The sequence below is a fragment of the Moschus berezovskii genome, chromosome 6 (genome assembly GCF_049115385.1).
Source record: "Moschus berezovskii isolate FMDL1 chromosome 6, NW_MosBer_1.0, whole genome shotgun sequence".
Lineage (NCBI taxonomy): Eukaryota > Metazoa > Chordata > Mammalia > Artiodactyla > Moschidae > Moschus > Moschus berezovskii.
Window position 1 is genome coordinate 70,758,833 of NC_142465.1, and position 72,089 is coordinate 70,830,921.

The 72,089-nt window shown below is 41.3% G+C and overlaps 1 pseudogene; it reads right to left on the reverse strand.

Annotated features, from left to right (window-relative positions):
- Nucleotides 1-35,323: 35,323 nt before the first annotated feature.
- On the reverse strand, nt 35,324-36,911 carry LOC129537025 (T-complex protein 1 subunit epsilon pseudogene; annotated as a pseudogene).
- Between the last annotated feature and the right edge of the window lie 35,178 nt (nt 36,912-72,089).

Sequence of the window (72,089 nt, forward strand, 5' to 3'; positions counted from 1 at the left end):
TCACCAACTCCCAGAATTTACCCAAACTCATGTCTGTCGAGTTGGTGATGCCATCCAGCCATCTCATCCTCTGTCGTCCCCTTCTCCTCCTGTCCCCAATCCCTCCCAGCTTCAGGATCTTTTCCAATGAGTCAGCTCTTCGCACGAGGTGGCCAAAGTATTGGAGTTTCAGCCTCAATATCAGTCCTTCCAATGAAAATCCAGGACTGATCTCCTTTAGGATAGACTGGTTGGGTCTTCTTGCAGTCCAAGGGACTCTCAAGAGTCTTCTCCAGCACCACAGTTCAAAAGCATCAATTCTTCGGCGCTCAGCTTTCTTCACAGTCCAACTCTCACATCCATACATGACCACTGGGAAAACCAAAAAGATCATAGATTAACACTTCTTATTTCCAGGACTATGGAAACTTTGCAGTTACTTGCATGTGTGCTACGGGGAAGGCAATGGCACCCCACTCCAGTACTCCAGCCTGGAAAATGAAAAATCCATTGGATGGAGGAGCCTGATAGGCACTCCATGGGGTCTCTAGGAGTTTGGAACCAGTCTGTTGTTCCATGTCCAGTTCTAACTGAAAGGGCAAGGGCTTGTGTTTTAGATGAAGCTTAAAAGAATTCACAGCTTTCTTTTCCTTTGCCCTGTTGACCTAGAAGGCCAGTAGAATTCTCCATTAAACTAGATCCCTGGAATAATCACCCTCTTGACCCAAGTGATTAGAGTTCTTTGACAAGTAGTGTGAGCCATAGTGAACTTTTTCTTTTTGGTATAAGGTAATGAAAGAGATGGGAACATCAGACTACCTGACCTGCCTCTTGAGAAATCTATATGCAGGTCAGGAAGCAATGGTTAGAACTGGACATGGAACAACAGACTGGTTCCAAATAGGAAAAGGAGTATGTCAAGGCTGGATATTGTCACTCTGCTTATTTAACTTATATGCAGAGTACATCATGAGAAACACTGGGCTGGAAGAAGCACAGGCTGGAATCAAGATTGCCGGGAGAAATATCAATAACCTCAGATATGCAGACGACACGACCCTTATGGCAGAACATGAAGAAGAACTAAAAAGCCTCTTGATGAAAGTGAAAGAAGAGAGTGAGAAAGTTGGCTTAAAGCTCAACATTCAGAAAACTAAGATCATGGCATCTGGTCCCATCACTTCATGGGAAATAGGGAAACAGTGGAAACAGTGACAGACTTTATTTTTTTGGGTTCCAAAATCACTGCAGATGGTGATTGCAGCCATGAAATTAAAAGGTGCTTACTCCTTGGAAGGAAAGTTATGACCAACCTAGATAGCATATTTAAAAGCAGAGACATTACTTTGCCAACCAAGGTCTGTCTAGTCAAGGCTATGGTTTTTGCAGTGGTCATGTATGGTTGTGAGAGTTGGACTGTGAAGAAAGCTGAGTGCTGAAGAATTGATGATTTTGAACTGTGGTGCTGGAGAAGACTCTTGAGAGTCCCTTGGACTGCAAGGAGATCCAACCAGTCCATTCTAAAGGAGATCAATCCTGGGTGTTCATTGGAAGGACTGATGCTAAAGCTGAAACTCCAATACTTTGGCCACATCATGTGAAGAGTTGACTCTTTGGAAAAGACTCTGATGCTGGGAGGGATAGGGGGCAGGAGGAGAAGGGGACAACAGAGGATGAGATGGCTGGATGGCATCACTGACTCGATGGACATGAGTTTGAGTGAACTCCGGGAGTTGGTGATGGACAGGGAGGCTTGGCGTGCTGTGATTCATGGGGTCGCAAAGATTCGGACACGACTGAGGGACTGAACTGAACTGAACTGCATGAGATTTGGGGTTGGTTTGTTTCCACAGTTGCTTATCTAGATTAATGTATTGATATCTTCTTTCTATATATCTGAACTCAGATTCTATCAAAAAGTTGATGGCAAAATGAAAATCTCTCCATATGCCTTGGTGGCTTCACAAAATTGAACATATCATATATCTTTAAGTGTTGAAGGAATGAATAGACATGGCAGAGAGGTTGTTCGTAATTGAACAGGATAGTGATTTTTGAAACATCCTGTGCTATATACTAGCCTTGCTTTTTAACAGATGCAATAGTGAGGTAAATATCTTTATCAGTATTTATTCTCCAGTTTAGGAGGGGTATTTAAAGTGATAGGTCTCTTCTACTTGAAATGTTTCAGGGGGTGATTCCCTTTACTTTTTTGTCCACTGATCATTACTTATTGTATATGCTTTACCCCTGTGACAAGTAAGTTGCAATTATTGTTTGCCTTTAAAATTAATCAAAATAAGCTTTAAATTTATTAGGCATGTGATTATTTGTTTTTAATAAAAGATCATTCTTTTCAGTATGTGGTTTAAATCATGGAAGCATAATTGTTTACAAGCAATTCTTTAAAACTTTGAGCTTCTGTGTTTAAAGGGATCCTAGGGGACCAATCCAGGGGTTTTAGTATGAACAATATATCTGTATTAATTTAAGGTTCTTCTTATTTGGGCTTCCCAAGTGGCAATAGTGGTAAAGAACCTGCCTGCCACCAGGAGACATAAGAGACACAGGTTTGATTATTGGGTTGGGAAGATTCCCTACAGGAGGGCATGACAACCCATTCCAGTATTCTTGCCTGGGAAATCCCATGAACAGAGAAGCCTGGCCAGCTATGGTCCACAGGGTCACAAAGAATTAGACACAACTGAAGTGACCTTGCATGCACAGCACACACTTATTTAATAAGAGGTGTTTTCTGACATGGAAGACATTGGGTAGATTCTATGTAATAGAGATGAACATGAAAAAATTTTTTAACCTGAAAAACCTCTTATAGGATCAACTATACTCCAATAAAAGTTTGAAGCAACAACAAAATAAAAAAACTTACGGGAAAAGTTTGGGAAGACTCAATGATAGGTGTAAAATGGACTTAAATGGATTAATCTCAATGATATAATGTTAAATGAAGTAATAATATGCACCTTATGGCTCCATTTGTATAATAGATTTTTAAAAATTAAATGATACATTGTACATGGTTAGTAAAAGGATAATAAGAAAAGTGTGGAAATGATGAACACAATATACAGACTACAGGTTACTTTTGGGTAAAGGAAAGAGCGCTACAATTAGAGAGATGTGTATGGAAGCTTCTAAACCACTTTTAATACCATAGTTCCAAAGTCGAGTGGTGGATACACAGATGTTCACTTTTATTCCAGTTTTTAAAACTGTACATATGTTTTCTACACTCTTTTGGAATCAAGCCATATTTTACTATCAAAAATAATGGTAAGTTCAATATGAATTGATGATAAGATATGGCTTACTCAAAAAAGTTAATTACTCTTGTATATGATATTATAAGAAGTCTGGAATTGAGGAAATTGAGGGTATTTCTCTATCTAGTCCTGATTACACCATACTTTAGTACTTTGTTCAATTCTGTGTATCCCACTTTAAGAGTGTACACATAAACTAGCATGTGTTTATGCAACAGTGACAAGGCCAGTGATGATTTTTGAAACTCCGCCACACATGGGAACAACTGAATAAGGAATTGAGAAGAGCAAAATTGAAGAAGAGAAGAAAATGACCCATTAGTACATAAATTTTCCTGTATTTGAAAGACAGGCATGAGAAGGAGGGCTTAGATTACTACTGCATATGGTAAAGCATAGAATCAAAATCAATAGGTGGATGCTGCAAGGAAATAGATTTTGCCTTAACAGAACCAAAAATTTTCTAATCATTGCCTCTGTTCAGTGAGTTGCCTTGAGAAGTAGTGGGTTTCCATTGGTGGCAGTATTATAGAATAAATTGAATGTCTGCTGGTGAGATACTATTGGGAGGTGATTCTAAAAGTCCCTCTGGGCCCTGAGATTCTTAGAAGGGTTCCAAAGATTTCCAGTCAACCTGAAGTTTATTTTCAGTATCTCCTACTTGAGTGGCATCATAGCTTAGTGACTAAGAGCACAGACTCTGGAATCAGATTCCCTGGGTTGAATCCTGGCTTTGCCAATTACCATCTGTGTAACTTTGAGCAAATTACCCAACCTCTCTGTGCCTAATTTCTGCAATCTGTAAAATGGGTTTGGTATCTCTCTCACAAAGTTGTTGTAAGACTTAAAAGTGTGGCATGTAATAATCCCTGATAAGTATTTGTTTTTTTTTAAATAAGTACTTTCTTCTAAAGATCAGTTGCTCAGTTTACTCTGAATTAGTTACATTTGTGCTTTTGCTGTGAATGAAAAACTCCCTTTTCTTCTATTTTTGTGAGTGCATATTTTTAATTATCTCCCAATTTACAAAGGAACTGGAGAATCTGTTGGGCTCCAAACACAAGCAATTCCAATGAGTGTAGAATTTTTAACTAAAAGGGCTCTTAACTTGACTTAAATGGCTTTAGAATAGCTTTATTACATAATCAAAGGGCCACAGAGCCCAAAAAGAACCTTGAGAGGATAATCCAGCCCGTTTTCTTACTCTTGAAATTAGGTACCTTGTCTGCCAAGGCACTTTGTCCTCAAGGGATTGCTGTAAATCCTGTCCCATTGTTGAACCTTTACATGGCTCATCCAATCATCACTAGTAGCAGGTGGATTGTCTGTTACAAGTTAATGATGATGAGCTGGAAGTCTGTTATTCTCAGTTTATGCATGCAGAGGAAGGGGTCAATCTATCTCAGTCAAACTGTAGCTATTAACTTTGGAAGCTTACATTCTTTACACACTATGTCCTGCTTTTGAAATGACAATTTGTAGGATAAGGAATATTGAAGTGATGTTCTGGGGTCCACAAGAAGTATATTTTCTGGTCATAAGTAGAAAGCAGTGATTAAATCCAGCTTTCCTTTCTAGGAGATGCAGAAAATCAAGAATTATTAAATTTAGATTTTTAATGAGAAGGAAAAAAGGGGAAGAAAATGAAGACAGACGAAAGGAGATAGTTGTTTCTTCCTAGACCTGATTTCTGTCAGTTCAGTCGTTCAGTCGTGTCCGACTCTTTGCTACCCCATGGACTTCAGCATGCCAGTCTTCCCTGTAAATCATGAACTCCTGGAGCTTGCTCAAACCTGATTTACATGGGTACATTTCCTGCTAATGATTTGTCTTGGTTGGGAGGGGGCAGGAAACACAGAGATCCAAGTCCATGAGGATGAGTGTATACCCGGGCAGAGGTAAGACTTGGACCTTAATTGTTACCTAAGATTCATTTAAGCTTTGAGAAATATGCTGTTTATTTGTTCCAAACATGGAATCATACTTATTATATATTCTTAGGAATGATTTGAGCACTGTGCCACTTCTTAAAGAAAGGCAGCTCTGAGTGACTCTGGGTGACTCTGGAGATCAGCCTGCTTATTAGGACTTTCTTTGTTTGATACAACTCAGTATATCAGTCAGGGTATAATGGGTAATACTGCTGTAACAAAGTACTCCCAAGTATTGAAGACTCATAATCTAGAGGTTTGTTTTTCCTTATACTGCATGCTTCCCCTGCCTTATCCTTTCTTCACAAACCATTAGGGTCTGGGGGTAAACCTGTCTTGTTGGCACTTTCTCTATGTCACAATATTTTCCTTGCTGTAGAGGGTATTTCTCTTGGGTTATGATAGTTAAACGACTGTTGGAACAATAGTAATGGGAAAAAGCAAGAAAGAGAACATTGGTTTAATATTTACAAAATATTAACCCCATTAAATTTGTAATTAAGCTGAAATTTTATAAATCTATATATGAGAGTTGTTAGAAACATGCTAAATGAGTATAGAGAGAAATAAAGATTTACTGCTAGGTTTGTGGCCCATCTAACCTAATTGGTGGGTGACAATGCCATTCAATGAGATGAGAATGTTGGGAGATGGAAAAGGTTTTGAGGCAGAAAGTCAAGAATTCTGTTAATATTTGCTAGCTTAAGAAGGTATAATTATGGGTGATTTTTCTTTTTCTGCCTGGTTTTTTTTTTTTGATCCTAAGTTTTTCTTAAAGATACTTCAATAGTAAAAATAATTTAATGACCAGAATAAACATGTAGGTTGCATCCTGAGTTCTGTGTCTGGGACATCTGCTGGTTCTCAGGCTCCATCCTGGCGTGTGTTGGATCCAATCCGAGAATAAGGAATGTTGCTGGAGGAGCTTGGGATGAGCTTGCTGTGGTTTCTTAGATGCTTCTTGCTGGGTAGACAGGGCAGGGCATATGGCTCAGGTTGCCAGGATGGTGTTAAATGCCTCCATTTGGTGCAGAGTGGCTTGATGGATGCTTTTGAACTATTTTTTTAAATGCTTCTCAGTTTGAAAATGTTTCCAATTTCCATCTTTTTCATGGGAATTTATTGAACACAACTAAGTCAAATGTTTTTCTCATTAACTAGAGAACTTAATCATGTAGCATGACAAAGGAAAGAAAGGCAGAAAGGATTCACAATTCCCAAGAATGGGCAATTCCCTTGAAGGGATGGATCATTCAGGGAAGCTGTTTGTTTGGCCTGGATTTTCTCTGAGTTGATTGTTTTCCTCATTTTGGCCCAATTATTGACTTTGAGTATTTCTGACTACCTTCACTGACCCAATCACTCTTTCTAGGGACTTGTGGTCCGAACACAAGGCTATCCAATGAACTCATGAGGCCCCTGGTTAATGCTGTGTGTCCCCCAACTCCTTTCTAGAAAGGTAAATTTTCTTGTGAGGAAAAAGGAAGCCTGTGTACATTGCAGGCTAATCCTATTAACTTGGGTCATGGCAGTTTGTGCTTTCTGTTGGTCTCAACTGTTGCTATTGAAAAAAATCTTAGAGAAGGATTTAATTATTTTCCTACTTTGGTAAATAGATTTACTTTTCCTACGGCAAATGAGAATTATGATTGTGTTGTGGTATAAATATGGTAAGGGTAGACAATAAATGAGTAGAAATAGGAGACACAAGATTTGTTTTCAAGTATTTCTTCTATAAACTATTTATTCATTCTTTGATTCCTGAATGCTTTTATATATATTGATATTCAACTGAATACTCAGAATTATTTTTAAGAATGGTGACGAATATTAAGATCGTGTCCCTGATCTTAGGCTGCTGACAAACTAGTTGGAAAGAAAAACATACACTTGGGAAACTAGCTACCAGTACCTGGCAAAATACAACCAGAGCCATATGAGCAGAGAAAGTAAGTTATAGGAGTTCAACAAGGGTGTGCTCCCTGTGAACAGCATGATCTGAGAAGTCTTCTTGGGAGAAATGGAATGGGAGTTGAAATCTGAAGTCTGGATTAGCAGAGAGGGAAGTGGGAGGGAATTTTCAGGGAGTAAAGAAGCAAAGGCAGTGAGAAGAAAAAGGACAGTACATGTTTGGGTAGGACTGAGGGCAATAACATGAGTATATCAATTTGTTTGGAGCAAAAACCTTCCCACTCACACTGCTAATTCTATTAGATAAGTTCAGTTCAATTCAGTCACTCAGTCGTGTCCGACTCTTTGCGACCTCATGGACTGCAGCACGCCAGGCCTCCCTGTCCATCACCAAATCCCGGAGTTTATGCAAACTCATGTCCATTGAGTTGGTGATGCCATCCAACCATCTCATTCTCTGTCGTCTCCTTTTCCTCCTGCCTTCAATCTTTCCCAGCATCAGGGTCTTTTCAAATGAATCAGCTCTTCGCATGAGGTGGCCAAAGTATTGGAGTTTCAGCTTCAGCATCAGTCCTTCCAGTGAATATTCAGGACTGATTTCCTTTAGGATGGACTGGTTGGATCTCCTTGCTGTGCAAGGGACTCTCAAGAGTCTTCTCCAACACCACAGTTGGAAAGCATCAATTCATCAGCGCTCAGCTTTCTTCATAGTCCAACTCTCACAATCCATACTCTATTAGCTAAAGAGTTCATTGATTTGAAGTAGAGTAAAGCCCTAGTTCCTTACCTACCCTCTGAGCCTCAGTTTCCTTATTTGTAAAATGGAGTTCCTTGTATCTAACAGCCATGGATGGAGAAGGCAATGGCACCCCACTCCAGTACTCTTGCCTGGCAAATCCCATGGACTGAGGAGCCTGGTAGGCTGCAGTCCATGGGGTTGCTAGGAGTCAGACACGACTGAGCGACTTCACTTTCACTTTTCACTTTCATGCATTGGAGAAAGAAGTGGCAACCCACTCCAGTGTTCTTGCCTGGAGAATCCCAGGGACGGGGGAGCCTGGTGGGGTTGCACAGAGTCGGACACGACTGAAGCGACGTAGCAGCAGCAGCAGCCGCAGCCATGGATGCTACGAGGATTAAATAAGATACGACACTGAAAGGAAAGTGCTAGGTAGGGCTTCTTGTACTTTTTCATCCTTGTTGACTCAGTTCCTAGAGTTCAGCTTAATCTTAGTCCCATCATACTATTAAAAAGTTTCTCACTCCTCCTTATAGATAATTTAAATTTTGCTTTGCATCTCTCTAGACTAGTTTCCAGTCACCTCTGGTTTGGGAGAATTTTCTTGACATAAGCCAACTCAGTGTGAAGGGAGACCAGTGTCGCATTCAATAACTCATCACTAACTGTTGCAGGGTGGCTGGAGCCTATCAAGCTGAAAAGGAGTAGTTGGAGATAAGAAAGCATACTTTTCTTTTTACAGTTATATCAACATCTTCCTTGACATAAACTTCACAGTAAACAACAGGCAAAATAAATGCCATTACTCTGAAGAATCCAATTAAAAACTGACTGTGATTGCATTTGATCTCTGGAGGAAGGTGACTCAGGTCTGGGAAGAAGGAGCACTGTAGTGAATCGAATCCCCATGCCGTGTTAGAGTGTTCACACCAGCTTGAGTGGTTGTGATGGGGTCATCTGCATCATTTGGTTCTTGTCCTCTGACTCACTGTTGCTGCTGTGGGGTTAACTCCCTGCAGTGGAAAAGGGGGAGTTACTTGCCAGACCATATGGAGCAGAGAATAGCAGATTGACTTAGGTTTCGGTGGAAGCTGAAAGCATATAAACGTAAGCCTCCCAGAGGATAACCTTGGAAAATTCTTTTAAATAGCATCCTTGAAGAGGTGTCTAATTTTCAGAAATCTATCTTGAAACCTTAAGGAAGTTTCCAAAGTTACTTTATGGAAAAAGGTTGAATGAGGACAAATGGTAGAAGGTATGCAACTTCACTGCCTTTGCTTACATTTTCACTTTAGAGAAGCTGGAAAAAAAGAATGCCTCCCTTTGATTTGCTGTAATTCTGCCTGGGCTAGGAGGTATGACCATGTCCATGTGTGTATAGGAGATTCAGGGATTTCAACTCTGTTAAACCTGGGTTCCTGTAGGCATAACTAGACCAGCTAATGTTAAAGAATTTGAACCAATGAAACTGGAAAGCTAGAAATGCATGTGTTTCCAAGTTGGATTAGACAAGACTCCTCCTGGCACGTAACCCTGACAACCCATGGATTTGTTAATCGTGGCCTTAAATTCACAGTGTACCTTGAATATATGTAGAACTGTTATAGAGGAATCTAATTTTCCTCTCTAACTAATTCATCGTAAACTTATTGAGCAACTAATATGTACCAGGCATGTGTTAGATAGAAAAATGAAAAGAACACAGTCTTGTGGGAATTTATAGTCTAGGGGAGATAACTATATATCAACAGTCATGGAATAATGACTGTGTTATGAAAAAGAAATCTGTGTAAGCTATGGTAGCAAAGAGGTTGTTGTTTAATTGTTAAATTTTGTCTGACTCTTTTGTGACCCCATAAACTGTGGCCCACCAGGCTCCTCTGTCCATGGGATTTTTCCAGGCAAGAATACTGGAGTGAGTTGCCATTTCCTTCTCCAGGGGATCTTTTCAACCCAGAGATTGAACCCTCATCTCCTGAATTGGCAGGTGAATTCTTTACCACTGAACCACCAGGGAAACCCAAGAGGAGAAAGCATTTAAATCCACTGATGGTTAGAGGGATAGGTCAGGCTCTGTAGGAGAGCTGACCCTTGTGGGTCTTCTAGGCTGAGTAGGAGAAGGTGGTACTACAGGCAGAGGGAAAAAGACAAATGTTGCACAGCAGATGTGTGCTAGGCTCATACACACAGAGAGAAAAGCGTGGCCCCGCAGGGATGGGCAGGCTGGGGGTAGGGGGAATATACAAGTTAGATTATTGAATACACTAAGCCCTCACTTCTTTTAATTTCTGTAGGATAAATAACCCAACCCCCAGTGAGGCAGAAATATCATCAGAGAGACCTCGAAATTAATTGGCTGATAGATCCCAAAATTTAGAGAAGAGAAATGAGAATTAGACTGGCAGAATCTTTACTGTCTGAGCCACCAGGGAAACCCTTAAGTTAGAGCATGAGCTAGCAAAAGTGGATGAGTCAAGGAATTCTGGTACGAAACATGCCATATTTGGAAGAGTTGAACTGACTTATGAATAGACTATTTCAGGGCTAAGTTAAAGGAACAAACAAAGGATGGTGAGGCATCCTGGGACTGGAAATAACAGGAAGCCATTACTGCTTTTTGCTCTGAAAGGGCAAGAGGAGGAAATGGTGTTATTGCAGCTCAGGGAGAGCTGGAGCTGCGAAGGACAAGCCAGTTCAGGTATCATGGATGTAAAGAAACATAGAACTACAGGAGAGGCAGGGAGGGACCAGAGAATGAATACCCCAAACTCCACTTCCTTTCACCCTCTGATATAGCCAAATCAATAGCGGCCAGAGGATGGGAGCCCAGATGATGAATTCTGTAGAGATCAGCCCTTTGATTGCTTCTCAGCCCTTAATACTATCTACTTTATGTGCAAATGTGTATTTGTTGTTATTCATTGTTTAGTCACTCAGTCGTGTCTGACTCTTCGCTACCCATGACTGTAACCCTGCCAGTCCTCTCTGTCAATGGGATTTCCCAGGCAAGAATACTGGAGTGGGTTGCCATTTCCTTCTCCAAGGGATCTTCCTGACCCTGGGATCTAACCCACATCTCCCTGGGATCTAACCCAAGTCTCTTGCTTTGCAGGCAGATTCTTTACTTCTGGGCCACCAGGAAGGGTGCTAATGTATGTTAGGATACAGTAAAGTTCTAAAGATGCTCCACTGGATTCTCTTACCCCAGACTCAAACCAAGCTGTTCGTTCTCTGACACCCAGAATACAATCTCTGTTTGTGTTAGAATAGCCCTTTTTTCATTTTCTGCAGTCTAAGAAGTCACCCACAAGCCAGTATCCCCATTAGGGTGTCACATCTCGTACAAAATACTTGTGTTGTACCATCCAGAGACTTGGCCCTCCTTCAGAATCAAGCATCCATTTCCCTAGATACTGCAAATATTTGCTATTATTGATGGTTCACAGCTGGTAGTTCCCTCCTTGAAAACTGTCTACCTAGGATTATGCCTTACTCTCTTGCATGATTTTTATCTTTAGTGGGTTGAATGCTGCCCCTCCATCACCAATGATATGCCCATGTCAAAATTCCTGGAACCTGTGAATGTTACCTTACTTGGGAAAATCTTATTTGCAGATGTCATTTTGTTGAGGGGAGATCATTCGGGAATACCTGAGTTGGTCCTAAACCCAGTTATAAGTGTCTTTATGAGAAGAAAACCACACAGACACACAGAAGAAAAGACAGTGCGAAGATGCAGCCAGCGATTGGAGTGATGTGGCCACAAGTCAAGGAAGCCAAGGAATGCTGATGGTCACCAGAAGACAGAAGAAACAGAGAAAATGTCTTTCTGAGAGCCTCCAGAAAGAGCTGATACTTTGATTTCAGCTTTCAGGCCTGCAGAACTGCACAAGAATCCTTTGCTCTTGCTTTAAGCCACCCATCTTGTGGTAATTTGTTCCAGAACCCCTAGGAAATACATGCGTCTCTCTGTTTAAGTTCTCCATCTCTTCATTCATGTATTATACTTTTCCCACTAAATCCTTTAACACATTAATTACAGTTATTTTGAAGTCCTTGTCTGTTAGTTTTAACATCTATGCCAAATCCTGAGTCTGTTTTTTCTCTTGACAATGGGTTGTTTTGTTCTTGCTTTTTATGTTTATCATAATTTTATTTACATGCCAGATAATGTGTATAAAAGAACATTAGACACTAGGCTAAGTAATGTTTATGCCCAGAACTAGGCATGCTTCTTTTTCTATTAGGTCATGATTCTTCAGGGAGTTGAGGCTATCTCATCTGTAGCTGAGCTGGGTCTGGATTTGCTATTGTTGTTGCTAGGTTGTGGTTAACTTCAGTGAACTCTAGGCTTCAAATTCCTCCAGTGGTGAACTACTAAGAACCTTGTTCTTAGTGTGAGGCCTGGAATACTAGAGGGGTTTTCTAGACGTCTCTTCTCTCATCCTCAGCTTTCAGCAATTGCTAGTGCCCTTGTCACAGAAGAGCTTGCTCTCCATGTTCTTGTCCTTTCCCTCGCCTTAGCCTTCTGTTGCTTATTACTCTGTGCAAGGCTCATGCTGGGATGGGTTTTTTTTTTTTTTTTTAACCTGCCCTGCTCCAGCCTCCTTTGTTTCCTTTGAGCTGCCTTTTGCCCTTTAGAATTTAGTTCACCTGATCATCTTGTAATCTCAGCTCACTGTTGAACTCAAGACAGATTATTTTGTAGCATCTGTCCTTAGGACAGTCTTAGGCAGAGACTGTGCTCCGGAGCCTCAGGCTTTTCCATCATTCCTATTTCTCTCCTATGGCCAGCTAGCCATCTTTGACTCTTTTTAGTTCAGTTCACTCATGTGCAGGTGAACTCTATCTTTTAATTAATTATGAATTTACTCCTCCTCCTTGAGCAGTAGCAAGCTCTGTATCAATGTAGGGTCTTAAGCAGAAGCAAGGTTTCTGCCATTCAGCCAGAGGCTGTCAACTTTTGCCCTGGAATAGAGACATGACAATCCTTCTTGATTCTCCCTTAGGACATGATGCATTTTACTCTTTGTAAAAGCATGGTCATATCTAGGATATGAATAGGTTCTTTGACTACCCTCAAGGCAGATGGATTTTTGCCTCCTGTCAAGAAGATTCTGGGCTGTGGGCATTGGCAGCTGTTTATCATCCTGAACTCAAGCAGAGCCCAGCGTGAAACAAGATTCTATAGGTGTTCTTGTATTTTAGATTTTAGCAGGCCCTGGACACTTGTGCCACCAAGAAGGGCATTCCAATTTCCTATCTGCCCCTAGGCTTCCTTGTTTTTAAATTTTTACTTATTTATTTTTGTTTGTGCTGGGTCTTTGTTGCTGCATGTGGGCTTTCTCTAGTTGTGATGTGAGGGCTTCTTTTTGCAGCGGCTTCTCTAGTTGTGGAGCACGGCCTCTAGGGAACACAGGCTTCAGTAGTTGCAACTCCTGGGGCTTACTTGTCCCACAGCATGTGGAATCTTCATGGACCAGGGATCGAACTTGTGTCCCCTGCATTAACTGGCAGATTCTTAACCACTGGACCACCCTAGGCTTTCTTGTAAATATCCAGCAGAGGCCTGTGGAAATTAACTGGTGAGTGGGTGCAGACCCCCTTGTGCCTGCGGCTCCTGAGAATTCTATACTTTCATACTAGTCCATAGGAGTGCTTTAACAGCATGTTAAAATTTTAGTAGTGTTCTCCTTACCCACTCCTACAGCTGCCCCCTTTTCCTTGCATATTCACTTGGAGGTGGAACATGGAGTATTCTGTATTTTCTTTGAGTCGCCTTTTGCCCTTTAGAATTTAGTTCACCTGATTACTTTGAAATCTCAGATCATTGATGAACTCAAGACTGATTGTTTTGTAGCATCTGTCCTTCTCTAAGGCAATGTAGGTTATTTAAGAGTATAGATTATTGGAAGCAAACAGACAAATCCAGAAAACCACATTGTTTCTGGGACATTTATAGGATAGCTGACCCAGCTTCTGCAACAAGTCAATGGAATGGGAAAAATAAATAAAAGGAGAGAGTACTCAACAGTTAGAGACCTAAGAGATACAATTACACAAGGTAACTTGCAGACCTTGTTTGTCTCTTGATTCAAACACACCAATGGTAATAAAACGTTTCTTAATCAAGTGGGAAAATTTGAATATAGACTAGATACTAGAGGATACTATAGAATTAATGTTCATTGTGAAGAAAAGATAATAGCATTATAATTATGTTTAAAGATCAGTATTTTTTAGAACTACATAATAAAATATACAGATGTGAAATGATGATGTCTGGGACTGGCGTTAAAATACTCCAAAGGTTGTAGGTTAGGAGGGGGAAGCAGATACATGAAGCAAGTGTGTCCAAATCTTGATCATCTTGGAATTTAAACAGATCTAGTGTGTGTAAAGTGAGGAGAATGGACCATAGGGTGCAAGAGTTTAAGTAGAGAAACCCCTGCTGTGGTCTTCATGAGAAATAATTGTAGCTTGGGTGAAGACAGCAGTACACAGTAGATTCTCAATAAAGATTTTCTTAAATGAAGCCATGATAATGATATGTTTTACACACACATGAACACATGGACATGGGTTTTTACTTTTTTTTTTAAACAAATATAGAAAAGTAGAATGCATTCCTTTTTGCAAACTGCATTAACTTCAAACCAAAATTTAGTTGGAAAAGAGCTCCTGGATGCTGGGAGCCTCAAATTGCTCAGGGCATACTCTGCCCAAAGAAATGTTTCCCTCTAAGCCTGTCTGATGACCTGGAATTCAAATATTATGGGTACTTGGGCTTACAAATAGAGTATAGACTATCAACTTTTCCTGTTTCGGTGATAGTGGCTTTTTTTGTAGCTTCTCCATCCGAGGTGGAAGCAGAACTACATTTATTGATTTAACAAATATTCATTCATATCAACAGATGGACATCCAAAAGACTGACTGGTGTCTCAAACTTCACATATACATAATGGAATTTTTGAGTTTCTCCAACTTCTTCCTGTCCTACCCTATACCCATCGCAGTAAATGGTACCACTGTCCAGCTAGCTGGTCAAGCCAAAAGCCCAAGAATAATCCTTATTTTCTCTCTCTCACTTCACACACCCAATCCAACAGTAACCACTATGATTCCAAACCAGTTATAAAATGCACTCTCTATTCCATTATTGTCATCACTGTCATTGTCATTTGTCTGGACTTCTATGAAAACCAGCAAACTGTAGACTGCATTATCCACCCAGCAGCCAAAGTCAAAACCTAAGTCAAATTACACTTTAAAAATGCATGTTCAATTTGTTATTGTGGTTGTTCCTTCACTCGGTCATGTTTGACTCTGCGATCCCATTGACTGCAGTAAGCCAGGCTTCCCTGTCCTCTACCATCTCCTGGAGTTTGCTCAAACTCATGTCCATTGAGTCAGTGATGCTATCCAACCATCTCATCTTCTGTCACCCTCTTCTCCTTCTGCCCTCAATCTTTCCCAGCACGAGGGTCTTTTCCAATAAGTTGGCTCTCTACATCAAGTGGCCAAAATATTGGAGCTTCAGCTTCAACATTAGTTCTTCCAATGAATACTTGGATAGTTTCCTTTAGGATTGACTGGTTTGATCTCCTTGCAGTCCAAGGAACTCTCAAGAATCTTCTCCATCACCACAATTCAAAAGCATCAATTCTTCGGTGCTCAGTCTTCTTTATGGTCAAGTTCTCACATCCACACATGACCACTGGAAAAACCATATCTTTGACTAGACGGACTTTTGTTGGCAAAGTAATGTCTCTGCTTTTTAATACACTGTCTAGGTTTGTCATAGCTTTTCTTCCAAGGAGCAAGCATCTTTTCATTTCATGGCTGTAGTCACTATCTGCAGTGATTTTTAAGCCCAAGTAAATAAAGTCTGTCACTACTTGCATTGTTTCTCCATCTATTTGCCATGAAGTAATGGAACTGGATGCCATGATCTTAGTTTTTTGAACGCTGATTTTTAAGCCAGATTTTTTCACTCTCCTCTTTCACCTTCATCAAGAGACTCTTTAGTTCCTCTTCACTTTCTGCCATAAGGGTGGTATCATCTGCTTATCTGAGGTTATTGATATTTCTCCCAGAAGTCTTGATTCCAGTATGTGTTTCATCTAGCCCGGCATTTTGCATGATGTACTCTGCATATAAATTAATTAAGCAGGGTGACAATATACAGCCTTGACATGCTCCTTTTCCAATTTGGAACCAGACTGTTGTTCTATGTCTGCTTCTAGCTGTTGCTTCTTGACCTGCATGAAGATTTCTCAGGAGGCAGGTCAGGTGGTCTGCTATTCTCTTCTCTTTAATTTTCCAGTTTGTTGTGATTACACAGGCAAAGGCTTTAGCATAGTCAATAAAGCACAGGTAGATGTTTTTCTGGAATTATGTTGCTTTGAGAATGATCATGAACAGGGATTTGACTGATTTGGAGCATGTCAAATCCCTGCTCATGAATATTCAATATCTTACCATTGCCCTTAAAATAAAATTCTAACTCCTCTCCATGACCTAGAAGGCCCTGAATGATCTAGCTTTGACTACTTCTGAAACTTCTTTCTGAGCCACTTTCTTCCTCACTTGGTCTATCTGGCTACACTGACATCTTTCTTTTTCTTGAATACACCAACTTCTCTTTCCATGTAATCTTTGTCTTTACCATTCCCTCTGCCTAGAAGCTCTATCTTAGAACTCTGCCATGCTAGCTTCTTCTCATCCTTCATGTCTCAGTTCGAATGCAGCCTCTTTAGATATGTCTTCCATGATCCCCACATCCAAGACAGCCTCATCTTCTCAAGACCTCAAGTCCTATTATTTTCTTTCTCAGCATCTAGTTTGTTTCTTTTATAGCACTCATTATGTAAACATTTGTCTATTTGGTTTTTGTTTCTCTCCCTTACTAGAATGTGAGCTTCTTGAGGGTTAATCTAGTGCTGCACCCCCAGTGTCAAAAACAATGGCTAGAACATAGCCAGTACTCAATAAAATTTATTGAAGAGATAAACGTATTTAGCACCATCTATGTATCATCCTATTGGAGAAGAAAATGACAACCCACTCCAGTGTTCTTGCCTGGAGAATCCCAGGGACGGGGAAGCCTGGTGGGCTGCCGTCTATGGGGTCGCACAGAGTCGAACACGACTGAGGTGATTTAGCAGCAGCAGCAGCAGCATATATCATCCTAGGATCCCCTGGTGGCTCAGATGATAAAAAATCAGCCTGAAACGTGGGAGACCTTGGTTTGTTCCCTGGGTTGGGAAGATCCTTTGGAGAAGGGAATGGCAACCTACTCTAGTATTCTTGCCTGGAGAATTCTATGGACAAAGAAGCCTGGTGGGCTACAGCCAATGGGGTCACAGATAGTTGGACACAACTGAATGACTAACATACACATATATCATCCTGGGCTTCCCTGGTGGCTCAGTGGTCAAGAATCCACCTGCCAATGCAGGAGATGCAGGTTTGATTCCTGTTCAGGAAGATCCCCTGGAGAAGGAAGTGGGAACACACTCCAGTATTCTTGTCTGGGAAATCCCATGGACAGAGGAGCCTGGTGGGCTACAATCCATGACGTTGCAAAAAAATTGGATATAACTTAGTGACTGAACAACAACAACAATATATCATCCTAGGCTTGGTGATTTGAAACTAAAAGACGCTTGCTCCTTGGAAGAAAAACTATGATAAATCTAGATAGTGTATTGAGAAGCAAAGATATCCCTTTACTGATAAGGGTCTGTATAGTCAAAGCTATGGTCTTTCCAGTAGTCACGTATGGATGTGAGAGTTGGACCATAAAGAAGGCTGAGTGCCGAAGAATCGATGTTTTCAAACTGTGGTGCTAGAGAAGACTCTTGAGAGTTCCTTAGACAGCAGGGAAATCAAACTAGTCAATCCTAAAGGAAATCAACCTGAGTATTCTTTGGAAGGACTGATGCTAAAGCTGAAGTTCCAATACTTTGGCCACCTTATGTAAAGAGCTGACTCATTAGAAAAGACCCTGGTACTCGGAAAGATTGAAGGCAGAAGGAGAAGGGGTGACAGAAGAGATGGTTGGATAGCATCACTGACTCAATGGACATGAGTTTGAGCAGACTCCAGGATATGGTGAAGGACAGGGAAGTCTGGTGTGCTGCAGCCCATAGGCTCACAAAGAGTTGGACATGACAGTGATTGAACAACCACCACAAGACTTGGTGATGGGGATACAGTAGCAAGCAAGCAAGACTAGTACTTCATCTTTTGTAGCTCAGTACTTAATGAGGGAGACAGATATTAATCATCAGTTACAAAATTAACAGTTTAACTATAATTGTGGTTGGAGCTGTGGAGGAAACACATACAGGGGAATGTGACTTTATTTCACCCCAAGGAAGTAGTGTCTGAGATAAATTCTAAGATTCAGAAAGAGTAAACCAGTGAAAAGGAGTGGGGGAAGATCAGTCTTAGAAAAAGAAATAGCATATGTAAAGGACCTGAGGCAGGAAGAAGCATGGATGTGAGACAACAGAAATATCCTGGAAGGTTTTAGTGCTGAGTTCAAGAGTCTTCTTGGGCCCCCTGCTCCTGGTGGTTTTGATCTTAGGGGTTCAATGTTAGGCTGTTGCCTTGCTCAGCAGTTCTTGTAAATTTTCAGAGACATACGACTTGGTACAGTAGGTACAAGGAGACCATTTGCTTTAATTGGAAAGACAGATTTTTTTCAGCATTTCAGAGAAACCCAGGAGAGGAGGTAGAATAGTTTTTCCTCCCACCTCGACCTCTCTTCATTCTGATATATATCAAAGGCAAGGGAGCCTCTTCTTTAATTTATACTTGGAGACTAATACCTAAATGTGTGACAGTTAAATGGTGAGAAGCAGAGTTGAGCCTGGTGAGTAGGAAGAGCTCTGATGACCCCAACGAGTACCTCCAACCCTGACTCCGTGGTGGTCCACCTGCAAGATTCTGCAAAAGTCGTTAGCCCTCTCCAGGCTTCGGTTGTCTTGTTTGTACAATAAGACATTTGAATCTATACACAGAGGCCAGGAAACAAACAGATTATTTACAATCTCACAATAAAGTTATTAGAATATAAAGCAGATTTTGGAAATTTATCTATAGTGTAAGTGATTTTGTAAAAATAACACATAAGCTGGAATTCATGACTGAATTATTTGGCTTTGTAGTTATGCTAGAGAAAGGAGAAAAATGCTTTTTACCATAGTTTACAAAATGCCACAAAAGAGAATCTGAGTTTACAAAGTTGATACATTGTGGGGTACCTGGTTTTCAAAATGATTTATAGCAAGGTGCTATAAATAAATATCTCATTAAGTACATTTGAAATACGTTATTGTATGAACTTCCTTACAAAATGGAAAGAGACTCACAGAGAATGAACTTACGGTTGCTGAAGGGAGGGATGGGCAGAAGGGATAGTTAGGGAGTTTGGGATGAACACATGCACACTGCTATATCTAAAATGGATAACCAAGAAGGACATATTGTACAGAACAGAGAACTCGGCTCAGTGTTACGTGACAGCCTGGATGGGAGGGGAGTTTGGGGGAGAAAGGATCCATGTATATGTATGGCTGAATCCCTTCAATGTTCACTTGAAACTGTTACAACATTGTTTGTTAATCGGCTATACACCAATACAAAATAAAAAGTTAAAAGATATCTTATTGTTAAGATTTTATTTATACAGTTCCTTTCAGGAATACCTGTTGAGAGGCATTCCCAGCTTACACAAGTTTGAGGAATCAGAGCATTTGTGAGCGTACCCCTAACCTCTGTAAACTTTAAAATATAAATGTTACTCAAAAAAGAATCCTGGGATCTTTATTTATTTCAGCTTTGCTTATTTTTGTGACACATGTGCATTATTATTTCATCGCTTTCTGACCTGCCTCATGTTCTCCACAGATAACTTTGGTTTATTTTTGTGAGAAGATTGTTGAATCAAAGCACTATGTGTACTAATGGTGGCGGATTCTTCTGAAGCTCTTTTTAAAACTCTTATTGATAAAATGTCCCTTTGTGATAGAGTGCAATGTGGTTTGCTTAGGGTAAATGTGAAGAAGGCAGGATGTCTATCTTTGCTTGGTTTCCTAGCCCCTGTCTCTCATTTGGAAGTAGTCCGTTTCAGGTGGTTACATCCTGAGAAGGAAATGCAACCCGCCCCAGTATGCTTGCCTAGATAACCCCGTGGACTGAGAAGTCTGGTGGGCTACAGTCCAAAGGGTCGCAAAGAGTTGAACATGACTGAGGACAAGAGCCTACATTCTAGTGGAAAATATCAAACTACTGCATGGCCTGGAAGGCCTTTAAAAATATTGACTGATTTCTGAGAGTCTATGAATTCACTTCTAAGACTTGTAGAGGGATTATTGGAAAAGGAAAACGAGAATAGTCTTGAAACCAGACAGTACTGTTTTAGAAACCTGGCTGTACCACCTCTAGGCTTTGCAAGTCTTGGAGAAGTCCCTAAACTTTCTGAAGCTCAATTAGTGTTTTTACCTTCAAAAGGGGAATATTTGCAGGAGGGCTAAAAGGGATAATACATATAAAGTCCCAGCACCTATTAGGTGTGATAAGTTGAAGGCTTGTTTAGTGAAAATGAAGATTGGATTAGGCACAGTTACTTCAGGGTCTTTTGTTTTTTTCTTAACATATGTGTCTGTGGGATTGGAGGGATGGGATAGGGAAGATGTTTTATAATAAAAAAGTAAAAAGGAAGAAAAATGTGAAGATCTAGTTTACTGGGGAGACAAGGCAATCCTAGGCTAGTGATGGGTGATGAATGGTGTGGCCTGAGCCAGCTCTGAAGTCAGGGGCCTCAGGTAGCACATCCCGGGAGCACCCAAAGAAGATTAAGACATTCAGCATGTCCCACTGAGTATGCCTGATGATAGTTTTGTGATCAGGCTTTATTTGCCATCTCAGAGAACCTGGAAAAGTTAATTTTAATACTGTTGATTTTTTGGACAAAAAAATTCTTCTAAAAATATTTAATTGTTTGACTCACAGTCTTCAAGAATGAATTTATGGTTATGGGGGGAAGGATGGGGAAAGGGATAGTTAGGGAGTTAGGGATGGCCATGTACACACTGCTATATTTAAAATGGATTACCAAGAAGGATCTACTGTATAGCTCAGGGAACTCTGCTCAATATTATGTGGCAGCCTGGATGGGAGGGGAGTTTGGCGGAGAATGGATCCATGTATATGTATGGAGAAGTCCCTTCACTGTCCACCTGAAACTATCACAACATTGTTTGTTAATTGGCTATACATCAATACAAAATAAAACGTTTAAAAATGTTTAATATTATTATTATTTTTAAATATTATTATTTCTCATTAAGAAAAGAATAGTGCTTTACTGGCCAAATCCTAACTTGTTAGCAGCTAGTTCTTTGTGAAGCACTTGAGTGATAATTGCCAGTGCTTTGTTGTAGCTTTTTCCAGTGGTAAATGCTTTCCCATGGACAATCTCATTTTTATCATCACCATGTTACAAATGAGAGAAGAGAAACTCAGAAATGATTTGGTTGAAGTAACACAGATAATATGTGTTAAAGTTGAGACCTCAAGTCTGGTCTTTTCCATCATAAAGGACATAAAATTATGGGCCAAATCTTGGATTATGAGATCAGAATTTTCAATGAAAGTAAAATTAAAATTGGATTGATCCCTGTCATTCTATTTTCTTCTATTTTATCTTAAGTGTGAGTGGATAATCTTAGAAAAGCTTTCATATTATTATCTAATTTAGTCCTGCTGATCAACTGACTATCCAAACTCAGTTTTTATATTCTACTCAATATGGTGTGACTGAAAACTTCACAGATTATAATAAGCTGGTAAGATTGGACAAACAACTCCTCACTCACTCAAAACACACACACACATAGGCATTTATTTGAACTCATGAACTGTATGGAATAATTAATTTAAGCAATTAATATTTGATTATTATGTTATTGCTAAGTTACTTGTAAATAATCCCATATAAATAGTATGATGTAAATTAACTTTAATTCATACCATAGGAGTGGTCAGGTATTGTCATGTGCTGGTAAATGTCTAACAACCAGCCCTAGCGAGGGGTGAAGTCCTGATTTTTGGCATTTGTTGATTTCTCTTGTGTAAATATTCCCACAATGGCCAGTTTGAAGCTACCGGTGGAAGGTTATAAAATGCAGGGATGTGCACAATAGGTTCACAGCCAGTACCACCTGCTCTGCTACAATACTATGACACCTACAGTTCTCTGCTCAGGGATCCAGACACAGAGCTCTTCATATGTTGCACCAGAAGTTCACTGATTGATGTAAGGAATGTTTGACATAATTTGGGGAGTAAGTGAATGGGAGGCAATATATGCATCAGGCTAAAAGTGTCCCTGAAGGAACAAAACTGAAGGACCTAACAAACCCAGAAGCCTAACATCTTCAAAGTATGTCCTGGGTCTAAAATTTTGTTCTTTTTCTCCCTATTTAATCAAGACTGTCACCTGCTCCAATTAGTAGGTTTGCTATTTTTTAGATATATTGTTAGAGTATTATTGTAAAGCTTGTTGGAGTGCCAAAAAGGTAGAGAGCAGGAACCTTTTCAAGCCCATTGGAATAGTCTGTGTGACTCTTTTGCAGTTTTCTAGCTAATAAATATTTCTATGGGGCAGAATTTGGTCTGAGACTTACTTTCACTATACTTACTGCCTAATGATGAGGTAGAGGAAGCTGCCACAACTTCTATTTATCTCTTATCTTATCACCAAATATTGAGAAAATCAGTGTTTACCAGAAGAATTGGAGAATTGTGTAGGGCCAACTTGGCATATGTCAATTTGCATTGTCATGAAATTTCTAGTATGTTTGGGACACTATAGTGTGATCAAATCCCTGTCTAAAGAGAGCTTTTAGGTTGATTGTTCCCAGTGTTATTTAAAAATGTGATGTTACCAGTTCTACTTGTAAAGTGAGAAAACAATTTGGATGCCAAGACCACACATGCCAGCAGAGAATGGTCTTGTTTATAATACTGAGAGAAGTTGTGCTCCAGGTGAATACACAAATCCCTTTACTCTCTGATGGGAGAACAAGGACTTAATGAGAAACTAGCAAAAGTGTCCAGGTAATTTTTAACTGTAATGATTGTGTGATACCTTGACTTTAAAATGCAGCCCCGCAAGTTACTGAAACTCCTTCCTTCTGGTGGTGGAAGGTCTGTGTCTCTTCGCCTTGAATCTTCATGGATTATGATTGCTTGGCTGATAGAACATAGCAGAAGTATTGCTGTCCCAGTTTCTTAAAATATGACTGGAAACTGGCACTGGATCTGGTAAGATCCAGGACCAGATCTTAAGAAATTAGTTGCTTTTGCTTCCTATCTCTTGGGATGCTTGCTCTTAGGAGCCAGTCTCCATGTTTTAAGAAAGCCTAAGCCTCCCCCATGGAGAGACCCACATGGAGAGAAATTGATAGGCAGCATCAATCAGCTTTGTTAGAGGTGGGCCATTCAACCCCAGTCAGGCCACATGGAGTAGGGATGAGCTGTTTCCCTTGAGACCTGCCCGAAGTGCAAAGTGCAGACTCTTTTATGCCAAATCAGTGATTGTTATTTAAGTTACTGTTTTGGGGTGACTTGTTATGTAGTGATTGAAACTTAGAACACCTGGTAAGTCCTCCAACTGTGAGAAGAGGCTAATAGATTCTACTAAAACTCCCCTATCCATGTTACCTGTTATGTTGTCAGTCATCCCTTTGGAGGCAGTAGATATATTTCTCTTGCTCCCTCATGAAAAGTTTCCTTGCTCTTTGCCTGGCTTCTCTGGACAGGAATCCACAGCAGGTAAAACCCAAGGTGAAGCAGGGAACAAGTACACTAACACCAGTGGAAGTTTCTGCAGAGGTGTTTTTGGCAAATGAGATGCAAATACATTGACTTGCTTAATTCCTTTTGCTTTCTGGTTAGGAGTCATCAAGTAATGTGACTTAATTTTTCTGGTATGGACCTCTCTTCCAGCTCTATGAACCTTCATTAAAAGACAAAGCCCTTAGATGAGAGTTTAAAGGCACAAGTTGTTGCTCTGCCACCTACTATGAGAACAGTGCGGTCATTTGACATTTCTGAATCTATGGCAAGATTAAGATGCTTGGAAGCCCTAAACATTGAACATATCATGACAACATGACCCCAGATGTAACTGTCAGCAAATACAACAACATTCTGATTCTCTCCAATCTGATTACTTGATGCCTTTTTCAAAAAAACAAATGACTAGTTGTCAAATTTGCTTATCTCTTGTTCTTTTGGTATCCCTAATTGAGTCTACTTACTGGGTTACCATTGTCTTGCTCTCAAATGTGCTTCATCCATAAAATGAATAAATAGATGGGTTGATCTGTTAAATTTCTTTCGGATCTAAACTTTGATTCTGATTTTTTAAAAAATCTTGTTTGTTTATGGCTGTTCTGGGCCTTCATTGCTGCACAGGCTTTTCTCTAGTTGAGGTGAGCAGGGCTACACTCTAGCTGTGGTGCACAGGCTTCTCATGGTGGTGGCATCTCTTGTTGAGAAGCATGGGCTCTAGGGGGCAATAGTCATGGCTCTCAGGCTCTAGAGTGCTGGCTCAATAGTTGTAGTGCATAGGCTTAAGTTGCTCCGCAAAATGTGGACTCTTCCCAGACACAGGGATTGAACCTGTGTCTCTGGCACTGACAGGCAGATTCTCCACCATTAGTCCCTTTCTTTTGTTTGCTATGTTCTTTTTTTTTGCCCTTTGCAATAGCTTTATTGGGGGCTTCCCAGATGGCACTAGTGGTGAAGAGCCCACCTGCCAATGCAGGAGGCATAAGAGACAGAGACGTGGGTTCCATCCCACGTCTGGGTCGGGAAGATCCCCTGGAGGAGGGCATGGCAACCCACTCCAGTATTCTTGCCTGGAGAATCCCATGGACAGTGGAGCCTGGCGGGCTACAGTCCACAGGATCGCAGAGAGTCGGACACGACTGAAGAGACAGCACTCACGCACGGTTGTGTTAGTCACTCAGTCGTGTCCGAATCTTGGCAACTTCATGTGCTGTAGCCTGGCAGGCTCCTCTGCCCGTGGGATTCTCCAGGCAGGAATACTGGAGTGGGTTGCCATTTCCTTCTCCAGGGGATCTTCCCAACCCACGGATCAAATCCAGGTCTCTTGCATTTCAAACAGATTCTCTACTATTTGAGCCACCAGGGGAGCACACACATAGCTTTATGAGGTGTAATTGACAAATCATAAATTGCATAAATTTAAAGTATGCAAATTGAGAATTTTTGACATACTTATACACCCATGAAACCACTGCCATGGTCAGAATAGTGAACACACCCCTCATCCCTACAATTTCCTTGTTGTCTTCGGTAAGCACCCCTTCCATCTTTACTCACCCCAGCCACCAGGCAACTATTGAGTTAGCTGTTTTCTGTTACTATAGATGAGTTTACATTTTCCAAAGTTTTATATAAATGGAATCATACAGCATGGAATTTCCTCTTTCTGGCCTCTTTAAATCAGCATAACTATTTTGAGGTACAGCCATGTTGTTCATGTATCAATTGTTCATTCCTTTTAGTTGCTGAGAAGTACTTCACCATGTAGATATGCTATAATCTATTTATCCATTCTCCTGATGATGGATGTTTGAATTGTTTCTAGATTTCAGCTATTTTGAATAAATTTGCTGGAAACATTCATGTATGAATCCTTATATGAATATATGAAAGCTCCATTTCTTCCATATTCTCACCAACACTTTGTATGGTCATTCTTTTTAATTTTATCCATTCTAATTAAATTCACATTTCTCTAACCTAATGTTGTTGAAAATCTTTTCATGTGCTTATCTCCCATCAGTGTATCTTCTTTGGTAAAACATCTGTCTAAATCTTCTGTACAATTTTTTATTACTGAATTTTGAGTGGTTTTCAAATATATGTATATTCTTGATAACAGTTATTTGTTGTATATATAATTTGTGAATTTTTTATTTTACTCTATGGCTTATTTTCATTCTCTTAAATTATGCTTTGAAAGAGAGAGTTTTAACACATGTAAGTTATTTTGCAAACTCTGTTAAGCTCATAGCAGAGCATATGTGAATCTGGGAAGTAAAAGGATATTAGTAAACAATTCTACATTTTAGCATTGAATTCCTTTTTGCATGATTTTTCTTTAGTTAGCACTTATTGAGTGACTTTTTATGTAAAGCATGGTAGTATAAATAAGCATGGTGGTAAGTAAAGTTTAAACTTGAATTCTGGGCTCAAATCAAACTTTTAAAATCAGTCTCCAGCTTAGAGAAAACCTTTATTTTCACGGTTCTCACAATATCATGTCTGGTCAGCAAACAGTCTAAACTAAAATACCCATGCATACCATCTATATATCTACACTTACATCATCATCCATATGACTTATATTTCCATATATGTGTGTATGACTTGTAAAAAGCAATCTAACTTGCATTCACATTCAACTTATGTCTTTGGTTAGACATAACCATTGTGGAGACTGTTATGAACTTAGAGGTAAACTAAATGATAATATGAAAATACATGTCACAAAGCCAATGAACTTTACTCCACAGTAAAAACATGGATCTTCCTTCAGGTCTTTATCCAGACAATTATTTATAAAGTAAGATATATTATAAGCAGCGAGGCCAGCATGTGGAATAACAGTTTACAATGATAGCAGGAGAGAGAGCTAAAATACAGAGCCAAAAGCTACAATGCACAGAAGCCTGGATTTATTTTGTATAGCTACACTAAGCTTAAAAGCATGAATTCTCCAGAGGACCCTGAGTCATGCAAAGTTTATAATAATTTATTTCAGAAATGGTTGGAATAAAATATAAGTTCTCAAAGGGAATAAAATTTTAAGGAACATATAATTAAATCCTTGATAATGTAAAAAAATTTTATATTATGATATAACTTGAAGCTATAAAAAGTGTAAGATTTTAAAAGAATGGAGCCAACAAAGTGAAGGTCGAGTGTTTATATTGAAAATGCTTCCGTTTTTAATATTCTAAGAACAGATAGGAAGTTACAGTTAATTCTATGTGAGAAAGCAATAGCTATTGAATGGATTTCTAGTGGATATTGAGTGGATAGTGACAGTAATTGAAAAGGGGTACTCTCAAGTAATCTTGAGTGAAAAAAAATTGCTTAAAACTCAACATTCAAAATACCAAGATTGTGGCATCTGGCCCCATCACTGTATGGCAAATAGATGGGAAAACAATAGAAACAGTGACAGACTTTATTTTCTTGGCCTCCAAAATCACTGTCAATGGTGACTGCACCCATGAAATGAAGAGACGCTTGCTCCTTGGAAGAAAAGCTATGACAAACCTAGACAGTGTATCAAAAAGCAGAGATATTACTTTGCCAACAAAGGTCCATCAAAGCTACTGTTTTTCTAGTAGTCATGTATGCATGTGAGAGTTGGACCACAAAGAAGGCTGAGCACTGAATAACTGATGCTTTCAAACTGTTGAAGTTTTAAGGAACAAAACTTGGAGAAGTTTTGGTATTGAAGAAGATTCTTGAGAGTTTCTTGGACTGCAAGGAGATGAAAGCAGTCAATCTTAAAGGAAATCAACACTGAATATACGTTGGAAGGACTGAGGCTAAAGTTGAAGTTCCAATACTTCGGCCACCTTATGCAAAGAACTGACTCTTTGGAAAAGACCCTGATGCTGGGAAAGACTGAAAGCAGGAGAAGGGGACAAGAATATAAGGAGACAGAAGATGAGATGGTTGGATGGCATCATCGACTCAATAGACATGAGTTAGAGCAAGCTCCGGGAAATGGTGAAGGACAGGGAAGCCGAGTGTTCTGCAGTTGATGGGGTCTCAAACAGTCAGACACGACTGAGTGACTAAACAACAACAATCTATTATTAAACTTCATAGTATTAAACTTTTAATCTAACATTTGAAAACTTTAAAGATAGGACTTCTTCCATCATTGTTATTTCCATTGTTAGAGCTAATTAGTGCCTAACAGCATGCATTTTAGAAATTGTCCAATGTGGGTGCGGGTCCTAATACTATCACTGGCCTGGATTCCATGAACCACAGGATTCTCATCTGCAAAACAGAGCTAGAAATCCTCGCCTCATGGGGTGGTGGTGAAAGTGTTAGTTGCTCAGTTTGTCCGACTCTTTGAGACCCTGTGGACTGTATCCCGCCAGGCTCCTCTGTCCACTGACTTCTGCAGGCAAGAATAGAGGAGTGGGTAGCCAATGTCTTCTCCAGGGAATCTTCCTCACCCAGGGATCCCCACCTGGGTCTCCTGCATTTGAGGAAGATTCTTTATCATCTGAGCCACCAGGTAGTGAAGATGACATGAAATACAGAAAAAAGGCTTAGTTCAGTGCCTGGGCCAAGGTTTCAAATAATACATATTAAATATTACAATCATTATTATTGTTTGTTCTAGGCAGAAATCAGAAAGTGAAGAAACATTGGAAAATTCAAGCAAAGAATACCAGTTGTTGGTATCCTATAATTTGGAATTGAGGATTGAAACTAGATTTTATTTTCATCTGTTTTTGTTTCTCTGATTTTCATAATAAAACTTGAGGAAGCCCCAAAACATACTTGGCCACTTTTAGGGGCGTCTCTTGATGTTTCATGTGCTCCATCTGGGCTGCAGCCATCATTCTAGCTCTACAGACGAGGAGGTCACTGAGGTTAAGTGTCCTTCACAACGACACCCAGGTCGATGGCAGAGTTAAAGTATGCCCCCAGGTCACATAACTCATTCTCTGTTCAAAAATCTTCCCTAATCCCCGTGCCATTTGGGAACGGTTTCAAAGGCATTCCAACTGCAGAATCATGCCAGTGCACTGGTTATCAATTATTTTGTTGATCCTTTAGCAAATCCTCAAACTGATTTTTCTGCCCTCCTGGGACACAAGTCACAAAGCTGACCTTAACCACTTTGGCATCCCCCTTCTACCCCCAAGGCACACAAAAGAGCTGTGCGAGAGTGCTGATTTATTGTTTTCCCACACAGGTCATGCTCGAGCCCAGACAGATAGAGAAGTTCTGTCTTCAATGAGAGAAATGTACCATTACTTGGTCGTAAATTCAATGTAATGGTAATTTTAGTAGGGCAGCTTGCCCAGGGTTTGTAGAAACACAAATCAAAAATCCCAAATTCCAAGCATATCCTCCAAGAAACTCTTTTGGCAACTCCATTCCCTTTGCTTTTTAAGGAACTCAATTTCCCTAGTTATGGTCCCTAGTTGCTTAGGGTAGATTTGCACAAGGACTCGAATCACTGTGGCAGCAGAGAGTAGAGTGAGTGGCATGCTGCTCAAATTATTTCTGCCAAGCATCAGACCTTGACTCCAGTCGTCAAGGAGGCACAAATGAACTGACACACAGATTCGGTATACAGCCCAGAAAAGTAGTTTGCAATAAGAATATTCAAGACAACTCCAAGGAAAGGTCTTATTTATTTATTATTTCAAATCCTCATATCCTTGGTCAGTTCTAAACTGACTATTACTGGTCATTACCACTCTCAGATCTCAAAATAACTTTTCCCCCTAAGATTTATTTATTTTTGACTGACCTGGGCATGGACTTTCTCTAGTTGTAACAAGTGGGGGTTACTCTTTATTGTGGTGCAGTGGCTTCTCTTGTTGCAGAGCACAGGCTTTAGGCATGTGGGCTCAGTAGTTGTGTTGCATGGACTTAGTTGCCACTTCGCGTGTGGGATCTTCCCGGATCAGAACTCATGTCCTCTGCATTGGCAGGTGGATTCTTAACCACTAGACCACCAGGAATCCTCAGAATACATTTTTAATCTCTGCAGAGTTGACTTAGTTAGTGGTACTGGGTTAGGAGGTTTTGCAGAGCATATTCAGGCCCAGTGCTCCTAGATACCCCATTGAACTCTCAGAAGTAGACTTGAATATACCCTCTTGTCTTGTATCATATCCTATGCTCACTTTCATCATAGCAACTAGCATCTCCTTCTGGGCTTAGTTATTCATATGTATTGTCTTCTACTAAACTGTATGCTCCCAGGTATAGGGTGATGTCACACGTGTGTGCATTTTTCTCTAGTTTCTAGCCCTATGTCTGACATGTGACAGATGCACTGTGAACATTTGTTGAATGAACAGAACTGTGAATGAATGAAGTTCATGCCTTTCTGAGTAGGTCTGACTTTTAAGTCGGGGAACCTGGTAATGGCCATTTCTTTCTATTTGGTATGGTGTATGTGGACAGGTGAGACAGCGCTCTGGAAGACAGTGGAGAGAAAACATAAGTGAAGATAACTGCCTATCATGCTGCTGCTGCTGCTGCGTCACTTCAGTCGTGTCCGACTCTGTGTGACCCCATAGACGGAAGCCCACTAGGCTCCCCCATCCCTGGGATTCTCCAGGCAAGAACACTGGAGTGGGTTGCCATTGCCTTCTCCAATGGAGTCTGTTAAAAATATTACTTCATTCATCTGAACAAATATGTATAGATTGCCAATACAGCCAAAGTGTTAGTGCCAGGTATTGAAGGACATTCAAGATGACTAGAAATCAAAGCGCCTGCAATTTACTTCTATTAATAACATCCAATGTGTAATCTTATAAATTATTTTTTTCCTAAAGACATAGATCTGCCTGGTGAAAGGACGTGAAATCTAGTTCTCCTTCAGTGATTTGGTTTTGTAGGGGGGTGTACCTAAATACTCTCTCCAGATAGAGAGGGGAGTTTAACTGGCACTTTCTTTGTATTTTATTCATACATCTAGCATGTGGAAGGTCAGGTTTAGAGCAGAAAGGGAGGCCTGGAGGCCATGGGAAACTCTGGGCTGGATGAACACAAGCTGGAATCAAGATTTACGGGAGAAATATTAATAACCTCAGATATGCAGATGACATCACCCTTATGGCAGAAAGTGAAGAAGAACTAAAGAGCCTCTTGATGAAATTGAAAGAGGAGAGTGAAAAGTTGGCTTAAAGCTCAACATTCAGAAAACTAAGATCACGGCATCCAGTCCCATCACTTCATGGCAAAATAGATGGGAAAACAGTGGCAGACTTCATTTTGGGGGGGGCTCTAAAATCACTGCAGATGTTGACTGCAGCCATGAAATTAAAAGACGCTTGCTCCTTGGAAGAAAAGTTATGACCAACCTAGACAGCATATTAAAAAGCAGAGACATTACTTTGCTAACAAAGGTCCATCTAGTCAAGGCTATGATTTTCCCAGTAGTCATGTATGGATGTGAGATTTGGACTATAAAGAAAGCTGAGCACTAACGAATTGATGCTTTTGAACTGTGGTGTTGGAGAAGACTCTTGAGGATCTTTTGGACTGCAAGGAGATCAAACCAGTCAATCCTAAAGGAAATCAATCCTAAATATTCATTGGAAGGACTGATGTTGAAGCTGAAACTCCAGTATTTTGGCCACCTGATTCAAAGAACTGGGTCATTTGAAAAGACCCTGATGCTGGGAAAGATTGAAGGCAGGAGGAGAAGAGGATAGATGAGGAGAGAGGAGAGACAGTTTGTTGGCATCACTGATTCAATGGACATGAGTTTGAGTAAACTCCGGGAGTTGGTGATGGGCAGGGAGGCCTGGCGTGCTGCAGTCCATGGGGTCACAAAGAGTCGGACATGACTGAGCGACTGAACTGAACTGAACTGAACAACAGTAATAACAAAAAGGCAGTGATGGGCTTCCCTGGTGACTCAGCGGTAAAGAAACTGTCTGCCAGCGCAGGAGACATAGGTTCAATCCCTGGGCAAGGAAGATCCCACATGCCACAGAGCAATTCAGCCCATGCTCCACAACTACTGAAGACTGTGCTCTAGAGCCCCGGAGCTGCAACTACTGAAGCCCACATGCCCTAGTGCCTGTGCTCCGCAGCAAGAGAAGCCACTGCAATGAGAAGCCTGATGTATCGCTGATCCTGTTCATGACGCCAGTGGTCTTGCTGTTCATACTGCACCATTCGTTGGACCCACGGTAGATAAGGTGCAAGCAGGGACGCTGGAAGAAAACTCAAGGAACTGTAGGAACTGCAGACATGTTTTATTCTCTGCTGGCTGGCGCAGCAACCATAACAGTATTTTCTCTGGGGTGATGCATCAGCCATAGCAGTAGACATGCTAGATTCTCTCCTCTCGTGGTTGACCCAACACACACAGCCATGATGCAGCAGTAAATGCCGCCACTTTCTATGTGGAACTCACTTAGTAAAAGTAGCCTTTGGCCAAGCAAGTAACTTGTGACACACATGTGCAATGTTATAAGTAATCTCAGCTGTTACATAATCATTATTTACAAATCATGGAGCAAGAACAAGGTGCTGTGGGGGTGAGAGAGCCTGACCGTGCCATCTTGGCTAAGTTGCTCTTTCCCTACACCTGAACACTGCAACAAAGATCCAGCACAGCCATAAATATTAATGCATAAATAAATAAAAAATTTGTAAAGGCGGAGAAGGGCATGACAGAGGATGAGATGGTTGGATGGCATCACCGATTCAATGGACGTAAGTTGAGAAAGCTCTGGGAGATGGTGAAAGACAGGGGAGCCTGGTGTGCTGCAGTCCATGGGGTCGCAGAGTCAGACATGACTGAGTGGCTGAACACAACAAAATTTTTTTTTTAAAAGCAGTGACTTTTAAGTTTGAGCAGGTTTGAGAATCATTAGGAGGCTTTGTTAAGACCCAGACTTCTGGCCCCCACCTCCAGAATTTGTGTCAGGAGGTCTGGGTTAGGATTCTGGAAGTTGCATTTCTAACTGGTTTCCAAACAGTGCAGATGCTGTAGGTCCAGGACAAGCTGATCTAAAGTAAGCCCTGACACTTACCTTCTACCGAATTTTATTCTCCCATTCTCTTGAATAACCCCACAGAGTGATTCTATTTGTATGGTTTTGTCAGGGTGGCCTTGAACTGAGGTTAAAAAACAAACAAACAATTTGGGTTATTTTGTAGTCACGTGCTAGTGATTGACCAGATTTTTCATGCTGGTGCTTTTCCTTTTGCCATTTAGCCCATGGAGTTATAGGCTGCATCTACTTGCATTAGTTCAGAATAAGAATAACGATAATATGAATGAAAACAACACTTAGATCATTTGTTAACAGTGGGATGTGTACATGTAAAGTATTTCACTCATGCCATTGGCCTTGTGTGAAAAACTCTGTGAAATGATGAATTTAACATTGTCCCTTGGATTCCTGCTTCTTCCCCTCACCTGCTCTGACTAGGAAAATAATTGTAACTTTAGTCTGAATGGGAATGTATCAGCCAGGTCTTTCTGACTTCTAGATAGCTTCTGTAGTCTGGCCAAACTATCTGGCTTTCTTATTACACAGTTTTTATGAAGAGGGAAAAAATATTTTCGTAGGAATCCTTTTTAAATTATTTTCTCCTCTCATGATGAAAGGCTTATCTAAAAGCTGGCACTTCATTCAAGATCGTTTCCTACTCTTTTGTCATTCCCCATTCTTTCCTGACGCCACCCACCCCTTAGACAGCCAGCGATTTAAAAGTATGTTGGAAGATTTTGATGGTGTCTGCAGAGTTGAATTACATTCTTCTATGTAACATTCGGACACCAAGCAGAAAGATAGCACAGTCTGTCTAGCTCTTTGTAATTAGTTTCACGATATTGTTTTAATTGTGGCACAGCTTAATCACTGGCTGTGCACAGATTATGCCACATGGTTAAAATAATTTTGGGGGTTTGATAAGATAATGCTTTGAATTCATATAATGCTTCTTTTCCAAAAAGCTCTACACTTTAAAAGGAGAGGGAGAGAGCAAAGAAGGACAGCCATTCAATTCCAGCTTTGGCTGTTTTTTGCACCTTGTCAGGGCTGATTGGTAATTATAAATATATATATATATATGGTAGCCTAGGCAAGCCTGTATGGATGCATTAGTTCTAAATCTAAACATTTGCTTACAAATGTTTACATCTCATCCTCTGTTATCCCCTTCTCCTCCCGCCTTCAATCTTTCCCAGCATCAGGGTCTTTTCCAATGAGTCGGTTCTTCGCATCAGGTGGCCTAAGTATTGGAGTTTCAGCTTCAGCATCAGTCCTTCCAATGAATATTCAGGGTTGATTTCCTTTAGGATTGACTGGTTTGACCTCCTTTCAGTCCAAGGGATGCTCAAGAGTCTTCTCCAACGCCACAGTTAAAAAGCATCAGTTCTTCAGCACTCGACTTTCTTTATGGGCTCAGTCAGTAAAGAGTCTGCCTGCAATGCGGAAGACCTGGGTTTGATTCCTGGGTCAGGAAGATCTCCTGGAGAAGGAAATGGCAACCCACTCCAGTGTTCTTGCCTGGAGAATTCCAAGGATAGAGGACAGGGCTACAGTCCATGGGGTCACAAAGAGTCAGACACGACTGAGTGACTTTCACTTCACACCTTTCTTAATGGTTCAACTCTCACATCCATACATGACCACTGGAAAAAACATAGCTTGACTAGACAGACTTTTATTGGTAAACTAATGTCTCTGCTTTTTAATATGTTGTCTAGGTTTGCCATAGCTTTTCTTCTAAAGATCAAGTGTCTTTTAATTTCACAGCTGAAGTCACCATCTGCAGTGATTTTGGAGCCCAAGAAAATAAAGTCTGTCACTGTTTCCATTTTTTCCCCATCTATTTGTCATAAAGTGATGGGACCTGATGCCATGATCTTTGTTTTTTTTAATGTTGAGTTTTAAGCCAGCTTTTTCACTCTCTTCTTTCACTTTCATCAAAAGGCTCCTTAGTTCTTCTTCACTTTCTGCCATAAAGGTGGTGTCCTCTGCATATCTGAGGTTATTGATATTTCTGCCTGCAATCTTGATTCCAGCTTGTGCTTCATCCAGCCTGGCCTTTTGCATGATATACGCTGCATATAAGTTAAATAAGCAGGGTGACAATATACAGCCTTGACGTATTCCTTTCCCAATTTGGAACTAGTCTGTTGTTGCATATGCCATTCTAACCATTGATTCTTTCTTTTTTGGTCAGTATTTAAATATATTTAATAGGACCAAGCCCATATTCCTCAACGTTAAAGTAAATCTTGAGAACAAACTGAACATTTGAAGCTGTTAAAAACAGGTTCTACATCTTACTAAAAAAAAAAAAAAAAAAATCAACTCAAACCCCTTCAATAAAGGCATTTGATGAATGTTACAATGAGTGTATGTTAACTTGAGCAGAATATAAAGGTTGTTTAAAGTGTTCCCTTTAATACAACAAATACAAAACCTTGTGAGATCATACCTCTATAATTTCATGTCTTTAAACAAGTGAAACTATGGTTACCAAACAGCTACTGTTGTCACAGTGTCTGATACAGGGTAGCAATAAATAGCTGTAGATGCAGCACAAGACACCCATTTATTTAGTCACAGTAGTGGATCTTACTCCTCATTTTATTCTAAATTCTGCCTTTACTGTTCAGATTCTCCAGGCTTATGGATGTCGTCAATCTTCAAAGTCATTCTAACCACTGGTGTTACAAGAGAGATCTGCTGCTTTTTGCCGATCAAGGTTTCTATGACATGTTGATGTTTCATAATATTGGTTCCCTTGTGCAGACAGCCAATCCCGAGGGTAGGGTTCACCTCCTTCACGTGTCTGGCCCGGACCTCAGTCATGGTCTGCATGGGGTTCATGCCGCTGTTCTCCGTGAGCTCCATGGGGATGACCACCAGTCCCTCGGCAAAGGCGTGCATGGCCTACTGCTCCAGGGCCGGGCACTGATTGGCCTCCTGGCTGACCATGAGGGCTCAAGCGATCTTGGTAGCGCCCCTACAAAACATCATGCGGTTTTCTCAGATGAAGTTGCTGATGACACACAGAGCATCGTGACAGGAACACTTGGCCTCCTCTATGATCATCTTATTTCCTCCTTTGATGAAAATGGTGACGGCTGTGGAGTTCTTACACTGCTCGATGACCAGCATCTTGTCTTTGGTGGTCCCAAACGAGATCTCTTTCACAAGACCTGCAAAGCCCAGCTTCTTAGCTATGAGCTCTGAGAACCTAGGGATGAAGTGGCCACCTGTGGCAATGGCGATCAACTCAATTTCAGATCCTCCAACCTAGTGAACCGCCGACAGGTTATTCTGGAGAAGTAAATGATTAGCTTCATCATCAAAGCCCCACTGGCAAATAGCTAGGTTAGCACCAGTTTCTTTAATGTGCCAGATCATCTCTTCAAACTTCTCCTTTTCATACTTCTGAAGTGCTTTAAAATCTTCCACAGATGTCACATCCAGCTTATCCTTCATCTTTGGTTTCGATGGCTCCAATGAACATGTGAGGATTGCAACCTTAGCATCTTCCACTTGCTTGGGCATCTGTGGGTGACTGAAGTCCTTGTCCACAATCAAGCCCTTGATCAGTTTGGTGTCCTTCAGCTACCCACCCACCTTGCCTTCTACCTTGATGAGCTGGAAGTCAATGTCCCTGCGCTGCATGTTGGCCATGGTGAGGACGGCATTCACGGTGATCTCGGCCATTTGTCAGTGACAGCTGTTAATTACTTTGGAGCCCAGCGTGGTCTTTGCTGTCTGGATCGAGGATACTATCGCTGATCTTGTCCAGGTGCTCAATAGTGATGCGGGCGACCTGCTTCTGGCCATCGGTGATCCTGATTGGGTGAATGTGGAGGTCCAGCAACTGCTCAGCCTTTTCCAACAGGACAACCACTCCTGTGCTTCCATCTCCAATCTCATCATCCTGTGATTTGGACAGCTGAGCCATCAGCTTGGTGATCAGATGGTCAACATCCATCATGCTTAAGAGGGTGGTACTATCATTGGTCACAGTCATGTCACCATACTTTGTCACCATCATCTTATCAAGCCCGTTTGGTCCAAGTGATGTTTTCATTGTGTTTGCTACAGCCTTTGCTGCCATTATATGAGATTTGAAGGCCTCAAGTACCATAAGATGAGACTTGCAGTCCTGATCCTTGATGATGAGGAAAGGACCACCATATTTGTCGAAGTCAAGGGTCCCCACGGACCCCATGATGCAGTAGCAAGATTTAGTCTCCCTCAACCAGTGGAGACCATGCCAGAACCCAGAGCCCACCTTCCTCTTCAGGGCTGTCTGTTGCTTCTTGATCTGCATACAGGTTTCTCAGGAGGCAGGTAAGGTGGTCTGGTATTCTCATCTCTTTAAGAATTTTCCACAGTTTGATGTGATCCACACAGTCAGTGTACCAAGTGCTGTTCTGAACTCTTACAGTAAACAAGTTAAGCAAACTTTCTACCCTCATATCCCTGACATTCTTGATGTAGGGGAATTGACAATAAACAAACAATAAGGTAATGATTTCAGATATGATTAGTCCTATGAATAAAATAAAACACAGTTGGGGATCAGAGTGACTTGAGTGGGGAACTTTTAGATAGATTAGAATGTATCTTTTTCAGAAGATGACACTGAACAGGGTCCTGATGGTGAGAAGGAATCAGACATGTGAAGGTATGGGAAGGGAATTTTAGGCATAAGGAAGAGAAAGTGTAAGGGGCTGAGTCGATGATGAGCTTAGTGGTTCTAGGAAAAGCACGTGGGGCAGAGAGGCTGGAGGAGAGTGAGTAAAGGGTAGACTTATTGGAGCTGAGATGACACAGAGGCTAGGTCAGAGGACTCTACCCCATGGCAACAAGGTTTAAATTTTAAGGTGATGGTAGGTCATGGAGGGTTCACATGGGCTGATTCACAGTTTTGAAAGGTCATACTAGTTGAGGAGATTAGACTAATAGGCAAAAACAGATAGGAAATACTAAGGAAGGCAAGCCTTTTTTTTTTTTTTTTTTAAGACATGTTGAGTTTGACATAGGTATTATACATACAAGTGTGGGGTCTAATTGGAGAAGGAAATGGCAACCTACTCCAGTATTCTTGCCAGGAGAATCCCATGGACAGAGGAGCCTGGAGGGCTACAGTCCATGGGGTCACAAAGAGTCAGACACAACTGAAGCGACTTAGCACACACATGGGGTCTAACAGATAATTGAAAACGTAAATCTTAGAGCTTAGGAGATAGGCCAGAGTTGAAGATGTCTATGTGGGAGTCCTTACTGTATACATATAATCATTATGCTGTGCTTAGTTGCTCAGTTGTGTCCAACTCTTTGTGACCCATTGGACTATAGCCCACCAGGCTCCTCTGTCCAAGGGATTTTTCAGGCAAGAATATTGGAGTTGTTGCCATTTCCTTTTCCAGAGGATCTTCCCAACCCAGGGATCAAATCCACGTTTGCTGCATTGCAGGTGGATTCTTTACTGATGAGCCATTGGGGAAACCCTACCCTGAAAGAGATTTTTTAAATGCTATCCTTTTTTCTGATGTGCATAGTGAATAACAGAAGTTAATCAAGTGTGACTTGAATACAATTTTTATTTTCTCATTTGTTTGTTTAATAGCAACTATATAAAAATTTAGATCTTAAATAAGTCATGTGGAGCCATGTGGGAGGGCTAGCCAATTGGGCCAACAAAGCCACCATTGCTTAGAACTTTCTTGGAGTGATTGGGGCTCCCTTTTAGATTTGCTTTTGCCTCACAAGAAAATCAGCCTAACTTTTTCATAGAATTATGTCTCATTTTTGATTGAAAAATAGAACCAACTTGGAAATTCATCTGCTGTTGTACTTATAACAGTTAAAAAAAAAAAAAACCAACTGAATATTTCACCAGAGGGAGATGACTTGATTCCACTGATGATTTTAAAATGAGTTTGTCATTTGCTTTGGCAATTCTCAGAATGGTGTCTAAATACGTCTGGGTCAATAAGGAGATGATCAGAATAAGTACACAGTCTTCCAGGTGATAACTTTGAAGGAAATATTATTTATTTGGATTTGAAGTTTTAGCTTTATTCATTCACTCACTTATTCATTCATGAAAAAAATTATTATCTGCCATATTCCAGGTGGGTTTTTAGGCAGTGAAAAGGCAGTTACAAACAATGAAAGGCATAAAACAATGCTAGCTTTTAGTACTTCATCTTTGAACTGAAGGATACCTTAACCATCAAAAATCCCATTTTTGCAAATGGCTCAATTAATCAATTTATTGAAACAAAAACATTCACGTGAAAGAATAAAATTTAATGGTGCTTGCTTTTGCCTTCCTCATCTGTTTTCTTCTTCCTGTCTTATTTCCAGAAACCTGCTTCCCAACCTCTGATTTTTAAGTCTAAAGTGATCTGTTCCTTATTCTATAAATTTCCCCTCAGACATGGAGCATCCTTTTATTTTTCTTTCTCCTCCCATTTTGTTACTAGAAGGTGTTGATGAATCTCTGGGATAAGATTCTAATACATTAATTAGTTCATAAGAAGGTATAAATGATTTGATGCTAATTTATTACAGTCTGAATTTTTTTAAAACAAAAGAACAAAACAGATTGAAGAAATGCATCTGTAATAATGGAAATTAAAGAATTTGCAAGTAATAAAGTAATATATTTCTTGGTTGAGAGCCTTTCAGTTTCCCCTGATGCTACTATCTTTTTTTTTTTCTTTTTGAGGGATATTCTGCAGCCCTCATGTGCCTTGTAATATAGTAGCAAGATATCATAATAGTTTTGCTAGAGTAAAGGGCCAAATTTTGCCTTGGCCTTTGTTTAGCTGGAAGGTGCCTACCCCTGAACTGGGGCTCTCCACCACCATAGCGCCTTCAGCCTCATGCAACATATTATTACAATCAGCTTTACTTGTTCCCAGGGCTTTCAGCATCTGTAGTGGCAGCTGGCACATCTCCCACTTCATCAGGAAGTGCATTCAAGGGTATCCGGCTAGAAAGTTCCCCCAGCAAGCACTTCTTCATATTGCAAAATGAAGAAGCAAGGTTTCAGTTGGAGGTATTCATATCTGGGGTCAAGTAAGGTAGAGGAAAGTTGGGGAGCTCTTCCATCACCACAGTATCTTCTTCATGGGTGAGAGCAGTAAAAAAAAATCCACTCTTTTTCTTCTAGTAGACTGGCATTCCTTTGACCCCGGGTTTAATCAGAAAAAGGATGAGCAGAATTATGCGATTGGCACTGCCCTTGTTTGTTTTCCAAATTCTCAGAGAGAATTGCTCTCATACCATGGGTTTCCCTCAAGATCTACATTTCTGATTTCCATGGTTCAGTTTTATGCAGAGTTTTCTGTTTTGCCTGTGAACACCCATATTTCTCTTTCCAGCAGTTAATAGGAAAATTCCATTGTGCCGAGTATAACTTTGCTCTTCTTTCCTGTGAAAATAACCTCTATTTTCCTCCACCTGCTTTTACCTCCAGCCATCTGCACTAATATGTAATTGCATGTCAAAGAGGGTGGCGATGATGACCAGCATATGTCAGAAACATTTGAAAACTGTTCTGGATAATTAGAAAGAGCTATGGTTTAGGAGATTGAGTTCAAGTGAAAATAACGTGGTCCAGAGATCTAACTCCTCTTCAACATTTTTTCCCTTTGAGAATAAGACCTTTGGGACAACATTGCTCAAGATCATTCATTTTTATCTTTTAATTTATTAGTATGCCCAGTGTCTAGTCTGGAGTAGGAAATGGCAACCCATTTCAGTATTCTTGCCTGGAAATCCCACGGACAGAGGAGCTTAGAGGGCTATAGTTCATGGGCTTGCAAAGAGTCGGACATGACTGAGTAACTGAAGATGGTACTGGTGTCTAGTAATCAGCATTAGAGCCAGAAGCATTGAGCCTTCAGGAGTCTCTGGTGGATACTGAAGTAGATGTATCTCCTGAAGAAAAATTAATTGAAGTCTGATATGTTTAAGGAAGCTAATAACAATTATTGAGTGCTTATTTTGTGTCAGGCAATATATTTAGAATTTTTGCACATATTATTTCATGTCATAAATTCTCAAATTTTCTGTTTACTCCAGTCACCCTTTGGTGTCTGTGGGAGATGGTTTCAGCACCCCTACTTTCCCCACTAAAATCTGCAGATGCTCAAGTCCCTTGTATAAAATGGCATAGTATTTGCATACAATCTACATATAATCCTCATACACTTTAAATCATCTCTAGATTACTTATAATACCTAATAAAATATAAATACTATATAAATAGTTATATATTCAATTTAAATTGCTATGTAAATAGTTACCTATATGTAGCAAATTCAAGTTTTGCTTTTTGGAAATTTCTGACATTTTGGGGGGAATGTTTTTGATCTGCAGTTGACTTAATCCATGGATGTGGAACCTACAGATATGGAGGATGATTATAATTGGAATATAGATTTTATTTGGTTTTATTAAAATCTTATTTTTATTATTCTGGTATGAAGTGTTACCTATGTAGTTTTGTGCTTAAGGGAAAAAATAGTGTTCGAGAAGAGAAGTAGTAGTTGTATATAATTTGGAATTTAACTTGTTCATGACATACACAAATAAATTCAAAGTATACCAACAAATTTAAATTACAGAATCAAGACTGGTTAACACAATAAGAGTGAAATAAGTTCACAGGGCAGTTTCATGAATTTGGTACTATGGTAGTTATTAGGACTATGCCTCAATATTTCCAGGCAGTGCTCTTGTACCATATAAGAGCAATCAACGCTTATAGTTAGACTGCATTAATCCACATCTTTAAAATTATATGTGGCCATGTAACTTGCTTCAGCCAAACAAATGTGAGCAGAATTGATGAACATTGTGTGTGGGTGCTCAGTTGCTCAGTTGTGTCTCTGCGATCCCATGGTCTGTAACCCACCAGGTTCCTCTGTCCATGGGATTATCCAGATAAGAATATTGGAGTTGGGTTGCCATTTCCTCCTCCAGGGGATCTTCCCCACCCAGGAATTGAATCCATGTCTCCTGCATCTCCTGCTTTGGCAGGCAGATTCTTTAACACTGAACCATCATCTTCAGATAAAAGCTTGTAAGGCCAGTGCATAAGTCGCCATCTTCCCATTCTCCAGCCATAATGACCAGCACTATTTCAGATGGTAAGGGTCTGCCAGTCTGAGTCCTGTGTGAAGATCACATGATGCCAAATTCATTGTGTGTGTGTGTGTGTGTGTGTGTGATGTCCAATTCTTTGTGATCCCATGGACTGTAGCCTGCCAGGCTCCTGTGTCCATGAAATTCTCCAGGCAAGAATACTGGAGTGGGTAGTCATTCCCTTCTCCAGGGGATCTTCCTGACCCAGTAATCAAACCTGGGTCTCCCACATTGTGGGCAGATTCTTTTACCATCTGAGCCCCTAGGGAAGCCCCATCAAATTCATTACTGACTTCATATAGCATGAGTGAGAAGTTAAATTTTGTTATAAGACATTGAGACTTGGGGATTGTTTGTTACAGTAGCACAATCTATTTGAACTAATGTAGGTGTCGGACACGACTGAAGTGACTTAGCAGCAGCAGCAGCAGCAGGCACCATTCATCCAGAAAGTAGAGACCCAAAAAAGTCCTTCCTAAATGTACCTTTTTTCTTTATCTGTGTAGTTTAACCAGAGGTTTGAATTGACCAGACCCTTGGAATAATTAAATGGCATAGACATTAAGAGATCTGTGCAGTCAGACTGCTTCTGTTCAAGTATTGGCCCTGCTGCTTTCTTTCTGGAAAGATTTAAGTGAGTTACTTAATCTCTTTGAGTGTCAATTTCCTTGTTTGAAAAATGTGGCTAATAGTAATACCTGCCTTATAGAATTATTGTGAGATGAAATAAAATAACGTATAGAAAACACTTGGCTTTTCAGGTGGCTCAGTGCTAAAGAATCTGCCTGCCATTGTAGGAGATGCAGGAGACTTGGTTTCAAAGCCTGGGTTAGGAAGATCTCCTGGTGTAGGAAATGGCAACCCACTCCAGTATTTTTGCCTAGAAAATTCCATGGACAGAAAAACCTGGCAGGCTACAATTCATGGGATCGCAAAGAGTCAGACGCAACTGAGGGCACACACACACACACCACTTAGCCTGGGGAATAATGCTTTGTCAGGTCTTGAGAAGAGGGGAATGTGGAGAGTTCCAAATTAACAGGCATAAACTTTCAGTCGACCAGATGAATGATCTGCTGTTCAACATTGCACCTAATAATACATTGTACAGAGACATTTATTAAGAGGGTAGATCTCATGTTAAGTATTCTTTCTACAATAATAATTAAAGAATAAATGTTAGGTAACCCACTCCAGTGTTCTTGCCTGGAGAATCCCAGGGACGGGGAGCCTGGTGGGCTTCCGTCTATGGGGTCACACAGAGTCGGACACGACTGAAGTGACTTAGCAGTAGCAGCAGCGTTCTATTATTATCCAGTACACTTGACAATGACTTTATGGAGCCTATCTTTTTCAGTCTAATTGTCTGGATAACTGATTGTGAAAGCCCCTTCCATGCTTTATGGTCCCTACCTTTCCTTAGAGTAGCTTTAGTTTTGGTTTGAGTTTTGTGGCGCCTAAATGAACTGATGGTAGCAGAGTTCCTCTGGCTTAGTGAGAACTCTACAAAAAATCGATTTATTATGCTGCAGCTTTCTCTTCCTTCTGCTCCATCACTCTGAAAGTTGTCCCAGAATTCTGTTTGACTTTGTAGTTTTCTGCTTCTTTCTCTTTCTGAAGTATATTTTTCTTTTTGGCTTTTCACACTGGACAACATAAATTTTTCTTTTAATCGATTTGCCCATGTATATAGTAAATATGATCAGGACTATGTCAGGGAAGTTTCCCCAAGAGATCAGGCCGGTTTTTGATGGTGAGGAAAAACTTGTTAGACACTTACACACCTAAAATATGTCAAACATTTTATATACACATATCTGCAATAGTATTTCTGATTTACTGTGTTTATTTACCAGTGTTTTCTCTAGGAAAGAATAGATTATCCCCTGAAAAACTAGTCGTCATTAGCTAAAACTGTTTTGTCAAACATAAAAGTACAGTCTTAAGTTTTTTATTAGTGTGGTTGGGATCGATGACTATTGCTTTGAAATGCAGATGTAGGTGGTGAAGCCGGGAATGTGCAAGGAAAATGGCATTGTCTAGGTGAGGGAAAAGCCTAGACCAGTGTCACATGTAGTTGCAGGTAATGCCAAGATTATTTGTAGAAAAGATAATGGTGGGAGGGTGGCTGAATTCCTGGGACAATAGCCTGAGAAGTCAGGGACTGGAAAGAGTAGAGGCAGGAAAAGTGAGCTTGGGGATGGAGGAGGGGGAAACTCCAAGGCAGGAAGAGGGACGAGATCAGAGAGGATGCACAATAAACGTAGGGCAGCAGACAGAGCCCTCAGGAGCAAATGCCAGAGAGAATCCCAGTTTGTTTAGTGAAGAGACAGGAAAAAGGACATCCTCTAAAAGGACCTAGGTTATGGGACTGGATGGGAGTGATAGATAACAGGAAAGAACCAGGCTTCTCTAGGGACTCAAAGAGCAAGGCCTGTCCCTCCTTCCCCCCTCCACCCCCCACCCACCCCTTCATCCCTGCCCAAACACTTCTCCTGTGTGTGCGTGTGTGTGTGTGTGTGTGTGTGTGTGTGTGAGTTGTTCAGTCATGTCTCACTCTTTGCAACCCCTGGACCGTAGCCTGCCAGGCCCCTTTGTCCATGGGATTCTCCAGGCAAGAATACTGGAGAAGGTAGCCATTTTCATCTCCAGGGGATCTTCCTGACCCAGGGATTGAACCGGGGGTCTCTTACATTATAGGCAGATTCATTATCATCTGAGTCACCAGGGAAGCCCAACCTTTCTCATAGGATAATATAATAGCTTGACTTGAGACAAATGGGACAGACTATCTGAAAGGAGATAGAACCGAGTCCTCGAGACAGGAGACTACCAGAGAAGGCCTGTTAGGAAGTCCAGCATACTGATGCATCCCTCAGTGACAGGCCGTCTCTTGCTTCTTTTTTTAAAAACTTTTAATTTTGTATTGGAGTGTAGCTAATTAACAATGTTGTGATGGTTTCAAGTGGACAGAAAAGGGATTCAGCCATATATATCCATTCTCTCTTAAACTCCCCTCCCATCCAGACTGTCACATAACATTGAGCAGAATTCCTTGTGCTACACAGTAGGTCCTTGTTGGTTATCCATCTCATTAATCATTTATTTATTTTGTGGTGGGTGAGGAAGAAGGAGGAAAGGAGCAGGGAAAAAGGAAGGAGAGGGAGAAAGAAAAAAAAAGAGAGGAAGCTCTATGGTGGCTTTTTAAAAAAAAAGTTTATTTGGTTAGATAATATATGCCAGTGTCTGTAAACATTTATATATTATTAGAATTAACAGTGCTGCTTAAACTTTTTATTTTGTGTTGAGGTATAACTGATTAGCAATGTTGTGGTAGTTTCAGGCCAGTGAAGGGACTCAGCCATACATATACATGTATCCTATCTCTCCCATGCTCCTCTCCCATTCAGGCTGCCACATAACATTGAGAAGTGTTCCATGTGTTATACAATAGGTATTTGTTTGTGCTTAGTCGCTCGGTTGTGTCTGACTCTTCAGGAACCTCAGACTCGGACTGTAGCCCACCAGGCTCCTCTATCCATGGTGATTCTCCAGGCAAGAATACTGGAGTGGGTTGCCATGCCCTCCTCCAGGGAATCTTTGCAACCCAGAGATTGAACCCAGGTCTTCTGCATTGTAGGCAAGTTCTTTACTGACTGAGCCCCTAGGGAAGGTTATCTATTTTAAATATAGTGGTGTGTACATGTCCATCCCAAACTCCCTAACTAACCTTTTCTCTCATTCATCCCCCCCCCCCACCCCCGGCAAAGCATTCTTTTAGCAAATAAATGAATGTGTGGAGTGGGAAGTGGTGAACTTCAGCTGGGCTAACCAGCCGCATGGCATTCAACTTCAACTCTTAAAAGCTGAGATCCTGAAATTCCCTCCCAGGTGGTAAAATGCCTTGTCTGGATTTGGTGCCCGTCGGACACTGAGGGAGACCACACTGAAGCTGAGTCAGATTGTGGGCAGGGCTGCAGGGAAGGGGCCCGAGAGGTATGGTTTCCTGGCTGGAAAGTGAGTGCAAACGAGGGAGTGCCCTCTTTTCCTTTCCTGCCTCTCTCAGATCAGGTGAGTAATGTGGAACCCTGCCAAATCCATCACACTAAGCAAGTTGTGTTGTGTAATTCACTGAAACATTTACATTGTTTAGTCTACATTAGGGGGTCACTGATAATCCAAAGCAGATACCGGAAGCATTTTGATAACAACCAATGCTAGACAAGGTTCCAGGATCCTCTGTCACTTCAGTGTCATGAATGTCAACCTACTTTTCCCTTGCAGTCTCTATGAATCCCAAGCAAATCCCACGTGAGTCAGTCTTAGGGAATTTGGTCCCCCCACTTTGGGTAACTAGACCCCGAGTGTCCCTTGCCTCACCTCACTCCTCCTGAGGGGGCTTCTCAAATGTCTTCTGGGAGGATGACCTTGGTTCTCCACTCATTGGTTTTATGTCTTTAGGAATCTGCCTTGCTTCCCTGAGCTTCAGTTTCCTCATCTATGAATTGGAGAACCACCACTACCGCATGCTGCTGCTGCTAAGTTGCTTCAGTCGTGTCCGACTCTGTGCGACCCCATAGACAGCAGCCCACAAGTCTCCTCTGTCCCGAGATTCTCCAGGCAAGAACACTGGAGTGGGTTTCCAGTTCCTTCTCCAATGCATGCATGCCTGCTAAGTTGCTTCAGTCGTGTCTGACTCTGCGACCCTATGGACAGCAGCCCACCATGCTCCTCTGTTCATGGGATTCTCTAGGCAAGAATACTGGAGTGGAGTGCCATTTCCTTCTTCACCACTACCACATGGTGGGGTATATAAACCGATGACATGGTACATTGGAAAGGTTCCAAGGTTGGATGTGGGCTTTCATTGTAGCTCAGATGGTAAAGAATCTGCCTGCAATGCAGGAGACCTGGGTTCGATTCCTGGGTTGGGAAGATCCCCTGGAGAAGGGAAATGGCAACCCACTCCAGTATTCTTGCCTGGAAAATCCCATGGACAGAGGAGTCTGGTGGGCTACATCCATGGGGTCTCAAGAGTTGGACACAACTTAGTGACTAAACCAACATCAAGGCTGGATGTGGTGTACAGAAGTTCTCCAATAAATGCTTTCTCTTTTTTTCCCTCAAAATGCCATGCATCTAGTACATCACCTTTGCCCAAGTAATTTTGGGGGATCTTGCCCCAGAAAAAAGCAATCCAAATTTGTGTGAGGATCTTAAAGATTGCTTCAAGAAGATGAGTTTTCTCTTAGCCAAATGGGCTTGAGCAACAGACAATCCACTGTTACTTTCATCCCCCAGCTGTAGATATGTTCTTGGAACACTGGCTGCCTGAAGGGTGGAGCCACTAACCCCTCCTTAAGTCCATCAGAAGACAGGTTTGAGAACTGGTAAAAATGAGCACCAGTACATGTACATGTAGCTCAAGCAGTAAAGAATCTGCCTGCAATGCAGGAGACCTGGGTTCGACCCCTGGGTTGGGAAGATCTCCTGGAGAAGGGAATGGCAACCCACTCCAGTATTCTTGCCTGGAGAATCCCATGGACAGAGGAGCTTAGAGGGCTACAGTCCATAGGGTCACAAAGAGTTGGACTTGACTGAATGACTAACAGTTTTACTTTTCATTTCATGCATACATATTATGTGAAGTCTACTTTACTGAAGGTTAACTTGCAGGAAACAGGTCTCAGCAAGCCTAAGGATGGTATCAGACAGGAGTATTTGCCTGGTATGGCTTCTCAGAAACCCACACATCCTAAGGAAAGACACTTTTATCTACCTTCCTGACCCTCAACCACATCAACCCAGAACTCAGTATGGTTACTTCATGGTTGCAGTAGCATTGCACTGCTGTTTTAGCCATGGCTATAAAATAATCATTAGGAGTCACATGAGTGCGTCTATAATAATACCTCACATTCCAGCCATAAAGCCTAGGAGAGACTGAACACCTCCTGCCTGGCTGTGACCTTCCCAGGCCTGCAGTGTTAGTACTGCCAGAGCCTGGAGTTCAGGGGTTTGCATTGTGTGAACTCCTGTACCTTTCGGTGGGATCCCTGAAGAGCTTATGCCATCTGCATTGCAGGCAACTACATTTCCCATGTTCCCTTGACATCTGGCTTTCAAGTAGATTTGACCAATGGGTGGTGCTGGTGGAAGACTGGAGGGCAGGACAAACCAGAGTATTTCTCCTAGTTTTTGCTTCCGAAGAGGCTTCCAGCACTGGCTGCTTGTGTTTGCTTGCTTGTTTATACAGTTTCAAGCCCATACTTTGGGTTCCCAGCTCCTGCAGAACAGCCCCTGCCACGGTGCTAACTCTCCCCCAATGGCTTCAGGTTCTGGCTCTAGTAATATACATCCTCCCTGTGTCCCTTCAGCCCTAGGGATACTGGCAGCTTTCTGCTCTTGCTAATATCTGAGTTGCTTCACCATCCTCCCTTTGGCTTTTTAGCTTTTTCATTACCTATGTTACCAATTCCCTATGTTAAGTTGATTCTATTTAAAATGCCATGGGTAGAGTCTGTTTTCCTGATGAGTTTCTTATTGCTCCACATCCTTCAGTCAGCACTATTTTACCTTCATGTTGAACCTAAGTCTCTCATGTAAGGTCTCTCCTCTGGCAGGCCACCCACTGGGAAACTGGGCAATGGTTTCTTCAGCTCTCAGGTTTCCCTGAACATATCCTGGATTTCACTTACTTCAGTGGGCTTTTGAACCCATGAAGGAGACAGAGTATTTTTCATTTCTTGGTGACCTATTTGATATAAACACCAGTCAAATTTCTTCAGATTGTCTTTGGCTTCCCACTCACTGGTTAAACTAATTTCCTTTAGAGTCCAAAAATGTCTGTAAGTTCACCATCTCTTCTCCCCCTTTCTTTGGCTTATGATATAAACTCCTCCTAGACTTTGCTGTTGGGAGACAAGCCTTTAATAAAACAAGCACAAACACAAAACCAAGCTAACAAGCATTGAGGACCCTGTAGATCCATCCATTAAAGTGATTGGCAGCTGCATCCAGTTCCTAGGGACAGCGATGGTCCAGGGCTGTCAGCAGTGTCTAGTGATGTGAGTATGGGTCTGCTATGATTGCTGGTGGCATGGTGTCTTTACCAACCAGGCTCTGCAGCATAATTTGAACATGATCCCTGAATGGGTAGCTTCTGAACTTGGTTCTCTGACTTTCCTAGAGATTTTGTGAGCTACCCAATATAATTTTTTCCCTCTAAATCCTTAAAAATTTGTTTCTGATACATATAACTAAATAATAGGTATAGAAATTGGAACCATGCACAATGTTTTCCGATTCACAAAATCATGCATTTAGCTGTGTTCAGGTGCACTCTAATCTGATATGCTCTCAAAATAGGTCCACAAGGTCTGAGTTTCACATAAATATTCACAAAAAGTCCTGGAGTAGTTAGATGATCAATAAGATCCGCTCTTTGAATGCTGCTGCTGCTAAGTCGCTTCAGTCATGTCCGACTCTGTGCAACCCCATAGACGGCAGCCCACCAGGCTCCCCAGTCCCAGGGATTCTCCAGACAATAACACTGGAGTGGGTTTCCATTTCCTTCTCCAATGCATGAAAGTGAAAACTGAAAGGGAAGTCACTCAGTCGCGTCCAACTCTTAGCGACCCTGTGGACTGCAGCCTACCAGGCTCCTCCGTCCATCTAATTTTCCAGGCAAGTAGTAGCTCTTTATCCTCAGCTGAGCTCAGTAGGCTCAGTAGTTAAGTGGCCATGGTGGCAGGAATTGACATACTAGCTCAATTGTGTGAACTTCTTCACCAAGGCTCTCCCAATATCACCAGCTTGCCAGCTCTAGTGACCAACCATGACCTTCCCAACTGATAGCACTCCCAGAAGGCTAGTTATTCACATGAAGGTAGGTTCATAGCATTTAATTCCTTCCTTTGTGGAGAGAGAAGCAATATGTCCTTACCAAAATAGACAAGATTTGGATTTACTTCTCTTCCCTTAATGTTTCTGCCAAAACCATAATCTGTAGGTATTCTGAATGCCTTTTTCACTGTCACAGTATCTCACTCAATGTTGCTTCTCAATAAGAACCTCACCTGTTAGGAGAGGAAGACAATGTGCTGATGCCCGTGGAAATTCGCTGTCTTATCTTAGACTGTTTTGGAAGCAGCTGGCTTTATAAAACAGTGGAATGGCTGAAGTAAGAATCAGTCATGGTGCCAACTGAAACTCAATGTCTTGAAGGATTGGAGTGCTACCTTAGAGCTGACACTGATATCTACTTGTGTTTGATAGATGGTGCAGGCTCTTACAGAAAAAGTGGATCCAGAGACCAAGGTGAGAAATGGGAATGTCACTTCTCACAGTTACATTCTATATCATACCTTTGACTTTGGGTAATGCTCATACATGGGCTTTAATACTTGGAGAATAAATGCTTCCACCAGAGGAAACAACAGAGACTGCTACCCTGCCACTCTAGGTTCTTTTTAACACCAGATTGGGCTTTCTTGTTGGCTCAGACAGTAAAGAATCTGCCTGCAACACAGGAGACCTGGGTTCAATCCCTGGGCCAGAAAGATCCCTTTTGGAAGGAAACAGCTATCCACTCCAGTATTCCTGCCTGGAGAATTCCATGGACAGAGGAGTCTGGTGGGCTAAAATCCATAGTGCTGCAAAGAGTTAGATGTGACTGAGCAACTAATGCTTTCACTTTTGGGGAAAATAGAGGCTATAGTCCATCCTGGTTATCAAAGGTTCTGATACATAGCATAGTCAGAGGGGAATATGAATAAAATTCAGAGGAACCTCCTAGGTCTGCCCTATCCAGGCATAAATTAAGGAGGGGTCTATAGAAATTCTTTATAACCAGGGACCCCTGAAAGCTCAGATCTCTTTGGAATAAAGTTTTGGGTCACTCCATGGTTGGAACACTGGCCATCTGAAGAGAAATTAAAGCAAATATAGGGTGAGTAGTGGAGAGTGGAAATAATAAACCTTCACTGTGGCTTCAAGTCATGGTTTGAGAACGGACATGAAAAAAGCAGGAAGTATCTACACTTGCAAGAACATAAAGGAAACTTCCAAAGCTTGTAACGTCTGGGATCCTTGATTTTATCTCATGTTTATAGTATTCCCCAAATAATAGCTTAATATTTCAGTGTCGGATGCATAATAAGTACAGTTTTAAAAAACAAAAAGCAATTGATTGACAGATTTTTTGATTGATGCCTAATTGAGGCTTTTACTGAAATTTAGGTGAGTCAGTACGTGTATGTATTTGAATATCTTTATCTCTATTTCAAACTTTTAGTAAAGCTACACTAGTTCTAATCTTTTCTTTGATTGATCCCATGACTCTGCAGTGTGGATGAGTGTCTTACAGCTTCACAGAAAATCCACTTTTGATTCTGCAACTTCAACTCCATTTCAAAGAAGGCAAAGAGCAGACCACCTGTCCTCTTCAGGCCTCTTCTAGTCCAACCTCTGTGGAAGGGGAGGTGCCACCAGAGACAGTTCAATAATGTGGGCAATCAATCAACCAATTACATCTATGTAATGATGCTCACCGACTCGATGGACATGAGTTTGAGTGAAATCCGGGAGTTGGTGATGGACAGGGAGGCCTGGCGTGCTGTGATTCATGGGGTCGCAAAGAGTCGGACATGACTGAGTGACTGAACTGAACTGAATGACGCTCTAATAAAAACTCTGGATTCCAAGGCTGAGTTCCCCAAGTTGGTAATATTCTGTATTGTCACACTAATGCCAGGGGGAGGGGGCGTTCCTGAATCCTCAGGACAGCAGAAGCTTTGCATTTGGAATCCTCCTAAACACCGCCCTTTGTGAATTTTCCTTCTGTTGCTTCTAACCCTTCCCTACAGTAAATCATGACCATATGTATAATAGCTTTCAGTGAGTTCTATGAATCTTCCCAGTGAATGGTTAAACCTGGGGTGGTTTGGGGAATCCCCCAAACCAGCAGCTAGTATGAGAAGTAAGGGCTGCTGGGGAGACTGTGCCTTGATACTGAAGTTTGGCTGACTCTGGTAATGACACCCCTCATTCCTCCTCTTTCAAGAGCCTGAAACATGATTGGAATCATAATTTTATATTATTGTAGTTTAGGAGAGACAGAGCTGACCTTTGCTTGTGTTCTGATTTATTTTTCTGCCTACTCTGCTGGCTTCATTTCTACAGCCTTTTTCAACCTGTAGTTTCTCTCTTCATAGTGTCCCTCACCGTGTACTCAACCTTGCCCAACTCCACAACTTCAGGAAGAAAGGTGGGCTAGAGAGGAAGAGCCACTTCTCAGCTGGTGCAGCCCACATTAAGGTAATCTAAATTAGGTCTCTGGCCGCCTGGAACCCAGTGATGACCCTTGGTCAGTGCTTTTCAAACTTCAAACTTCCCCTTCTCCACATCAGATATGGACTTTGTCTTACCACAGCAGATCATTCTGTGTCTGGGGACATTGGCTTTCTTTTGCATTAAAAACTTTTCCTACCCATTTTCAGTACTTCCTTAAGTTGCTGAACCAGGTGTTTCATAAACCCAAGTAATCTTAAGGTTCTTGTTAAATGTTCAGGTTCTCTGTGTATCTCATGGAGATTTCAATTGTAGGTTTGAACTTTGACTCAGATTCTTTGTTCTTTTAATATACCTCCAGGCTTCTCTGTCCAAGGATTTTCCAGGCAACAATACTGGAGTGGGTTGTTATCCCCTTTTCCAGCAGATCTTCCCAACCCAGGGATCAAACCCAGGTCTCCTGCATTACAGGCGGATTCTTTACCAGCTGAGCTACTGCTGCTGCTGCTGCTGCTAAGTCACTTCAGTCGTGTCCGACTCTGTGTGACCCCATAGACGGAAGCCCACTAGGCTCCCCCATCCCTGGGATTCTCCAGGCAAGAACACTGGAGTGGGTTGCCATTTCCTTCTCCAATGTGTGAAAGTGAAAAGTGAAAGTGAAGTCGCTCAGTCATGTCTGACCCCCAGCGACCCCACGGACTGCAGCCTACCAGGCTCCTCCATCCATGGGATTTTCTAGGCAATAGTACTGGAGTGGCTTGCCATTGCCTTCTCCGAGCTGAGCTACTAGGGAAGCCCAATATAAATGATAAGTACCTAGTTATTCTTTATGATCACCAACCTTATCCATGAGCTTGGACTTCTGTTTCATATCTACTTTTAACTTTCAAGGACCATCAAAAGCATTTTCCTGTCCCTGCTAATGGAGGGAAGCAAACCTGAAACTGTCTGTATGGCCTCTGTGCTGGAGGAGTCATGCCTTTGTCCTGGTCCCAGGGCTGGCATTTCTCCTACCTGGCATTGTTTTGGCCGGCCCTCCTCTCTGGCACTAGGACCCTTCCTGTGCCCTATCCCAGTGTCTGTAGTCTTGCCACACATAGATGGATGGATATCTAATATGATGACCAACTCTACAAACAGCTTCACTTAATTCAATAAACATTTACTGACTTGACTTATGTCCCAGGCACTGTGCTAGGTCCTGGCAAGATGAAAAAAGGAAAATACTCATAGTTTAAAGGGTGTGACAGACACATAAAGAAACAGCCACAATATTGTGTGATAAATGCTTCAGCAGAAGCATGTACCAAGTGCTATGGAAACTCAGACGGGGGAGTAATTAATTCCTCCTGGGAAGGGTCAGGAAAAGTCACAGGGAAGAGTTTACATTTGGAAGGTGACCGAAAGTTCTCTCAGAGGTCAGGGAGAGGGGAGGGCATTCCAGGCAGAGAGCAAAGCCAAATCAAAGCCAAGGAGAGTGAGACTGCTCGCTGTACTCAGGCAGCTTGGATGAAGTAGTTTCATGGACCAAGAGCAGTGTTTTTTCCAAGTGTGGTTCTCAGGCCATCTGCACTGTAATTCCCCTACAAGCCTATTGAAAATGCACATTTCAAGGACCCCACCTCACAGTTAGTGATTTAGAGTCTTAGGGGTGGGGGCCTAAGCAATCTTCATTCTTAACAGCCCCACTAAATGATTTTATGTTTAAAATTTTGGTGCTTGCCAATCAAATAGGTGGAAAGATGCCATTGCACATAGTGGTGTTATTTTAAGATCTGGTGGACCTTCATTGTGTGTGTATGGGGGGCGGGGGGGTATTCTCTAGTTGTGGTGTGGGGTCTCAGCAGTTGTGGTGTGCCACCTTAGTTGCCTGTGGGATCTTAGTTCCCTGACCAGGGATTGAATCCACGTTCCCTACATTGGAAGGCAGATACTTAACCATTAGACCACTAGGGAAGTCCCCAAAAGATGACTCTTAAACCAATGAAAGCAGTGATTCTTTACTTTGGTACACTATAATCACGGGGCAGGGAGGGGAAGCTTTAAAAACTCCTGATGCCTGAGTATCATCCTCAGAGAGTCTCATATAATGGGCCTGGGATGTGGCCTGGGCATCTGAATTTTTAAAGTTCCCTGGCGATTCTAACTGGAGAACTCCTATACCCAACTTGAGAACCACAGAACCAGAGCATCAGACAGTCAAGCAGGCACATGAACAGCTACAAATTATGATGAAGATGCAAAAAGTTTATGAAGGGCTTCCCATGCCAGGCTGAGGAGTTTGGTTTTGATTTTGTAGGAGATGGAGAGAGAATGGGTGTGGTGGCGCCTACAAGCTCATACTTCTATTTAGCTCTTACGAAATGGTAGTTTTCGGAAAAAAGACCCAATCTACTTTGTACTTCCTTTGTGTTCGGGAAGAGATGTTCTCCAGGGAGCTTGTCTGCGTAAACTGTCTCAGCTGAACCCTCAGGAAAACTGTTCTTTCCTGATATCTGGGCACTGAGTATTCCTGTTACTTTCTTCAGAGAGGCATTAGACACCTATCCTGTGCCTATGGTTGAAAAATCCCCATCTGAACCACAGGCAAATTCTGAGCCATGAAAAGTTCAAGGAGGCAAGACTACAGGCAGATTGGTAGTAGGGATTACACATCCACATAGTCTCAGTTAGGCTCAGAAGTTAAAGGTAAAAACCTCAACCAAGTTCCTGAGTTTCATGAATGGAGAGAAGTATGCTGTGTGGGTTATGGTGCCTTTGGTGTGTAGAGGAGAAGCTTGCAATGGATCGCAATGGCATAGAAGAGGGAGAGGTCCCAGGTGAGAGAGAAAGTCTAGGAAAACAGCCAGTCACCACCCCAGGCTGAGGTCCAGGGACCGTAGTGGACCAATTTGATCAAAACAGAATCAGATATTTTGTGAGCAAAGGCATGAAGAAAAAGGAAAGGAGGTCAGAATTCCAATCAGGAACCACCTGAGGGTCCTACCTAGCAAGCGGTCATGCAGACACTCAATGAAAGTCTCTCCCTCTTATAATCTCAATTTTCTTCTCTTTTCTCTTCCTCGTCTCTTTCCGCTCTTCTTTAACCCTCTACACCTTCGGTATTATCAACAGTACTCCTGGGGACAACCACCAAAATTCACAACACTCCGAAGTTTTTTTTTCACGAGCCTGTGAGTCACAGCCTTTGTTGAATCCCAGAGTGAGCCGAGAAAAATGTGGGCAGTTCTTTGGTCCAACCCTTTCAATTTGTAAATGAAGAAACAGAGGCTTGGAGAGGCAAAGTGACTGCCCAGAGAGACGAAGATCACATAGCTAGTCAGTGGTAGAATTATGACAGACTTGTGTCCCTGGCTTACTCTCTGAGCCTGGGTCTACTTGACTAAGCTGTTGTCACAGTGGTGAATTCTTGTGTTCTGCATGCTTTGAGTGGTGAATTTCACATTCATCATGCTTAGTTCCTACAGCCACTTTGTAAGAAGTCTATAGCAATTAGTTCCTCATGTTTGCTGAATCAACTGAAGGAGAATAGAACTTTGCTTAAAGGCACAAGTTTTTTCAGAAAGGAAGTAGAAATTTATAAAATAGGGAATTTCAAGTTTACATGCTGTTAAGGCATATGATCAGAATTTTCATATAGTAGATTCCAGAATTACAGCTTACCATTATCATGATTTAGAGTCCCAGAAACCCCACCCTGGGATGAGGAGAGACTTTGATAGTTCTGTGGTCAAGTGCGGGAAAGGACATTAAGTGGTTATTTTACTTTGGCACTTTGAGTTTTGACTTGCTTCCTTTTTGAGTCTTCTGACTTTGTCTGCTGGTGCTCTCACACTAGGTTGTGGGAAATGAGCTCACTACTTCCCTCACCAAGCAATACAATGACACCTTTGGCTTTATAGAACCAGGGAGCCCAATGTGGTGTCTGACTCAGTACCTGGCACATAGCAGGCACTTAAGGGATATTTGTTGACCTGAGTTGAGATGAAGTCAGAGGAGCTGCACTGAATTACTATCAGGGCAACCTTAGGCAAGTCATTTCCATCCTCTAAGCTCATGCTTTTCTCCTATAAAATAACAGACAAGAACCAGACAATCTCTGATGTTCCTTCCCGCTCAAAGATATGTTTTGGCATCCCTTTTACAAAAAATCCCAGAAATTTGGACCTAGGAGTGATTTTGAAGGTCAATTAGCTCAACCCACAGTTGTTCAAGGCAGAGCCAGACTATTCAAAGAAGTAGAGATTTGGCAACTCTGTGGTTTGTGTAATAGTGAAAGTCAGCCAGGAAGAATAATTCAGATTAAAAATCATTTGAGGGCCAGAATTATTCTCTTTTGCTCAATATCCATCAAGTTAATGAGAAATAGTTAAGTCTCTGCTTTGGTTTTCTTCTTTATTTTTTATTACTGTATAAATAAAGCACAAATCTTAGCAAAAAGCACAGATCTTAAATGTACAGCTTAATGAATCTTTTACTTAGGTATCTATCCATGCAACTACCTCCCTCATCAAGACATAGAACATTTCAACACACAGAGAAACTTCCTCATGCCCCCTTTCAGTCATACCCTCTCCTAAGGAACAAAGATATAGTTTCTACCACCATAGTTTGGTTTTGCCTAGTTTTGAACTTCATATGAACAGAATCACATAATATATAGCTTATTATGTCTGATTCTTTCACTTAACATTTTATCTGAGATTTATCCATGTTGTTTCATATGCCAGTAGATGCTTTTTATTTTTACTTGCTATATGTGAGTTGTATGAGTGTATCATACTATATCGGCTTCCCTAGTCGCTCAGCTGGTGAAGAGTCTGCCTGCAATGCAGGAGACCCCAGTTCAATTCCTGGTTCAAGAAGTTCCCCTGGATAAGGGATAGGCTACCCACTCCAGTATTCTTGGGCTTCCCTGGTGGCTCAGATGGTAAAGAATCCAGCAACAATGTGGGAAACATGAGATGCGGGTTTGATCCCTGGGTTGGGAAGATCCCCTGGAGGAGGGCATGGCAACCCACTCCAGTATTCTTGCCTGGAGACTCCCCGTGGACAGAGGATCCTGGCAGTCTACAGTCCATTGGGTTGCAAAGAGTCAGACATGACTGAGCAACTAAGCACAGCACAGCACATCATGCTGTATAACTATGATAACTTAAGAATTCACCAGTGCAGAATATTAGCTATATCCTAGGAGAAAAAGTCAGAAGAAATATCAATAACTTCAGATATGCAGATAACACCACCCTTATGGCAGAAAGTGAAGAAGAACTAAAGAGCCTCTTGAAGAAAGTGAAAGAGGAGAGTGAAAAAGTTGGTGATGGACAGGGAGGCCTGGCGTGCTGTGATTCATGGGGTCTCAAAGAGTCGGACACGACTGAGCGACTGAACTGAACTGAACTGAACTGAAAGTTCAACATTCAGAAAACTAAGATCATGGCATCCAGTCCCATCACTTCATGGCAAATAGATGGGGAAACAGTGGAAACAGTGGCAGACTTTATTTTGGGGGGCTCCAAAGTCAGTGCAGATGGTGATTGCAGCCATGAAATTAAAAGACGCTTACTCCTGGGAAGGAAAGTTATGACCAACCTAGACAGCATATTAAAAAGCAGAGACGTTACTTTGCTAACAAAGGTCCGTCTAGTCAAGGCTATGGTTTTTCCAGTGGTCATGTATGGATGTGAGAGTTGGACTATAAAGAAAGCTGAGTGCCAAAGAATTGATGCTTTTGAACTGTGGTTTTGGAGAAGACTCTTGAGAGTCCCTTGGACTGCAAGGAGATCCAACCAGTCCATCCTAAAGGAGATCAGTCCTGAATGTTCATTGGAAGGACTGATTTTGAAGCTGAAGCTCCAATACTTTGGCCACCTGATGTGAAGAACTGACTCATTTGAAAAGACCCTGATGCTGGGAAAGATCGAAGTCAGGAGGAGAAGGGGACGACAGAGGATGAAATAGTTGGATGGCATCACCGACTCAATGGACATGAGTTTGGGTAAACTACAGGAGTTGGTGATAGACACAGAGGCCTGGTGTGCTGCAGTCCATGGGGTTGCAAAGAGTCAGGCACGACTGAGTGACTGAACTGAACTGAACTGAGGAGAAAAAGTCAGAAGACTAGAGTTCTTATCAAGCTACCACTAAGTAGCTAAGTGAACTTTCTGGACCAGTTTTTCTCATTTGTGGATGAAGAAGTTGAACTAAAGCCATTTTTCCAACCTAAAGTTCAACAAGTAATGTACTAATCACACGCTCAATAAGCAATTGGAAGAGAGTGCTGATCGCCGAAGAATCGATGCTTTTGAACTGTGGTGTTGGAGAAGACTCTTGAGAGTCCCTTATACTGCAAGGAGATCCAACCAGTCCATTCAAAGGATATCAATCCTGGGTGTTCATTGGAGGGACTGATGCTAAAGCTGAAACTGCAATACTTTGGCCACCTCATGCGACGAGTTGACTCACTGGAAAAGACTCTGATGCTGGGAAAGGTTGGGGGCGGGAGGAGAAGGGGACGACGGAGAATGAGATGGCTGGATGCCATCACCGACTCTGTGGACATGAGTTTGAGTGTACTCCGGGAGTTGGTGATGGACAGGGAGGCCTGGCGTGCTGTGATTCATGGGGTCGCGGAGAGTCGGACACAACTGAGCGACTGAACTGAACTGAACAATCTTATATCTGTCAAGGAAGTCATAACAGCAATGTATAAGGATAGGGCGACAGGTAGGAGGGAGGCAAGGGATATATGTATACCTATGGCTGATCCGTGTTGATGTATGGCAGAAACCAACACAATATTGTAATTATCCTTCATTTAAAAATAGATAAATTAAAAGAACGTATAAGGGACTCCTATAAATCAGTTAGCAAAAAAGATATACAACTCAACTAAGTACAGGAAATGTGTGTGTGTGTTACTGTTGTTACAATGGAGGAGAAATTTGTTGAATGGGAAATCTTGAGATGCTATGATGATGTAAAAATTGTTTAGACACTCAGAAACATTTGTTATCTACATGCTGCAGAGGCTGATTTTGTAAAAAAAAAAAATCCTTTTGTATTGTTTTCTGTAAGGGAGACACCATGTTAACGAATGCTTGAAATGCACATAAAAGGCTTCATAAACTGTAAAGCTTTCTGTGAATGAAAGGCATTATTATTATTCCCAGATACAATATGAATGCAGCTGACATCAACCGCCATTCATCCCAGTTGCAGGTGTAATGACCAACAGGAGTATTTTCCTTTGTTCCTTTGCCATGGCCATGGGAGAATGTCTGAACCCAACACACAAATAACAGCTGTGATTTTAATGGAAACTTCTGAGTGGATAAGCAAGGTGTACATGGAATGCATAGCAACAGATTTTCACTTGGGCAGACACGTTATTACTTCCTCAGACTTTGAAAAGGGAGAGTTTTGACAGACCTATTGGAAGCGACCCTCTTTCCCCCCACCTGCTCACAGTTACTGCCACGGAATGTGTCCTCTGTCTCCCACGTGTGCAGTGGGAAACAGCTTTGCCATTCAGAGCAAAGGCACTGTTTTGCTGTGTCAGGGATGTGGGAGTCTGCATATGGTTCATTGTCCATTGCTCAATTAGGCTCCCTCCCTGAGCACTGGAGTTTCCTGCCCAGAGAGCCTACCTTGGATCCTTATCTTTTCAGCAGAGACAAGTCGGAGTGAGAGGCGATAGCAAACCAGAATTTTGCCAGAATGCTTGTGGTCTCTGCCTTGCCCTTTTGAAAAATATTTTGCAACTCTGGTTTTGCCTTAGCAGGGTGGGAAATCATCCCAACAACGTAATCAGCCCAGATTGGTCAACCAAAGGGAATGTGGCTGTTTTTTCACATGTGCTGCCTGTATCTTCTTGGACCAAGTGGTCCCTGAGCTCTGCCCCTCAACTGGGGTGTCTAACTATTGGTATTTTCTTTCCAGTATTATGCACAGATGTGTTTCAGACTTTGTATTTGCCCATGAACATTTACCCTGTGATGGATTTAGCAACTCTGTAGTAACACACACACACACACACACACACCCCTAATCTAAATACTGTAGTCATACACACTGCTATACTTAAAATGGATAACCAACAAGGTCTTACTGTATAAAAAGGGAACTCTCCTCAATGTTATGTGGCAGCTTGGATGGGAGGGGAGTTTGAAGGAAGATGGATACATGTATAAGTATGGCTGAGTCCCTTTGCAGTCCACCTGAAACTATCACAACATTGTTAATTGGCTATACTTAATACAAAATAAAAAGTTAAAAGTTACTATAGTTGTGGGGGGTCTTTCCTGGTGGATCAGGAAATCCACCTGGATTGAGACCTGGGTTCGAACCCTGGGTCGGGGAGATCCCTTGGAGAAGGGAATGGCTACCCACTCCAGTGTTCTTGCCTGGAGAATCCCATGGACAGAGGAGCCTGACGGGCTATGGCCCATTGGGTCGCAAAGAGTCAGACAAAGTTGTAGAGTGTAAAGGGTCTCAGAGTCTAGAAAACCTTGGTGTGGATCCTGAACGTATTATTACACCCGATGACAGGCCTCAGCTGCCTTATCTGTGAAATGGGGATAAAAACACTTCCCTTGTTTCCAGGGTTCTTGTGACGTCAAAGGAGGAGATGCGTGTACAGCTTCCCAGAGAGGTCTGGTCCACAGGAATTGTCTCACAAACAGTGAATGAGATGAGTTTTCTGTAAATGTTGCTTCTGAGACTGTCACCCAGGACACAGAAGTGGCCAGCCCAAGTTTTCCAGTAAAATTAATGGCAGGCGCAGGACAAAAGTTAAGGCTCGTTTCCACTCCAGAGCAAAGGGAGCTATGTCCAAGAATTGCTTCTGCAGGTTTGGGGAGGAGACAAAACAAAACAAGATGGAATGAAATACACTTCAATGAGGTGAGTTATTAAGCTTTGGTGATTTCTTAAACTTAGTAGCCTGTAGTTGACTGTCTTGAAAGAGAAGTTTTTGGTTTTGTTTTTGAAATACTAATCTTTCTTTAAGTTTCAGTATTTTTCCCCTAATACAGCCAGTAATCTGTATTACTTTGAGGAGAGCTAGGATTGTTAGACAGAGAGGCAATGGCAAGTCACTCCAGTACTCTTGCCTAGAAAATCCCATGGAAAGAGGAGCCTGGTGGGCTGCAGTCCATGGGGTCGCTACTAGTCGGACATGACTGAGCGACTTCACTTTCAATTTTCACTTTCATGCATTGGAGAAGGAAATGGCAACCCACTCCAGTGTTCTTGCCTGGAGAATCCCAGGGATGGCAGAGCCTGGTGGGCTGCCATCTATGGGGTCGCACAGAGTTGGACACGACTGAAGCGACTTAGTAGCAGCAGCAGCAGGATTGTTAGATCAGGAAAGCAAAAAGGAAGAAGCTGGTTGGTTTGCACAGCTTACAACAGAAGTGTGGATTTCAGTGCCAAAACTTTTGATTTTGAAGAACCAGGTTTTGAGAGAGGAAAGAGTCACTGAGAATCTGAGATAACGGTTCTTAAGGAAGCAGGCTATCTAATCTATGACATAAAATTTGGTGACATAGAGAACAGGGAATGAGCCCTGAGCCCCCTCTCTGGGCTGGCAGGTGGTAGTCTGGTTAGCTGATTAGGAAAGGGAGAGGTGACGTGGTGGGCTGAGGGTTGGGATGAGCCAGACATACCTGAGGGGACCAGGTAGAAGGGAGCTGGTGGGCACACATGGGTGGGGTGTCCTCCAGACTGTGCATGGCCATTTAAGGGAGGGCCATGTTGGCTGTTTCTTTAAGTCTTTTCTGTTGAGGACCTTCTGTAAACAGCTACCTGCACGGCACTCATGTATTGTCATCAGAAGTGATACCCCACAATCTCCCAAGATTTTGCTAAACTCCACATAAGCTACCTATTTGGACATGACTCTTTTTAAAGACCAAGGATACTAATAAAAGACTGTGAAACACAGGCATAGTCCCCAGAAGATGGATGGGGATGTGGTGGGGAAACCCTGAGCACTCATCCCCAGCCATCTTTGTTAGATTTAATTTCTGTCCATGGAATTCTCCAGGCAAGAATACTAGAGTGAGTAGCCACTCTCTTCTCTAGGGGATCTTCCAAACCTAGGGATCAAACCTGGATCTCCTGCATTGCACATATATCCTTCACCATCTGAACCACCAGGGAAGCCTCAGTTTTTAGGATTGTGGTCTCTGGGGTCAGGCTGATTGCTTTATATCCTGGTTCAATTCCCTGATTAGTTTGGAAATTTTGAAGAAATTTATGCAACTCTTGGCTTCCTCATCTGCTAGAGGACATAATCACAATGTCTGCTACCTAGGTCTGCAGTGATCAAATGAATTAACACACAGAGAAGACTTGGTTAGAACAATGCCTGATACATAGTAGGATTCAATAATTGTCACTGACAGTTGTTCTTACTGTCCATGTTTAGCCACACCAGGGCAAGTGTGTGTGTGTGTGTGTGTGTGTGTGTGTGTGTTAAAGAGCTGACAAACTCTGACAGCATTTTATAATAATCAAGAGAGAAGTTACATTTTAACTCTCTTGACTTTGTGGGGTTGTTCACTTGATTTTCAGTGCATTCATTGTATACGCTTTCAAGAAATATTGGCTTGGCCAAAAGTTCATTTGGGTTTTTCTGTAAGATGTATGGAAAAACCCGAAGGCACTTTTTATCCAACCCAATATTTATTGAGCCCTTTCTATATACCTGTCAGGCACTATGAAGGTGCTAAGGATAAAATGATGTATCCCTCGCATATCCTTGTCCTCCTGTAATTTGTAACCCCATCTATTCTCTTTCAGTAACCCTTTTCCCTTCATCTGATTTGGGGGCCAGGGCAGGTTTCTTGAGCACATTCCCTAGTGCTGGCAATCTGGGGTCCTGCAACAGGCCATAAAATGCATGGTATATGGGTTTAATAATGTCAAGGGAAATTTTCAGTTAATCCCTTGGACTGTGGGTACACTCAGGATTCAAAGGCCAGACCAAAACGGCACGAAGAGAAACAGAGAACTGGTAATTATCTGGTGAATTTGGGTCATGTGGAAAGCCAAACCAAATTACTTTAGCCAAGGAAAAAATGATTTTTTTTCTCCTTGCATGAATTAGTCGTTTTGGTAAGATTTTGCTGGGGTCTCCCTTCGCCTTTTTGCTTTATTCCACCAGATATTTCCTAGAAACTTACTCACTTTGGGAAATATACAAAGACAGGATTTAGAGGGAAATGACCACCATCCATTCACGGGAACCCTGGTTTTATTTCCAGTGCATTTGTAGATAGGAAGATTGAAGCAGGATTCTTGGTTGGACTAAGCTCTAAGTTGGCAGTGCTGTCATAAACCCAGTCAACTGTTAGGTGCTCGAATTTTGAACTAAATCTGACAGCTTTTCTCAATTTGTGAAACAAATGTTTTGAATTAGATGCTCTCTTATGTCTCTTTTAGTTCCAAATTATCTTATATTATGAATTTGTGTTTCTAAGGCAAAAGTGAATGAAGAAAACATGCTTTAATTTTTATGTTTCAAGTCATTTATTACCTTTTTAATAGAAGGTTTCAATGTAGTCCCCATCCAGGAAATGGTAATGGAAATTGCCTACTTCCAGGTGTAATCTATAAAATCTCGTTAAGTATTATAAAGAGAATTTGTCACTTTGTCACCTAACTGACCTTTTACAATGCTGAGACCCACAGTGATGTGACACCCTCCCCAACTCAGATGAAATGCCCACATATTTTACTGTGTTCTCACCAAGAAAAGCCTTCAGCCAAAATTTCAGCTAGTCCAAGTCAATTTTCAAGCAAAGTGCATAACCAGAAATTGGCACAAACATTTGTGTATCATCCTTTCCATATTCAAAAGCTGTCTGAGACTCATTTGATTAAGCATAAAAATAACTCTGTGAATGTCATTAGAAAGGCTGATGAACATTCCATGTCTGGTCCCTTGAATTTGTATTCTGGAGATGTATTATTAAGTCACCGCTAAATAGTTTGTCTTGTAAGAACCTGATCATGCTCTCTAGAGTCTGAAGGAATTATTTTCATATTGAGTTTAGAAGGTTTAATTTTTCTATTTCCACTCAACAGAAAGGAAACAGCTGGTAAATTAAGGAAGGCCAGTATAATTTATTTGGCTATGTGGCCTCCACTGGCTTCTTCGGTTAACAGAGCATCTTTATTCCAATGAGGGTCCCCTTGCTGCCAAATCTCCTCATTAAACTGAGTTGTGATTAGAAAAGAATAAATGACATTTTATTTCATATGTGACTCCTTCCAAGCTTGCATACTCCTCTTTAAGTTTTCCTCTTACACAACTTTTCCTTTGCCTGGCATTTCTTCTCCCTGGCAGCTCTTCAACACAGAATGTGCAAAGTTCTTGTCCAGTCCTCTAGATGGCTACTCAAAGCAGCATCTCCTCAGCCCTTCCTTGGGTTCAGTTGTTATCCATTCATTTCTTCCATAAACATTAATTCTTACACACAATATGGCCTTGTGTTCTTTAGACACAAGCAGTCATCTCTGAGGATCATGTATTGGTTCAGATATGGAAATCTCATTTCATTTCCTCAGATTTATTTCTCTGTCGTGTGGTGGTGGTGGTGGAGTCCGTCTTTCAAAAGTCAGGAAACACCAAAATATACCTTGTGTGTGGTAGCGTGTGTTCCACATGTGGGCTGATGTTGACTGAAAAAGTGCCACTTGAGGAACTTGTTAAAAATGGAGATTTTAGGATCCTAATTTTCAGAAGTTCTGAAGCAGTTTAGGTAGAGCTCTGAGAATTCTTATGTATAACTGGCTTTGGTCCCTATACTGTGTAGGGCTAAGGCAGTAGAAGTGGTTATGGAATAAGGGGCACATTGCAAAAGGATGGTCCTAGAAGGTAGAATGGGAGGGCTTGATGGTTACAGGTGGTGAAGGGAGTGAAGAAGAGAGAAGAGCCTTTATACATATTGTCCTCAGTTCATTTATAAAAACAAAAAGAATGCTTCTCATTTAAGGGATGGAGAAGCTTCCAGAACAATTTAAAAAAAAAACGTACCAAGGAGTATTCCCCATGTAATTCTTTGATCTCAAAAACAAAACACCAGTTAGAATGCACACTTTTTAAGAAGAATTTATTTTTAATTGAAGGATAGAATGCACACTTTTTGACTGACTGTAAGGGGTTTACTGGAGGTTGAAGAAAGTAAAATTTAATGCTGTATTTAACAAAGACTTTGACCTTTTCCTCTAGTATATGCAACTGATAGCCACAGACAAGTGGTCACACTGGTATTGCTATGTATTTTCAATCCTCACCCTCAAATAGACATTGTCTGCTATTGCGTTTCTCTCCTGTATGACCTTCTACCCTCTGCAACAGATAGATATCTCCTAATTACCCACCACAACAAATATATCTTTTACCTTTTATTCCCACCTCAGACTTCTACCTCCCCTGACCCTTCTCCCCATCCCACACTGCCCTCAATTTACATGATGATCTTGAATCCTACTTCATGGAGAATGTAAGCATCATCAGATAGGCACACTTTTTTATTTTTCTACAAATTTTTAAACCTACCTGCAGCTACACTTCTTTTTTTCTTTTTCCCTGCATTGTTATCATTGAGGAAGTATCCTTTCTCCAGTCAAAGACCATTTTTTAATTTTAATTTGTTGGGGTCTGGATCTCATCTCCATGTTTTCCCTTTTGTCTCTTTTTCATTTTTAACTTTTACCTTTTTTACTGGGTCATTTCCATATGGCTGCCTCAAATTCATATGATGAAATCTTAATGCCCAATATGATGGTATTAGGAATTGGGGCCTTTGGGAAGGGCTTAGGTCATGAAGCCCTCATGGATGGCATTAGTGCTTTTATCAAAGAGACTCTACAAGTCTCTTCCTACTCTCTTATGCCATGTGAGGACACAATGAGAAATGTGCAGTCTGGAAGAGATCCCTGACTTGACCAGGCTGGCACTCTTGTCTCAGACTTCCAACTTCCAAGACTGTCAGAAACAAATTTCTGTTGTTTGAAATCCACTCAGTCTATGGCATTTTCTTATAGCAGCTCAAATGAACTCAGATATCTGTCTGTCTGTCTATCTATCAATCAGGTTGGTGCAAATGTAACTGCAATTTTGCATTGCTGAACTTCACTGTTAAATATTGGAATATATTCTTAAATAAATGTGGTTATACATCAATTTAATGCACATTTCTTGCTTTAGGTTTTTTGCTAACTTATTACTTGCTGTTTGTTCTATATGTAGTTTTGACTATGGAAATGATGTTAGACAAAAAGCAAATTTGAGTAATTTTTTTATTCTAGTTCAAAAAGGGTCATAAAGCAGTGGAGACAACTCACAACATCCAACACAGTCGGCCCAGGAACTGCTAATGGACGTACAGTGCAATGGTGGTTCAAGAAGTTTTGCAAAGGAAATGAGAGCCCTGAAGATGAGGAGTATAGTGACCAGCCATCAGAACCTGACAATGGCCAATTGAAAGCAGTCATCAAAGCCGATGCTCTTGCAACTACATGAGAAGTTGTTGAAGAACTCAACGTTGACCATTCTTTGGTCATTTGAAGCAAATGGGAAAGGTGAAAAAGCTTGATAAGTGGGTGCCTCATGAGCTGACCAAAAATCAAAAACATTGTCATTCTGAAGTGTCTTCTCTTATTCTATTCAACAACAATGAACCATTTCTCTATCAGATTGTGATGTGCAATGAAAAGTGGGTTGTATAAGACAGCCAGTGATGACCAGCCTAGTGACTGGACTTAAAGGAATCTCCAAAGAACTTCCCAAAGCAAAACTTGCACCAAAGAAAGGTCACAGTCACTATTTGGTGGTGTCTGATCCATTACAGCTTTCTGAATCCCAGCAAAATCACACCTGAGAAGTATGCTCAGCAAATTGATGAGATGCACTGAAAACTGCAATGCCTGCAGCCATCATTGGTCAACAGAAAGGGCCCCATCCTTTTCCATGACAATGCACAACTGCACATCGCAGAACCAATGCTTCAAAAGTTGAACAAATTGGGCAACGAAGTTTGCCTTCTTCTGCCATGTTCATCTGACCTCTGGCCAAACGACTACCACTTCTTCAAGCATCTCAACAACTTTGTAGGGAAAACACTCCCACAACCAACAGGATGCAGAAAGTGCTTTCCAAGAGTTCAATGAATCCCGAAACATGGATTTTTATGCTGTAGGAATAAACAAATTTATTTCTCATTGGTAAAAATGTGTTGATTGTAATGATTCCTATTTTGATTAATAAAGATGTGTTTGAGCCTAGCTATAATGATTTAAAATTCATGGTCTGAAACTGCAATTATGTTTGTACCAACTTTAACATCTAACATCTATCAATCATTTCCATAGAAAATGTATGTTTTGCTATTGTATACATGATATGTTATTACACATATCTTTCTAAATCTTGCTTTTTTATTTAGCATTATGTCTTGGAAAATCTGATCATATATTTCATAGAGATCTACCTTATTATTTTAACTGTTTCATAGTGTTCATTACCATGAATACATTCACTGTTATGTAATTGTTCCTCCTACTGTGGACATCGATATTATTTACAAATTTTCGCTCTAACAGACAACACTTCTGTGAATATCCTTGTCCTTTCCTTCATGTACATATGGGTGAGAGGACTTCTCTAGAGCAAAAGTAAAATCGATGGATCACAAGATATGGGTATTTAAAATATTAATTTTTACTGCCCACTTGCCCTTTAATGAACTGGCTTATACCATTCATAAGCAGGATAAACATGAGAATATCTGTTTTCCCATACTCTAGTCAATACTTGGTATTATCAAACTTAAAAATTTTGTTAATATGAGTAAAAATTCTATTTCATTGCTTAATTTTTTATTTTTTTGCTTATAAACAAAACTGAGCACTTATTTCCAAACACTTTTTTGTTCAACATACAAAAGACAGCCATTTGTATGTTTATTTCCATGAGTTCTATGTCCATATCTTTGGCCCTTTTTTCTACTAGGTTATTTGTATTTTTATATTCACTTGCAGGAATTTTATATAGATACTGGATACTTCTACTTCTTTACATTTGATATTTTATTTACTTATTTTTAAAATTAATTTTATTGGAGTATTATTGCTTTACAATGTTGTGTTAGTTTCTGTTGTGCAACAAAGTGAATCAGATATACACATAAGAATACATTCTTTTTCGGATTTCCTCCCCATTTATGTCACCACAGAGCACTGAGGAGAGTTCCCTGTGCTATATAGTAGGATTATACATAGTAGAGTATATGTTAATATGTTAGTCCTAGTCTCCCAATTTATCCCATCCGCTTCTTCCTCCCTTGGTAACCATAAGTTTGTTCTCTGCATCTGTGACTCTATTTCTGCTTTCTGAATATGTTCATCTGTACCATTTTTCTGGATTCCACATATAAGTGATATTATTCAATATTTGTTTTGCTCCTCTGACTTGCTTCATTCTGTATGACGATCTCTAAGTCCACCAACATCTCTGCAAATGGCATTATTTCCTTCTTTTTGTGGCTGAGTAATATTCCACTGTATATATGTATCACATCTTTGTTACCCACTCCTCTGTTGATGGACATTTATGTTGCTTCCATGTCCTGACTATTATAAATAGTGCTGCAATGATCGGGGTGCATGCATCCTTTTGAATTCTGGTTTACTCCAGATATATGCCCAGGAGTGGAATTACTGGGCCATATGATGGCTCTACTTTTAGTTTTTAAGGAATCTCCATCAGTTCAGTTCAGTTCAGTCGCTCAGTCGTGTTCGACTCTCCGCGACCCCATGAATCACAGCATGCCAGGCCTCCCTGTCCATCACCAACTCCTGGAGTTCACTCAAACTCATGTCCACAGAGTCGGTGATGCATTCAGCCATCTCACTCTCGGTCGTTCCCTTCTCCTCCCGCCCCCAACCTTTCCCAGCATCAGAGTCTTTTCCAGTGAGTCAACTCGTCGCATGAGGTGGCCAAAGTATTGCAGCTTCAGCTTTAGCATCAGTCCTTCCAATGAACACCCAGGATCGATCTCCCTTAGAATGGACTGGTTGGATCTCCTTGCGGTACAAGGGACTCTCAAGAGTCTTCTCCAACACCACAGTTCAAAAGCATCAACTCTTCGGTGATCAGTTTTCTTCACAGTCCAACTCTCACATCCATACATGACCACGGGAAAAACCATAGCCTTGACTAGAGGGACCTTTGTTGGCAAAGTAATGTCTCTGCTTTTCAATATATTATCAAGGTTGGTCATAACTTTCCTTCCAAGGAGTAAGCGTCTTTTAATTTCATGGCTGCAATCAGCATCTGCAGTGATTTTGGAGCCCAAAAAAATAAAGTCTAACACTGTTTTCACTGTTTTTCCATCTATTTCCCATGAAGCGATGGGACCAGATGCCATGATCTTTGTTTTCTGAATGTTGAGCTTCAAGCCAACATTTTCACTCTCCTCTTTCACTTTCAACAAGAGGCTTTTGAGTTCCTCTTCACTTTCTGCCATAAGGGTAGTGTCATCTGCATATCTGAGGTTATTGATATTTCTCCCAGCAATCTTGATTCCAGCTTGTGTTTCTTCCAGCCCAGCGTTCCTCATGATGTACTCTGCATAGAAGTTAAATAAGCAAGGTGACAATATACAGCCTTGACGCACTCCTTTTCCTATTTGGAACCAGTCTGTTGTTCCATGTACAGTTCTGACTGTTGCTTCCTGACCTGCATACAGGTTTCTCAAGAGGCAGGTCAGGTGGTCTGGTATTCCTATCTCTTTCAGAATGTTCCACAGTTTATTGTGATCCACACAGTCAAAGGCTTTGGCATAGTCAATGAAGCAGAAATAGATGTTTTTCTGGAACTCTCTTGCTTTCTCCATGATCCAGTGGATGTTGGCAATTTGATCTCTGGTGCCTCTGCCTTTTCTAAAACCTGCTTGAACATCTGGGAGTTCATGGTTCACATATTGCTGAAGCCTGGCTTGGAGAATTTTGAGCATGACTTTACTAGTGTGTGAGATGAGTGCAATTGTGTGGTAGTTTGAGCATTCTTTGGCATTGCCTTTCTTTGGGGTTGGAATGAAGACTGACCTTTTCCAGTCCTGTGGCCACTGTTGAGTTTTCCAAATTTGCTGGCATATTGAGTGCAGCACTTTCACAGCATCATCTTTCAAGATTTGAAATAGCTCAACTGGAATTCCATCACCTCCATACCGGTACCAATTTACATTCCCACCAACAGTGTAGGAGGGTTCCCTTTTCTCCACACCTCCCCAGTGTTGATTATTTGTAGATTTTTAGTTGATGGCCATTCTGACTAGTGTGAGATGATACTTCTTTGTAGTTTTGATTTGCATTTCTCTAATATGCAGGTCAGGAAGCAACAGTTAGAACTGGACATTGAACAACAGACTGGTTCCAAATAAGAAAAGGAGTACGTCAAGGTTGTATATTGTCACCCTGCTTATTTATCTTATATGCAGAGTGCATCGTGAGGAATGCTGGGCTGGAATAAGCACAAGCTGGAATCAAGATTGCTGGGAGAAATATTAATAACCTCAGATATGCAGATGACACCACCCTTATGGCAGAAAGTTAAGAGGAACTCAAAAGCCTCTTGATGAAAGTGAAAGAGGAGAGTAAAAAGGTTGGCTTGAAGCTCAACATTCAGAAACAAAGATCATGGCATCTGGTCCCATCACTTCATGGGAAATAGATGGGGAAAAAGTGGAAAGAGTGTCAGACTTTATTTTTTGGGGCTCCAAAATCACTGTGGATACTGATTGTAGCCATGAAATTAAAAGACACTCCTTGGAAGGAAAGTTATGACCAACCTAGATAGTATATTAAAAAGCAGAGACATTACTTTGCCAACAAAGGTCCATCTAGTCAAGGCTATGGTTTTTCCAGGGGTCATGTATGGATGTGAGAGTTGGACTGTGAAGAAAGCTGATCGCCAAAGAATTGATGCTTTTGAACTGTGATGCTGGAGAAGACTCTTGAGAGTCCCTTGGACTGCAAGGAGATCCAACCAGTCCATTCTAAAGGAGATCAATCATGGGTGTTCATTGGAAGGACTGATACTAAAGCTGAAACTCCAGTGTTTTGGCCACCTCATGCGACGAGTTGACTCACTGGAAAAGACTCTGATGCTGGGAGGGATTGGGGGCAGGAGGAGACGGGGACAACAGAGAATGAGATGGCTGGATGGCATCACCGACTCTGTGGACATGAGTTTGAGTGAACTCCGGGAGTTGGTGATGGACAGGGAGGCCTGGCGTGCTGTGATTCATGGGGTCACAAAGAGTCGGACTCGACTGAGCGACTAAACTGAACTGAACTGAATAATTAATAGTATTGAGCATCTTTTCATGTATTTGTTGGACATCTGTATGTCTTCTTTGGAGAAATGTCTTTTTAGGTCTTCTGTCCATTTTTCAATTGGATTGTTTATTTTTTTTATATTGAGCTGCACAAATTGTTTTATATTTTAAAACATATATAAAGATATATAGGGCTTCCCTGGTTCCTCAGTGGTAGAGAATCTACCTGCCAATGCAGGAAACATGGGTTCAATCCCTGGGTTGAGAAGATTCCCTAGAGAAGGAAGTGGCAACCCACTCTAGTATTTTTCCTGTGAAATCCCATGGACAGAGGAGGCTAGCCAGCTACAGTCCAGGTGTGTATATGTGTGTGTTAGTCGCTCAGTCATGTCCAACTCTTTGTGACCCCATGGACTGTAGCCCGCCAGGCTCCTCTGTCATGGAACTTTCCAGCAAGAATACTGGATTGGTTGTTATTTCCTTTTCTAGGGAATCTTCCTGACCCAGGGATTGAACCCATGTATCCTGCATTGCAGGCAAATTTGTTACCGTTTGAGTTACCAGAGAGGCCCATGGGGTTGCAAGAGTTGGACACAAC